The following is a 72,089-nucleotide window of genomic DNA, read 5'->3' on the forward strand; positions in this document are numbered from 1 at the left end:
TCAACGGGCTCAACTTACTAAATATAATAATGCATGGAGATGCTTCCACAAAATTGACGCAAATGAAAAATATAGATATGCAGGAATCATTACCGGATGTGTGAAAAATTCCAGAACAATTTCATTTACCGGACACCTCAACGATTGGAAACCACTGTGAACCCACCGAGGGCACCTGACGCAGTAAAAAGACCGTCGTTATGGTTGACTGTGTTAAATGTGGTCTGAATGATTAGTGATCCTTAATGTATTCGTGATGCTGTCACTTTTTTGGGACGATTCCTGCGTTCCTCCAGTCAATATTGTGGCCATTCATGAGGGAGTGTTTGGCTAAAGCATTGTTGCGAACGCTCTTATTTTTTAGGTCTCCAGACTGCTATTTCGGACGATTCTTGTAATTTTGTAATTCCCTGGTGTCAACACCGCTTTAATCTAGGCTGAATGGCAGCCTACCATTGTCCCTGAAGAAGAAAGTGTATGACAGCTGCATCTTACCGGTACTCACCTACGGGGCAGAAGCATACAGGCTCCGTAAGAGGGCTCAACTTAAATTGAGAACGACTCAGCGGGCAGTGGGGCGGAAGATTATATAGGTGTAACATGAAGTGACAAGAAGAGAGCTGCGTGGGTCAGGGAAGGAAGGCGTGTTAAGGTCATCTTAGTAGAAATTAAGAAGGAATGGACGTGGGCAGGCCATGTAATGCGATGGCAAGAAAACCGTTGGTCATTAAGGGCAACAGAATGGATCCTTAGAGAAGGCAAGCGTTGCAAGTGGCGGCAGAAAGTTAGACGGGCAGATGAGGTCCACAAGTTTGCGGGGATAAATTGGTCGCAGTTAGCACAGCACCGGGGAAATTGGAGATTAATGAGAAAGGTCTTCGCCCTGCAGTGGGCGTAGATAGGCTGGTAATGATGACGATGAATCTGCTGTAGGTATGTTGTAAACAACCCCGGGGAAACGCTCCTTGCGCAACAGGTCCTTCAATCTCACGATCTCGTGGTGATGGGGCCACAAGATATGATTATACCCCCTCAGGGTGGTTGGCCAGGAAAGGAGCGATCACTAACAGAAACTATATGCTCGGGAATTAAAGAAATATATTTAATGACTGCATTTAAAGTGGGCTCTTAGGGAGGCCTTATAAACAGAAAAAAAAACTTCCCTAAAATATGATGTAGCACCACAAAGTGTTGATGGCAACGTAAAATCAAAACTAGTAAAGGTAAGGCCGAGAGACAAAAACCATAAAAAGTACGTGAAGAAATAAAGCAAGAAGATAAGCTGGTGGCCTACCTTTCTGAGCGGAGCTGTGCCGCCTGCACGTCGGAGAATTGGTCACCACTCACTCTTGAGTGATCAGGGAGGTGCACGAGTGCACTCGTTATTGAACCTGCCGAGTTATGTGTTAGGAGCCAGTTTCACCGTATAAGCATCATCGACAGTATGTGGTTGTTCATTAGCCCAAACTAACAGGTTTTCCTTGGAGGAGGAATAAACGTCCCTATGGAGCAGTTAGTCTTGGGGAACAGTCCCTATTCCAGGACCTCTTGAGACCATCCAACCTCTTGGGTTCTCTTCACCAGGCAAACCTGTTCTTCACAGTCGAAACTACACAGTGCTCTCTGCCAGTGCTCAGGGAGGGGAAGAGCAGGGGGGTAGGTTGGAGTTGTTATAACAGCCCCCATAATAAGATAAAGCGTGCCCGGTGCCTCGCAGAGGTGGCATTACGAAGAATAGACGGTGGGAGCCAGAATGTATGCTCTAGTTTGGTAGCGAAAGGTGTTTGTTTTTACGCCTCGTAGGTGGCATCTTGATCTTTCGCGAGGTTTTTTCTGTGGAGGAGGGTACTGTTGGGAATTGCGAAAAGGAAGAAGATGTGGCTCCTGGCTCGAGGGCACGAGTATCATTATCATTGTACATAAGTCAGTCATCGCCATTAAAGGGACGCTCGATCAAGTGTCCCACGGCTTCGTTTCCTGGCGCCGCACCCGCAACGAGCTGGCCGATCCACCGCAGGTACATTGTTCGCTCCGGGCGGTAGTGCTGCGTGATTTCTTTGGAGGACAAAAGGGAGCAGACATGCCACTGCTCGTCCAACTTCTGACTAGCCCCGTGGGTCAGATCTCAGGCGTGCTAGTGGGCAGCTTTGTTGCCGGGCATGTTGGCATGGACTGGAGCCCAAATAATCTTTACGACGTGTTGCGGAGGATGCTGCAGTAGGATTTTCGTGGTGGGGGTGAGATGAAGCCACTCGAGAAAGTTCTGCAGGCTTGTGGGCGGTCCGTAATAAAGATCTCTGCAGGGGTTTGAGCAATTGCCAGGGCAATGGCCACTTCTTCTGTAGTGCATGGGTGGTAGGAATTAATGCACTTGGGAGGAGGGCTTGAGCTGTAGTCACAACAGCGGTCATAGCTCTCCTTCCGGGCTAGCAAGCTGCGTCTGTGTATACTGTGGTTTAGGTGTGGCCGTGCCGTTTGAAGATAGCTTTCGCTCTGGCATCTCTGCGATCCTGGCGGTGTATAGGATGCATGTTCCGGGCAGTGGGGCCGCATCAATGAACTGGCGGCTCTCATGCTGAAGCCATTTCGCATCGGCCTGGGGACATTTAATCGGTGAGCGCAGGTCCTCTTTGACCTTAGTCGGGCTGGCGCCATAAAAATCTCATATTTATCGTCACCATCATCATCATATACTATTAACCAAAGCTAGCGCGTTCAATGATTTATTTATGCTGCTGTTCTGGGATCACCAATCATATTTAAGGACCGCCCAGGGCTCGACCCACAGCGAGTCTCCTGTTGTCTTCTAGCCTACCTGAATTACTGCAAGCAATGTTATGTACACAAAACTTTTCTTTTTTCAAAACAACAAGACAGAATTTCTCAAGGACCATTACTTGTCACTCGTCCACTTCTTATTTCTCATCAATGGTGGCTTCCTGGACTATGTTTTTATTTGTGAAATTTTATTGCGAAGACGCCTTGCGCTAGGCGCCCAGGTAAATTACTTGCGTCTATCTGTAAAGTCAGCAAAAAATGGCCCGCGCTAGCTAAAGAGATAATTTATACTCTCTTTACCGTCAGTCCAATGTGAGCACTTTGTTAAAAAAAGTGTTGAAATTGGCCGATGAGACATCTTTATAATTACGTCGAAGATTATTTTGCTTGTCCTATTAGTTGCAAACCTGTCCCTGAGGTTGTAAGCGTTCCAGAAGTCCCATCTGCTCCCACTCCATGGCCGTCTACATTTCAAAGGAAACTAAGAAAACATTTCAAAGGAAACTTAGCGTATGTATCTTTATTTATTCAATAGATTGTCACCATACATGTCAATAGGCCTACAGTTATCCACGAATGTAGTTTCGCTGGTCTTGCATCTTTAGAGTACCAGAAAGACTCCGCATTTTAATATGTTAATAAAGAACAATTACAGACATTTCGTTTTACATCTACAGCATATTCAGCATCAAAATCATCATCGTCGTCGTCGTTGTCATCGCCGTCATCGTCGTCAGCTTGTTTTTATGTGCAATGCAGCAATAAGAACTGCCTTACTAATGCTCGACTGCTGATAACCTCCGTTGAAGGCATCCATCATTTGCATCAATTTCCGTCTCCCTTCTTTGAGTGATCCGTTTTCGCATACTTACAATTCCAGTGTCACGCCGCCTGCCGAGCATACCAAGCAGGCAGGATTTCAAGACAAGCGCTTCGGGTTCTCCTCCAACGAGCCCCACAGAAGCAAGTCCAAATCATATGAACCTCGACACCTCGGCCCTTCCTGGCAACGAAACGGCACCCGTCCTGGCCCGTAAACTAACCCGCCGGGCAGCGAAAGGAGATTCTGCGCAGACGAGACCACAACTCCTCACGTGCACCAACATTGCTCTACGTTAGCGACAAACCAGACAACTATACCCTCCAGCCACCGATAAGGCCACGAAAGAGCAGGAAGTCCTCCTGAGATAACTACACACTAACACACACCCACACCAAACACGACTACATGCCGTATATCCTAATCCCTATGATCCTGTCTGTATTCAACGCCAAGCCCCTGGCACACTGTACCATATTGTCAGGGAAGGCCAACCAAACCTCGATCATTCTCCATTCCCAACATTTGAGGAAGCAGTGGTTGAGTACGCTGGCCACCTTCTGTCCTCAACCCAAGCTATGAGCAGTGGAAAGACCAGACAAAGCCGGCCACACCAGCTAAATATACCGACCGGAAATATGCTGACTTCCAGTCTGATTTAAGTCTCCCTCTCTCGCGCGCGTATGCAATGGAGCGCACACGCGTGAACACCACACCACTGCCCTGTTTGCTGACTGGTTTCCGGACCTTCGCACTAAGTGCCCACCTCTTTCCATTCAATTGAGACATTATATCACCCATTGGAGTTTTCTTCCTAACTTGGGAAACTCGCATCCCATCTGTTAACATTACAGGTACTTGTCTTATTTAGATGGGTTGAAGTGTGGACCTAAGATACCTTTCCAGAATTTCAGTGAGGTTCTGTAATACTGGTCATACGTCATCATTGAGGGTACGCATCGGTGTAGGATTTTCTTTTCAGTGAGATAGCTAGCCTAGCGATCATTGTTTCAAAGTTGTTCCCGAATGCGCGAATTCCCGAATTTATGGTAATTCTATGCCTCTTTTCCCGCTTGTTCTCCTTATCCGCACTCAAAACTTGGTAATAGTAACACCTATCTACTAGTATTTTTATGCCTAGACCAAAAACGGCCCTTTTTGCATGTGTATTTTTTACTAATCTCGTCTTTGTGACATTTATCATTTCCCTAAGAGGAGCAGGGTGGCGAGTTGGGCGAGTTAGTGTACTTGCATCTTGGGGAACAGCGCGAACTTCGCGCTGTTCCCCAAGATGCGAGAACCCTAAGAGGAGGTTTTCTTGGAAACACTCCTGAAGCATTTGGGCACGCCTTCGCCCGTATTAATAAAATAGGCAACGGCGTCCGGAAATTCTTGGTGATCCCAATATGTATCAACAACGAGTATGTATTAGCCACTCATAATAACATCTTTTTCACGTTGTGGCGGAAACACTTCCTCGGTGGAAGCACAGCAGATGCCGCTCAAACAAATCGCGCTCAATGCACTCCCCCTTGTAAGCATCGAGGCGTTAACCTCGCCATTGAATTCTTCGACCTAGCTCCCCTAGGAATCGCGCGTTGAGGGCCTTGCCAGCAGAAGCGCCACAGGTAGGCGAGCTTTCAGCAGACAGCACCGGGCTGTCTCTTTTTACACTCCATTATTTCATCCCGTCTATGGGGAGGCGGGAACAGATTGAGAGGCAAAGCAAAATATATTTTCAAAGATGCGAAGGAAATTGTCTGAAAAAAAAGTGAAAACAAAAGTGACGGGAGGTAATTAGGAACTCAGCGGACTCGGAGCAAATCATCACATTTTTCCAATTATGGTGAAGATCGCATATAAATCAAGAAAACTTGCAGTGATTTCTCGGAACCATATAGACTTTCAGGTTCAAAACCTAAGGAGGCCATCTCTGGTTTACACATCTAATACATGTCCATTGAGTTTCACCATTGTGCTACCGTAAAAGGACACCACAATTGTTTCCCGGGTTTCTACGTTGATGGCGTAGCTTTAAACACGTTTAATTAGAATCCTATAATTGCATGTGGATTGTAATCAGAGAATTTTGGTATAATAAAAATACAACAAAACATTGGCGCAGTGGCCTCGGAGGATGCGTTATGGCAATAGCCAAGGCCCACATTGTATGACACTCCTTCTCTTTTAAAGGCTCGATCCAGGGTTGCCTACGTTACATAGAAAAGGTAAGGCCTATGTGGCACAACCTTGCGATTGGATTCAGCCAACTAGGCGTAGAAGACCACTGCGAAGGCCTTCCTCCCACCCCTTTCCTCCATTATTGAGTTACCATAATAGTCTTGGAGAAGCAGGTGAGGTTGACCGCTCTAGTCGCAGGAATACACACTCCAACATGACCCACACAAGCAGATAATACCTGTGTACTTTGGTACACGTTAAAACAAGCTGCTTGGGGTTTCGAGCAACATTCCGGTAGCGTGCGGCGAAAATCTGATTGTGCGAATATAAACATTTAGACACAAATATTTCTCGGGGCACTTAAAGGGAACCTGTGACACTTATTCAATTTTTGTTGTAAATCTGAAATGCTTTCAGAACGGGGTCAACTACGACATCTAGCACTTAGAAAGGGGGGTCACAAAGCACCTAAGCTAAAAATAAGGGCCATATACTTATCTGAGAACGCGGATGCTTGCTCAAAAGAGCTTCCTCTCGTTCTCGGAGTTGCTATTTTTCGGCCACGGAAATTACGTTATTGCAGCATTGTAGCAGCTATCGGCTGGCTTTGTTTTGGTTGCAGGAATGAATGAACGCATTCGATAACTACTTCTAAAAAGCCACAAAAGCAAAGTAGAAACGCCACTCGGATCTGCTGTGACGACCAAAAAGCACAGTGCCGCTCCGTGCTGGCTATAAGTACAGCTATTATACTGCTTCAAGACGCGAAAGAAAGTAAAAGCGTTCATTGGTATGGTTGCACAGTCTAAGGCCGTTCATGTAAGTTCACTTACGCTTACGTAAATTTGTTTTTTGGGCTTCGAAAAATGTGCTAGCTATGTTGTTTCTTTTCTGCATAGTATAAGACAATATTGTGTCTTTATTTTTCTTTTCATTTGATGTTGTGATATGTACTGCTCCCGACTTCGGTGCAAGCTACTTTGGGAGGAAGGGCCTCGTCAGGCTGTAGCCTTTTGCCCTGCACCTTATGTGTAAATGTACTTTCACCTCTTGAAATGTTTCAAATATAAAAAATAAAAAAACGTGAAATCTTGGTGATACATATTCCATCGCCTATAGGAGGCGATGCGTATTGATAACTTTCGTATTGCTACATCGTAAATTGTCTGTTTCTTCGATTTGGTTTGTTTTCCGTTGGGCCCGAATTTTTTCGGCGGCCTTTTTTTGCTGCGCTGTGTTTGCGTCTGTCTTTTCGCTCTAGGTTTCTTCCTCTTTTGGTGCGAAGGAAAAAAAGAACAGTAAAGGAAAGTCGGGGAGGTTAACCAGGGTACAGTCCGGTTGGCTACTCTACTTAGGGTGGTGGTGATACGGGAAATGAGAGGGAAAGAAAGGACCGCGGTACATAATCAATGAGCGAAGAAGAGAAAAAAAATCTGAAAAAACAAGGCGTGACAATGATAACTACAAAGGTAGTACAAAGCACGCCCACAAAACCAGAAAATGAAATAAAAAATGCAGTCTTTGGACTTTTTACAAACTCGCCGGACAGTATATCGCCTGCTCTTCCTGAACGAGATAACTAACCAAAAACAGGTATTAACCGCCACACTTATTTAAAACTGCCGGCTTACGTATCAAAAAAGAGAGACAACAGCAAAAAGATCAGAAAAATTTATTGCCGCACCCCCCTTTTTAAATCTTTTTTTTCCAAGCACAAATGGCGATTGGAATAGGCTTCCGGAAAACGTCGTTACCCCTCTGGCGTTAGATATGACACCGCTCTAAAGTGTTATTTGCGGGGCGACCGTGAAAATAAATTGCCGTGATCTTGTTCCTCTCAAATATTGGTTTTTTGTTTTTTTTATTCATTACTGCTGCTAGGTGTTGGTGCCCACTTGAAAGTTTGATGACCACTGTTACTCGTTTTATAGAATGTGCTTTTTTTCGTCTTCCGCCTTGTCTTCCTTTTTTCGCTTTTATTTTATTTTTTACTTCGGCTCTGTTGTCATTTGATGTTATACAATGCTCTTTGCTGCAAGCTTTTAAATATGCCTATGTTGATTTTTATTTTTGTATATTACGAGATTCATGGTTGTTTCTACACTGTACATTTTTATGTATCTCCTACAACAATGCCTTCTGGGCGAATGTAGTAAGCTGAATCATATATAAATACCTAAATAAATAAACTGCACGAAACTAAGCCGGTACATTGTTCAATTTGGTCAACTAAGGGCGTAATGTCACTACAATCTTTCAGATAGGCCCGTGTCCTTCAAAATGCGATGTAAGGCTTTTTTAGCCTTTTCTGCCTGTGAAAGACAACGCCTACCACAAAGTGTCTGTGCTGTAAAAGGGTGACTGTCGAGTCGGCGAAGTGTGGCGGAGAGCTGTTGCCTCGGCGTTGTGAATCGGTCATAATGGCACCGAAGGTGTTTAATCGTCTCTTCGGAGGCGCGCTCATCACAAGCAGGGCTGTTGGCCATGGCAATGGCGTAGGACTAAGCACCGGTGGAGGCAACACTTAGCCACCAGTGACAAAATGAGGTGACGCATTACAGCGCGGGCACGATCGGTTCGTGCAACGGCCCCGTTTTTTCTTGCGATGGATTGCCCTGTCATGAATCATTCTAATGGTATGCGCAGCCGCGTACGCTTGTAGCCTTGCGGACAGCACAGCGCTGTATTGCTCCCTCGTGCTCAACGTGTAGTGGTAGAGCTCCAGCTTAGAATTTCCCGCATTCCATTGTCAGAAACTCACTTGTTGGTGTGTTGGTACGGAATACGAAGGCGGAATTTCTCGGCGCCAAACATATGTTTAAAATATAGAAATAGCCACGCCTGTTACCTCCTTTAAAAATGAACTATTTATTTTGAGCGGAGAAGCCCATTGTGCGCACTTTTGTTATTCAATGGAGTATTATGAAAGGTCTGTTGGACGTCCCATACAAAAATGCAGTATGGGCGTCTATGAAAAAACGTAGGGTCAGATATGGCTGCCTATGGGTCCCTATGGTCACCCATAAAAGGGCATAAATTAGGCTACAGCCGGCTATTGAAGTTTTATGCATCCTGCACTAAAGAATGTAAACCATACAATTCTCTTTAAACGATTATAAAACATCCCAGTGTGTTTAGTCTAAAGTGCCACAGCTATTCAGGTTACTGAAACCAGCTAAAGAAATATGTGTGGCGTTAGTTCTATAGACCAGCCGCGACAAAGATATTTTGGGTGGCTATAGACCATTGTTTAGCTTTAAATCAACATAATACCATTGTTTAGCTTTAAATCAACAGCGATGGGAAGGAATTGGTCCTAAAGCTAAAGAGAGACAACCTTAATAGCTATTTTGCCTGGCTATGGGCCGCTGGTCAGCTCTAACTCTACAGACTCAAAACCATTCTGTCCTTTTCCAGCTATTGAACCGAATTCGTCCTAAAGCTAAGGAGAGAAAGCCATAAAAGCTCATTTTGCTGGATATAGGCCGTTTGTCTAGCTCTAATTCTACATACTTGGAACTATCAGCTGTCTTTTGCCAGCTATTGAAGAGAATTTGCCATAGAGAGGGGCAGCCATAAAAGCTTCTGCGGCTGGCTACAGTGCAATGTATCACTGTATACCTTTAGACGTGTGACAAGTGGGTAACATTTACCCAGCATTAGGAAAGCGTCGGGCGCATAATTTACAAACTTGCATCCATAAAAGCTTCCTTAGATAACTACGTAGTGACATAAGGCTCCAAATCTTCAGCCGCTAATAGAAAAAAGTTATCTTACAAAGGTATATTTCGAGCAACCATTAAAACCTATTCTGCTGGTTTCAACGTGACTTATGACGCGAAATTCACATACTCTTCATTTACCTAGCTACATCTACAACACAGATTGAATAACTATGATGAGGTTGATCGGCCGGTTACATGGAAGTATTTGTTTATTAACGTTAGGTATTTATACCAACAATACGGGAAAACTACAAAATAAAGGCAGCTACTGATTAACGCTCAAATGTAGGTTGCAACTTGGGATACGGCGCGTCGGCAAAGCTTGCAAACGAACGTTGACCGGAAGACGTATATTTTAATGGAATTCTTTCTCTGGTCCCTTCGCTCTTGTGGTCAAGTGAAAAAGCGGGCTTCTCTAAAAACGGCCCTCTCATCGTCGAAGCAGATTGGAAGGGACTTTCACGGCCCACGGTACGTGAGGACACGGTCAGAAATATGGTGCAAGCTGCGAACAACCCCTATCTTTCTCCCGCGGAGCTCACTTTGAGATTAGTCATTGAGAAAGGGGGAGAACGACCCACGCCGGACCGAAGGAGGCGCGAAGAGGAAATTCTGGGAAGCGATGAAAAGGTGGTGGTTACACCCCTGCTTCCTGTTTCATTTTCGGTTATTTGTTTGGCATACTGGCTTTGGTGATGGGTGCCGAAGGACACGGCAGTGCGGCCCGCGCTTGTTAGTATTCGGGCGCGCAGCAATAATACTGACAAACAATTCTCCCTGAGTACTGAGAACAGATATAATTTTTCCGGATAAAGAAAATAAAACGTGAAGCTATGTTGTATTTACCAAATTAAAAAAATTACCAGCGAACATGTTAAAAGAACGGTCGAAAAACGGGCACGTATCTCCGTACTATTTGCTAGCGCGATGTACTCAGTACTCACTGACTGGGTACTCAGTACTGACTGGGTACTCACTGACTGGGTACTCAGTACTCACTGACTCAGTGCTGACTGAGTACTAGATGTACTCAGTCAGCCACATTGCGAGACTCAATGTGGCTGACTGGCTTGCTCAATGTGGCTTGCTCATGTGCGGGGGCATTGCAGGTGTTGCGTAGGTCTCGGAATTTATGATTAGACTGCAATGTGCTCGTGTAGATGGTGTGACGCCAAGGAAATGTGTCGCTTTTTGCTGTCGTAAATTTCGGTGTTTACGGTGGCAGTGTTACAATTATTTAAACATGTACTTCAAGCAATGCGAAAATAGTTACCTGCGATACCACGAAAGGAATTTCATGGTACGCAAAATTCCAGGGTGAGTGATCTTACAAACTTTAGAGACTGTATAGTGCGAGAAATGCAGGACTTTTTTTGGTTTTCAAGAATACGTTTCCAAACTACCGTGCACCACATGGGCATTGCGACACACACAGAAGTGAAGATTTGGCCGTGGTGATGGGACAGAGATAATTATTTTTCGCAAACTGAGAAAACGCACAAGGAACTAATTGAGCGGACTTGGAAAACGTTTTTTAATATTTCATTGTGTGGGACCATCTTCATTGTTTTAATAAGATTGCAATTTTATTTTAGCCACTGTGCTTGCAGCTTTGTGCGTTGAGTACTGAGTGTAATGAACGACTTCTAAGCGCTCTCTTTTCTGTGGACTACCCAGGACCTCTATGTATTTGTGTCTCGGCGGGCGTTTGCGGTGAATGTGCCGCGTAGTGTGGCTGTCGAGCGAGTAACCTAAGCGTAAGCCCGACTGTTGAAATGCGTGTGCTGCGTGTTTCGATTGGCGTATGTGAACAACTGTTTACTGGCGATGAAGTAGCGCTTCAGTAGAACTTATGTAATGAACGCGATGAAAAAAACCCCTTGGTTTTACTTTCCTTGAACGCCTGTGTTTAAACGTTTTGTGAATGAAAACTGACGAAGTGTTTGGAATCGCAACCCTGTACTCCCCCTATATGGCTGAAGTGTTCACGGAGCATATATTACAGAATGCAGCTAGGCACACAAACTAAGTTCCACAGGAGAAGTTCTAGAGATTCCCAAGGCTATATACCGGCATGGCAGCGTGCTAATAATTTCTCCGTGGTTGCTTCTGTCACTGTGTTTTACATAGTGGTGATTCTCTTCTGGCTGCAGCCCATGCAAAAATATCGTATGGTCGGCTATTGAAAACCCCTCTTATGGTTATCTTTAGCTATTTGCCCAATAATCTTTAGACGTTTCTTTGGCTGTCTTTACCCATTCCTATCGGCATTCCTATGGGTGTCTTTAGCTTCTTCTATAGCCATTGCAATATCGAAAGAAGAGCTAAAGACAGCCATAGAACCGGCTGTAGAAGAAGATAACACCCATAGGAATGGCGATACGAATCGCTAAAGACAACCATAGAAACGTCTAAAGATTATTGGGCCAAATAGCTAAATACGATCATAAAAGGGATTTTCAATAGCCGACGATACAATATTTTTGTATACCAGTCTTCTGTACGGATGCTAAGCAACCCACCATTTCTTTGGCTAAATGGGTAAAATAGACGCTTCGCCCCGTAATTATGATTACTGTTAGATCGCGTAAACATTTTCTGTAATAATATCGATGTTGAAATCTATTTATTAACACCCAGATTATTCCTGCTGGGAAAATTTCAATCCCTCACTTTTTGAATTTTAGGAAGAAAATTTCTTAAAACACATTTTGCCTGCTCATCTATTGAAACGCATGTAACGCAGCATCCGTATCGGTGTACCACATGCTTACACGATATGCATACCACCTGTGTAATGCCCAAGAAAAAAGATTCAGCTGAAATAAAGCCCCGATCATGATCAGCCAACGCATTCTGGGTGCCTTTATTTTCTAGACGCTTCCTCTAGGACAGTGAGAAGCTAAAAAAACCTAAATAAAGTATTTTCGCAACGGAGTCGGCACGATGGGTGGGCGCCAGACGAAAGAAACTCCTCAAGACGTCGTTATGCCGTTGATATGACTGGGAGGCCAAAGAAAGAGAGACTCTATGGCAGGTTCTCGCTTACTGCACCGAATCTGCCGACCTGCGGACATATGAGTGGACGTGACCACCAAGCCCAATCTGACGTTGCTGGGCCGCATCTTGGCAGCGCCGATTATCACAGTGCCAGGCTTTTCCTCGTCGGAATTGCGTTCTCCTTACTCCATTTCCTTCAAAATTGCTCCCTGCCGAGAGCCCGCCGGATTGCGCCTGCTTTCCGCAATCATTCTGGCTGGCCGTGCGGGCCTTCACTTGAAGGTGCAGAGTTGAAGCAAGATGATATGTAGGCTCTCCTGCTTATTTTAGGGAACTGGTAATCATCGTAACGAATTATTACTCCAAGAAAGCGTAGCCTGTATTTTATTCATTTATCTACGTAGGGATAATCGAAAGATAACTTTTCGCCGAAACGAATTTTAGCCGTACGAACAGGACGCCATATTTTTTTTGCCGAGTTCTCATGTATAATGCCGTTTCAAATTTCTGATCACCTTTGGCACAACGGCTGTCTTACTGTATACGTGGTAGCGTTATAACAAATGCTTCAGCAACAAATTTGAGCTGCGTGAGTATTTTAAATACCAATATTCCTGCAAACTTTGAAAGTAAAATTTGAAATATGTAGGTCGTTCGGTTTTCCAATTTATCATTTTACAGTATTCTGTTCATGGGGCAAGGTGCGTAAAATAAAGCAATGAAACCCGAAGGGGTAATATTGACGCTCTTTAGGTGAAAGAGGCCAGTTGATTTCAAATGAGGTATCTTACGTATCTGCTTGTCATAGTCGCTTTTACAACTAGTATTTATTTTCTCACCAATGCTAACAATGCCCTTGCACTTCGATGTCCAAGAAGCACAAATTGGGTTGACCTCGTTATTGTGACCTCGCTAGACATTATGTAATGTATGGAAAAATTATGCGTAGCATAGAAAATACCGCAGTTGTTCTTCTGATTCGGCACACAAATTTATTTATTTATTTATTTATTTATTTATTTATGCTAAAGGCAACGAAACACAGAAAAGAGCGCTGAACTTCTTCAAATAAAACGTAAAAACACAGTCACTAGGCGAAGAAACTGACAGGATGACGCTGTCTTTTTTTTCCCTAGTGTTGTTTTTACGCTGTTGTTCCAAGATGTTCAACCAATACCACATCGCCCAAATGTCGATCGTTCAAAAGTGATAAAAACATTTTACACTCAATAGCATAACTGGAGATACATCACGAAGGGTACGCGTGTATGGTTCTCTTGAGGTTAGTCGTGTCGATGAATATTGCGATGGAAGCGGAAGGTGGTTCCAGTATGAGCTTGTGGTGGGCACGAATGAGTTAAAAAGAAGATTTGTCCAGCTGCTTTGAATTACAACTTGTAAGTGAGTATCGCTGCGGGATAAAATGTAGAATGGCGGCGAGGAAAACGAGACAAAAGGCAATGAATGAGAAATCTTGTAGAAGAGAGACAGCCGTGAAATATGGCGGCGAAGTCATAAACTGGGAAGATTTAAAGTGGATTTCATGATAATTCCCTTACGGGAAGAATTTTAGAAAATTCTTTGCTGATGGTATGAATGTTATGCTGTGGGTCTCATACAGATGACGAATATTTAGGCTTAGTCCTTACTAGCGTTTTATAAAGAAGTTTCAACTGCTTCGGGGCTTCAACTGCAGACATTTCCACTGCAAACGTTAAGTCGGATATAGGCAAAAGTACGGTTTGCTTTATATTTAATGGTGTCAGTGTGATTTCGCGAGGAAAATTCATCAGAAATTGCAACACCAAGATATTTGTAAGATGCAACTTTGCTGAGGAAATAATTATTCAGTTTGTGGCCCCAAGAAATTTCGCAGTTTGGACGTTAAACTCTCATAATCTTCCATCAAAAGTGTTAAGGTTCCTTACCCAAGAACTGCATCAAGAAGAAACGTTATCCAGATAAAACTAAGGGTAAATTGGTGAGCGGGGGTTTTAATTTCCTGGTAAATCCCACAGTCATCTGCAAACAGGTTTATGTTAGCGGAATCGTTATTAGACAAGTCATTAGTGTACAGCAGGAACAGTAAAGGACAAACAACGGATTCTTGCGGGACGCCAGAATTGGTCGGTGAGGAAGCAGAGTTGCATTAATTAGCAATTACAGATTGGGAGCGATCTGTTAGAAAGTATTTGATTCATTGTATAAAGTTATTATCAAGATTGAGTTTATTTGATTTCAACAGATGGAGCTTCTGCAATGCGGCAGCAAATGCGTTGGGAAAGTCCAGAAAAATACAGTCGTAACTAGAAGACGCCTCAAGAGGAAGGAATAGGTCGCTAGTAAAGTAGAGAAGGTGTGTTTCACATGAATACTTTTTGCCGAATCTATGCTGATGATTGCTCAAAAAGCAGTCATCTTCTAGAAAAAGTGACGATGTGTGAATAAACTACGTGTTCAATGAGCTTACATGGCGTACTGATCAATGATAGGGGCCCTTAAATGGTGGGGTCAGGAGCATTACCTGATTTCGGAAGAGCAACCACTTTTGCCATTTTCCAGTCGTCCGGAAGACAATCACATTCCACGGACTGCGTGAAAAGCTTACATGGGAGCACTAGCTTTACTAAAGAAGCTACGCTTAAGAGTACAGCCACTTCATGCACCCGGAAGCATCTGGGGGCCATTTTGTTTCTGGCTTGCAGTGTTGCAATCACTCGAAACGAAGCCGGCGCCGGTTGTGACGGGAACAGTGTGACCGGCCGCTCTACCATCCGCGCAGCATAGAGAGAGAGAGAGTGAGGAGAGGCGCCCAGACACAAAATGGCTGCGCCCATATGTAAACAAATATCACGTGCTGCCGAACGACAAATTAAAGTCCTGGCGGCACATAACAATGAGAGAAAAAAGTGCCCATACTCTAAAAGAATTTATTTAGTGACGCTACGAATCGATGAATATACTGAAATATTACGTAAAACCTTTGCGCAAATGCCATCCTCCTCCTGAGATGTGGTCAATTTTATGTATTCGAATCATTTTGGTATGCCGGCACAATGAAATATGAGAGGTTCCACGGAAAAAGAAGTCATGGTTGGGGAGTCGGGAAGCGAAACGGCTGCCGTTTTAAAAAAACTCCCAAGCATTTCCCCGAGGGTGAACATGGTTAAGTGCGAATGCACGGGATGATGCTATGAGGGGGAGTAAAGTTAAAATCCGTTGGCATTCGCCCGTGCGCGCGCGCGAGCCGACCCACGGAGGTCTGGCAGTTTATCGCTGCATATATAGGGGGGTACGCCGCGCCGAGCGCGCCGAGCCAGGTGGCTGAGAGAGGAGGCGAGCGCAAGGGGAGAGGGACAGCGGCGCACGGCAGCTGCAGCCGAGCGAGGGGGAGAGGAGAGAGTGTGAAGTCACGGTGGAGAGAGAGGCGCGCGGCAGCTGCTGGGGAGAGGAGGCGCGCTGTGACGTCATACCATGACGTCACGGCGCGAGGAGCGGTGCGGGGAGCGGCGCGCACCCGCGCAGCCACGGCGAGGAGGCGGAGCGAGCTCGGTCACGTGGTGAAGTGACGTCACCGCGCCGTTGCTACCGACGCTCCTCTCCGCTCCACGCCGTTGCTAGGGAGAGGAGGACTGCGGACGCCGCCGCCACCGGCGGTGGAAGGTTTGGGGTCGCTTATAAAGCGCATTCGCACTTAAAAGCAAGGTAAAAACACGGAACTTAAAATGGCACAACACTTTTGTTTGGGTACACAGGTGTTATCTTGGTTTAACGCTAGCGCCATTTGTTTTCATTTCCGCTGATGGTCTGCCAAAATTTCCGCGGGATACTTGTCAGGGGTGAAGGAAGGGTTTCTTGGTGATAATTCTCATTCGTGGAAGATAGTGCGCGTGCGTATTCATCCGGTACACAAAGGTAAGTGCCTTGAGAAACATGTTACGGGCTTGTTCTCGTCAAAATGCTACCAGTATATAGGCTTCTGGCTTTCGGTGTATAATGAAGATGCGGCTGTGCAACCATTATAGTGGCCCTACTCACGGTACTATAATAAACCATGTTTACCTGTTAGTTTCTGACAACAAAGAGGCCTGTGAATAAATAAATCTGGCGTGAAACGGTACCTGCGTGCATTGTATATTAGTTGGATGCACGCAGCAGAAGGGACCAATCCCTTAACAAAAGTCTGACACAAATCCTGCTCGTGTGTCGCTGTTCTGAAATAGGAAACGAACAGCTAACTTGTTGAACTCTACTCATCGAGGCAAAGTATTCACGGCCGAGGAAGCGCGGTAGCTGCCGTGAGAAATCTGATAACCTTCGTAAAAAGGCGCGCGTATTTTCAGCTAGCACTTTTAGTTGTGTAATTACACCGCATGTACACCATAAAAGAAATTGATGACAGGTGGTAACTTCCGATTTACAAAGATGAAAATATGAAACAAGGAATTGGAGAATGCGATCAACAGAGCAGCCTAAAGTTACGTGCATTTCAATATGCGTCTGCACATGGCGATAAAACCCTATGCAAAATAAGAAAATCCCGTTTGGTATTATGGCACTTTCTTACGAGCAGTAGGCGTAATATATGTAATAAAACAGTTCGGGCCTTCTTAGTAGACTATGGAGTAAACACGCGCATTAGACAGCAAGAAAATGACGGCGCATAACAATCACCTCGCAGGTCCCGTGAAATCAGGCAGAATGTAAGATACAAGAAGTGCCGACTGGGCTAGTTGGCATTGGATTTTTAACATATTGATGGTAGCGCACTTATACACGGACACTAATAAGAGAGAGCCGTTACCACAGCGCTGACTCAGAACTGAAAAATGCCGGGTTTCGAGGTGACGTCATTCGTCTTACCGTGCAGAAGCTGATAAAACATGTAAAGATGGGCACACTCGCAATGCGGGATGACGTAGAACCGGCGAAGAAGAAATTTCCTGCGCTACCCCATATGTTCACAAATTTCACTGTTTGAAAGATGTTGCGGGTCACTTTCGTGTAAGGGTTGTATTTTCAGGACTTAATAAACGTAGCATTATTTGCGGATCTGTTGATAGAAAGCTCAAAGGCATGCCGCGCGGCCCCAGAAAGGGTTGTGGGGTGCAGCATGCGTCTCCTTGGTACCCTGGAAAACACGTGTTGTCTACTTATTCCATGTCCATGTGGTGATATGTATATACGATAAACGAATAGGTGTATTAATCTACGAGTTGTTAGAACATAAACGGTCTGTAGGGGACACCTAGTCGCAAGTGGCTCAGCATGATTCACAATGCGAATGCGAGCCTGCGTTCCAGTTAACGGTGATAGTATCTGTGCACAAAAAACAAATTGGCACGTGAAATTATCGAGGCATATAATATAAGAAAAAAGGGGGTGTAGCGCTGTAGTGTGCCTTTGAATCATGTATGTGAAAAGGGAACCCGTGCCCTTGGGCTGACACCACGAGGCATAGCCAGTGAGCCACTGCCACAGGTGTTATAATAACTGCAGTGAAAACTGAACATTTATTGGTATGAACGGGAACACTTAATAAATAGGGGGAGTCTCCCAAAACCCACCGAACTTACATACCAACAAAATGGCTAACACCAAGAGAAGGTGTTGTGGAGAAAGCGTGCCAGCTGTGTTTTGAATAAAAGTCTCAAAAGGTTACCCTTGTTGTGTAACTGCAGAGAAGTACATACAGTAGTTATCAGTGCCATCTCTGGGACTCTTTTGATACGAACCTCGAAACTCACACATTCTAACCAATATACTACCCAGGTACGATTAAGCAAGAGACCAGCGACTCCGACGATGCTTTTGTGTGCTATTTAAACAAGAGTGACAGAATGCTATTGCTCGAAGTTTGAACACCGGCGAAAAAATATAAAGCCAGTATCCAATGGCTTTTTGTTGCATTAACGCTTTGAATGACTGGAACGATGAGTTATTGTAGCGATAACTGCTCGCCGGCGTCACATTCCCTCATTTTTTTCTTCAGCAACTTTGGCCGCAATTCCTGCCCAGACCCGAGTGAACCAACCACGCGTGATACTTTGTGGTTGGCATTGATCTCGGCAGCAAATGTATTGTCGAAATATTACCCAGCAGCCATATAGGAATGAAAATTAGGATCAGCAGATGAGGTGGCTTGCAGCAGCTCACTGGGTATACCCTCTCTCACGGGGGATGCTGTATAGAATTTTGTGCAGTGTTTAGCGCTGGTATGAATTGTCATTGTACACCAAAGTAACATGCTGTGTCCACATCCTATAGGCTAAAAGCTTACGGCGCAAGGCTAATCAATGGTTCCTACCGTTAAGGTACACCTAACTGCGATCGCTCATTTTTAATTAAAAATGACGTTGGTATAGAATTCTTCTCTTTTGAGAGATATTTGCGCACGCTGTGCCACGTGCGCTCTTGACGCTGAAAGAAGCATAAAGAAACTGCAACATGCCATACACGTAACTTAGTGGTAAGAGTGGGGGTCTTTTGGGCTTGCAGCGGAACAAGCAAAACGCTGCGCAAGAGTTGCTTGCTGAGAGATGCCGCCATTCTCGCTTCAACTAGAAGGTCATCATCGTGCCTCAAACGCCTTCGTTAGCTAAGCTCCGCCCAGGCATGCATCACTCCGCGTTTTACACGGTACAAAAATAGCACCCCCAGTACATGATCAGACAGTACAACAACACCTATACAAGATGCGACAGTTAGTACCAAGCATGAACCTTCTTCTTTGTTGCTAGACTCTGAAACATCTTAATTGGCAAACTTTCACATGATAAAACCTGCAATAACCTTCTCACTTTTAACCACCTTGCGTTCTGATAAAACAATCGTTCCTACCCTTCGTTAAAACGATTTGCAGACAATAAAAGAGATCTTTAAAATTTTGGAAAACCATGACGTGGGCGCATAAATTCCAGAATGGCGCAAGGAAAGAATCGCACGCTATCAACCTTAGAGCCAGAGAATGCATGTCGAGAAAAATAGCCCCTCAGAGTTGAAAAACTGCATGTATATTTTTTTTCAGGGATCCGTTTTGCAGTGGCCGCGGTATAGTATCACCCGCATTGTGAGATCCTGCTTGGACAAAATGTCTGAAACATTGCTTTTGTACGCCCTGTGTCCTATCGTCATCGTCATTATTACCAGCCTATCTACGCCCACAGCCGGGCAAAGGCCTCTCCCATAGATCTGCAATTTATCCATTTATCCACCAAGTTATCCACCGCAAACTTCTTGATGTCATCGGCGCATCTAACGTCCTGCCACGGTTGCCTTCTCTTTTGATCCCCTCTGTTACGCTTACTGACGAACGGTTATCTTGCCTTTGCATTACATGCCCTGCCCACACCCGTTTTGCCTTCGTAGTTTCTACGAATATGTCCTTAACACGCGTTTGTTTTTTAGGCCCTCCGCTCTCTTGTTGTCTCTAATTGCGGCCTCTCGTACGAAATGCTAAGTGTTGGTGCTCCTTACGCCCAAACACTGATCTCTCTTTTATTTTACTGCTGAATAGATCCCTTGTAAAAACATGGCCAAGGGAACAAATACAGGAGAATGGGAGAACGAAACTGAGCGCACAGTATTAAAAACATGTTTATTTACAGCTACACAAAATTTCTAGCTGAGCCCCTGGATCATCGCACGCATGAGAAAAAGACATAGAATTGCCATCTACATTGATTGATTGATTGTGGAGTTTAACGCGCCGACGCAACGCAGGCGATGAGGCTCGCCGTAGTGGAGGGCTCCGGATTAATTTTGACCACCTGGGGATCTCTTTCGTGCGCCGAAATCTCGTACACACGGGCGTTTTTACTTTTCGCCTCCATCAGAAAAGCGGCCGCCGCGGCCGGGAATCGAACCCGCTACCTTGTGCTCAGCAGCGCATTGCCTTAGCCACTGAGCCACCGCGGCGGGTCAATTGCCATCTACAACTCTCTCTACCGGAGCCCTAAAAACGAACTAGCCGGCGCGGTGGCTCAGTGGCAAGGGCGTTGTTCTGCTGAGCACAAGAGCGTTGGTTCGATTCCCGGCCGTGGCGGCCAGTTTTGTGTTTGGGGCGAAAATGAATAACCACGTGTGTTCTATATTTCGGCGCAAGGGAAAGGTCCCCAAGTGGGCAAAATTAATCCGCAGGCCCCCACTACGGTGCGCCGGGTAATCTGTGTAGCGTCGATGCGTAAAGCCCCACAATTAATCAATCAGAAATAGTGAGTCAGCATCAGTCCTGCACGCCTGAAAATTTGACCACGAGATTGGAGGGATAAAGGTCAGCTTGTCTCACATCAGCTTGGCCTGCTTCAGTATCTCCACTCTGAGAATGCCTTTTTTAAGTTGGTATTTGTGTAGGTGCTTAATACCTAGAGAGAGAGAGAACGCAGTTTAATGGTACTGAAGAGGTCTGTCCAGCAGATAGCCTAACATGCTACGTCAGGTGAATAATGACACAAATGAAAAAAAAAAAAGAAAGAAAGAAAAAACGACAAGCGGTCTGTATACAGAGTTCAGTAGTACGAAGTAAAAGTAAAAGAAGTGCTAAAACACACTAGAGAATTGTTCTAGCGCACTGGGGAAATGTTCGCTTTCAAATTTAGCAGAGTTCAGGCAACCGCGGAGCGACAACGCGGGGTCATGAGATCACTAGGTCAGGTTAAAAATAAAAGACGGGGTAAACACGCAATGGCTGAAGGTTCACTTTGAATTTAAGCACAGTTCAGAAAACTGCGGAGCGACCACGAGCAATCATAACACTTTGACCGCCAACCTAGTAGTCACGGTGATCACAGCCCCGAAATGTTCACTGGGACACCACTAAAAGCTTGAGAGCGCACAGGTGACGGTCACGGTTCTGTAGCACATGTCGAGTCAATGCTCGGCACTGTTAAAGTCTGTGAACTAGGCCTGAACTGCGAAGGAAGCTTAGGAAGGCCCTCGTCGCACGTGAAGCCATCTTTGCGCATGACCAGGGGCCAAGCACATTATTCAACGTAAGACCCGATGTGGGTAGCCTGCCCAAAGTCACTGTCAAGGAGCGTCTTGGTTCGTCATATCGTTTACACACACATACGACATGGTAAATATCTTCGGTACAGTTACAGTCCGGACAGAAGGGTGAGCTGGTCTGCTGAAGCTTGAAACGAAAAAGGCGAGTATAGGCGACGTTCAGGCGTATGCGATGTAATACGGCTGCGTCGTGTTTCGTGAGATTAGAGGGTAACTTGAAAGTACATTCTGGGTCGACAGAATAAAGCGGGGTATAGCGACGTGAAGGATCCACCCATATTGAAAGCTGTACCTGCCGCGCAACACGACACGCAAGTGCGGCCGCATCCTTCCTAGAGAACGGTATTGCCGCAGTAGGCACTTGGCAGTTGTGAGCTTGGGAAGCTGCAGCGTCTGCTGTTGAATTACCCGATACCCCGCAATGTGCCGGTATCCACTGTAGTTCGACGAAATGGCAAGCATTCACGGCTTGGTGATGTAAAAACCGAATGTCCCCGACTAGCTGGTCCGAAGGGAAAGATTGGAGGCATTGAAGGGCCGCGCGGGAATCCGTAAAGATAGCCCATTGGCTGGGTGACTGCGTGGTGATATATTCAATAGCAGCACGGATGGCGGCGAGCTCAGTTACTTTTGATGACGTCCTGTGACTGAGTTTTTTGGTTATCGTAGTGCCCGACGCAGGTATCCAAACACCAATCGTGGAAGATCCTTCTGTCACTGAGCCATCAGTGTATATATGTTTATGGCCGATGTATTTGCTGTCTAGAAGTTGTAGAGTGTAAAACTTAAGAGCTGGAGCGGGAACATTTGCTCTTCGCGTCACTCCTGGCACGGCTGTGTGAATGCTTATGGGTGGGAGCAACCATAGCGGGTACGAAGGCAGAGATGGGATCTCGTAATGTTGCGGTAAAAGGTCTTGCAGATCTGAAGCAGAAGTCTCAGCCAATGGATGGTGACATTGCCTCGTGACAAAACGCAAACATGCCCGAAGCAGTTCCTGTTTGCGCAGCGCTACCGGCGTCAATCGTCTACATTCAGTGAACGTTCCCAGGGTTGATGTTGTTTTTGGGATGCCGATACACACTCGGAGTATGCGCGCCTGCATGCTTTCCAAAGCCTTGAGATTTCCAGCTGAGAGGGGAAACAACGCAGGAAGGCTGTAGCGTAAAAGCCCTTCGCAGAGAGCGTCGTAGAGACGAAGAAGCGAGTAAACTGTGCAGCCACCACTGTTGCTGGAAAGCATTCTGAAGATGTTGAAAAATGACGAGAACTTTTCTTTCAAACTACGAATGTGGGGTGTCCACGTCAACAATCTATCGAATGTGACGCCGAGAAATTTATGATTTGTGACATAAGGTATTGGTGTCCCCATTGCCGTGAGCTCGTACCGTGTGACATCACGTTTCGTAAAAGCGATGGCTGCTGATTTTGTTGCCGAGATTTGGAGTCCACGCACTGCGAGGAATTCTGAGATAGCATCTATTTCCCGCTGAAGCCTCGCACGAAGCACACGCCTATTTCGGCCGGAGCACCATATGCAAATATCGTCGGCATATAAGGAAATCGCGATATGAGGTGGCAAACATTTTTCAATGCCGATGAGGGAAATATTCAAAAGCGCTGGGCTGAGTACTCCTCCTTGTGGAACACCACGAGTTACGGTGTGCTTCGATGTGTCGCCATCAGAGGTGGTCATGAAGATGCTTCTGTCGGTAAGGTAATTGGACAGCCAATCGTACATTCGACCACCAATACCCAATGAGTGCATTTGAAAGCGGATAGCGTCATGCGTGACAGAGTCATACGCAGCCTTCATGTCCAAAAACACCGCTATAACGGTGTTACGGAGTGCTTTTTCGCGCTTGACGCAATTAGAGAGGGCAATTACATTGTCGATACTGCTCCTGCCTTTGCGGAAACCGGACATTTGTGGCGGGTAAATATTTCTAGTACTTAGATCCCAATCTAGCCGAAGCAGCACCATTTTCTCCATCAGCTTACCTACGCAGCTCAAAAGCGCAATGGGTCGATACGATTGAATGTCTGAGGGATCTTTTCCTGGCTTCAGTATAGGCACAATGCGAGCAGTCTTCCAGCTGGGCTGCAAACGACCGGTCCTCCAGGATTGGTTGAAAATGTCCAGGAGAAATCTCTTCCCCTCTTCTCCAAGATGGGTCAGAGCAGTATAAGTTATGCCGTCTGGACCAGGGGAGGCGGACTTGTTAACTGCAGATAAAGCCTTGACGAGTTCCGGTATTGTAAACGGGGCATCCGTAAGGGGCGTGTGATGTGATAGGCGTCCGTTATCCGAAAATGGAAGTGACGGAGGTGACGTTGATGTGGCCGCAATTTTTGCACAGAACATCTCAGCGACGTCTAAGAATGTGGAATTGGTACGTAATGAAACCGCGTTAAATGGGTGGAGACATGTCGGTGGTGTGCGAATACTTCTGACGAGGCTCCATATTCTAGTGAGTGGTTTCCTGGGGTCCAACTTTGAGCAGAAAGATGTCCATTCACGTTTAGCCAATTTGCCCATGTGCCGTTGAATGCGCTTCTGCACTCGTCTGGATTCTCGAATGTCTTCAGGTGCCAGTGTTTTACGTGCTCTTCTTTCTGCTCGCCGGCGTATGGCACGAAGCCTTTCAAACTCTGCGTCGGCGACAGAAAATAACTTGGGTAATATAAAAGCCGTCGTGCTCGTTTTGCGCGCAATAGCCATCGTGCTTACAAAGTCGTCGTAGGATAACACTGAACTCAGGCCCTCTTGTACTGCTGTGGTAAATACCTCCCAGTTTGTGAATCGGACCTCATGTTTTCTATAACTGCCCGGAGCACCGTCCAGTGTTATGTAAGTAGGGAGGTGGTCGCTGCCGTGGGATTCAATATCCACAGACCAGCTTAATCTGGAAAGCAGCGTAGAGGAAACGAGGGTGACGTCAAGAGCGCTTGAAACGCCTTTACGGAAAAATGTTGGTTCTCCGGTATTAAGTACAGTCATGTTGTGCTGATAAGCAATATCTAGCAAGTGCTGCGCTTTAATTGTTGTTCTGCGGCTTCCCCATGACGGATGATGCGCATTAAAATCGCCAGTGAGTATATGCGGAGGCGGCGTAGCACGAAGGATACTCTCCAAACGGTCTCTATCTAACGCCTTTCGAGGTGGAATGTAGGCGGCAATGACGGTGAAAGACAGACCTTCGATTTGCACCGTGGCTGCTACGTATTCGTTTTCTGCACTTGGCGTCAAATCATGGTGTACAATGGTGAGGTCATTTCTGAGAGCTAAAAGTGCTCTTGTTGAAGGCACACCAGTTTTGGAACGCAGTAATGTGTATCCTGATAGGCGTACGTCTTCAGATAGACGTGATTCCGAAATTGCGATCACAGGGAAACGGTGCTTGTTTACAAATCTCCGGAAATCTGGTAGTCGAGACTGCAGCCCACCCGCATTCCACTGAAAAATTGTGGCTGCGTTGCGAATTTGTTGCATTGTAGGAGTTCTGGCTGGGGACATAACACCTACAGCCACTGAGTGAGGAAGCGAGCTGCAAAGTCTATGAGGGTGATGAGGGCTTCAGTTTCTGGTGAGGAAAACGAGGCCAGGAATGTACGCATGGTCTGCGTCATAAAGAGAATTACGGAGCTGAGTTTGCCCAAACCTTGGTGATTGGAGTTTTCTGACTGACCTTCTCTAACGCATGCACGATGTGGAGATTGCTTAATACCTACATATCACGTATACCTTATAGGAGTAAAACAAAAGGTGCAGACTGATGCAGAACGAGAAGATTCTCACTTTTGTTTACCCACACGATGGATAAGTGTGGTGACAGAGGGACAGAGAAACGTTCGGGCTAATCCAATGGCAGCTAACCGGGTGCACACATTAAAAACTGTCATGGTAGGCTAACACACCATTACCTTCCGTCATTCGTCTTTCACCAAGCAGCGTGCAGCGGATGAAAGTTTGGCTCGCCTAAGCGAGCACCTTCGAAGTATTCCGACAGTATTGCTTGTGCCTGTAAGCTTCCCAAAAAGTACAGCCCGTTTTGTGTCCGTTCAACAAAATACTTTGATTTCTAGGAAAAACAGACATATGCCGTGAACCGTGCAATGTGTTTGTTTACTTCTGTGTTTTGTTTTTAGCGTAGGGCGGTTCCCAGATATGTTATCCGATGTTTCAAGCGATTTGCATGTATCCTTTCCTTCCTTTGTGCCGTAGGGGATATATTATAAGATAAAAAATTGCTTCGCCCTGACGTTCCTAGAATAGAAAAATGAGTTAGATCTGCAGTGCACTTGAGAGAATTTGCCGTTTGGAGACCACAATCCAGCCTAAAAATAAATGATCACGCAGTAGACGCTGCAGCATTCAGTCTGCTGACGCAAGTCTGCGCAACTTTCTTCGTTAGCTGCTTCCCGTCGCTTGCGTATTCTTTTTTTTACCGCAGCACAAGATAACTTTATGAAACTTTGTTCCTTAAAAATTTGCGTTTTCGTGGTCTACGTGACATCTGGTGCAGGTGCTGCGAAAATGCACGCTAAGCCACCTTCAAGCCGAAAAGAAAGCCCTAACCGTGCCAGCCACTGACTGGAACGTCTCCTGCTCAAATACGGCCTCATTCAAGACCGTCGAATGAAAGTAGAGGCTGCGACCACGACTATCTTAGCAAAAAGGCAACCTGCGATCCTGCAGCAACCCCGGGGGCCGCCATCATTTCATTGGTTGCCTTTTTAAGATACCGAAGAATGGATGGAGCCACTCGAGCGGATCCGTAATTTCAACCGACGGGACGAGGACAAAACACTACGGAAAGGGGTTTTTTTACATTGAAGGCTCGGCCCCTTCATGGTTTGAGAACCGTGAGGGGACTTTGACAAACTGGGTGCTAATAAAGAGGTAGATATAAAGAGTTTCGATACTCTTGTACCAAAAATAACGCGTCGAGGTGTTGCTACAGGCTCGCAGCGTCATAGTGTTCACCGAAAAAAATAAAGAGGCTTTTTAAGTGAACTCACCCGCAGATGACGGAAGAAAGTGATGTTAAACAACAGCTATTCGCTGGACTAATCCGCAATCCCAAGAATGCCGTAGTCGATTTTGTGCCTGAGTCTACGAAGAATGAACAGACCCTCGACATTTGCTTGAGTAAATACGACCGGAAAGTCAACGCGTTTCAGGCGAATCGTTTCTACGCCGCTGGAGTGAAAGCAGGCGCCTTGCGGGAAACAATTCGTGCCGACGTCCGCGATAAACTGCACACGCTGTTCTCAGAGACACCGCACCCTTAAGTCGCTTCCTTTACCAACGTTATCCGATAACATGTGCAACCAGCACTAGCAACATCAACGCCATCCGGGGAAGATCAAGAACCCCAAGCCATGACCTGCGCCCCAGCCATTCGTTATCCTGAGTTGTCTCCCATTTGTCGCGAAGAAGCCCCGCCCTACTACCACGCAATATTGCCCGCCCGACTCCTTGCGGTTCAAGATTCCACCTGAAGGAAGACCGAGCGAGCCCAAGACCGTCGACCGCTGTGCTACCACTGCGGCAAAGCCGGCCACACCTACCGACACTACCCGTACAAGTGACTCGGGTTTCCTTATCGACACAGCTCATCCGTTGAATCTGACAGCGGCCCAACGAGATCGACGATTAACGGAACCGCAGTAGCCTATTTCTAGCATGTTACAACCGTACGCCGTCCCCTACCCGTTTTTCATCGCTGAGCCGCCGCAGCAACGGCGACTTTGCAAGTGGTGGGTCCCGCCAAGGAAAACGAAACTAAAAGGAGCAACTCCTGGAAGTGACGTTGCATTACGGCAAAAAAAAACAAAAACCCTCCAACGACGCAACGATCCGCCGAAGACCGAGATTCACAACGCGCCCAAAGCCTGATGCTCCAACCTATCTTTGACGTGACCTCTACGCATAACCACAGTGTTCGGACGTGACATACCGGACGTGACTAAACCCGCCGTTAAAAAAACCACGACTACGAGTACACGTAGCCACTGACCATAAACACGAACCAGCCGCTACACGACGTTCCGACTAATTCTAAAGCTAAAAAAATGATAGCTTTTAACGTGCAACTATTTATGGGCGGCCTTCACGTTGTTACAGTAATACACATGGTAGCCGACTATTCACTGATAAACGCGAGGTTCACGTCAGAACTTTTCCTTGAGACGAGCCGCACATACGCACAGGAGGAGGCTTTCGTGTCACGCATTGTGGTATCTGTATGTTGCACATAAGTGGTACCACGTACCCCGCGGCGTTCGTCATACTGTCTAACTGCACTCGCGGAGTAATCATGGAGATGGCCTTTTTGGCCGACAACGCTGCTCTTGTGCATTCACAGGCCAAATAAATCTGCTTCTCAGCTGATCCCGCCGTAACGGCGAAACACCGTGACGAAGAACCTACTTTGAGGATTGCCGATGAATGACCATGTCACCTCGCCTTCGTGCGCAAGCATGGTGATCGCCGTCTGTTCTGAATAATGTGCTGCTGATACTGAAGCTTTTGTAGAGAGCGACCAGACCTTTCTTAGATGGGAGCGTGGTGTGTGTGTCACCACAGGTATTGTACGCTCGAAGGAAAATCCGAAGTTCAGATGAAACCTTTCACTTAAGAATATCAGCACATAAACAAGGGCGCTTTTATGGCATCCCTCAAAAAAATTCAGGAAGATAATGGCCTGATCGCCGTTTGTCACTTTCAGCGCAGATCTGGTGCTGTCGTCAATTGTGATCACCTCTTCGACGAAAAACAGGAAAAACTCAGGTCTTTTTATTACACCACAACAGCGACTGCTTTTCGCCATCTTGGAAGCTACGTCAGACGCCTCCTGCGAAGCACCGCATAATCACAGAATAGGGCGCTCTACCAATACGACTGTCACCTCAACATGTGTCTTCTCACGTGCTATCCGAACGCAATCGACGACATGCAGGGCGACGACACCATACAACCCTCCAAAAATCCCGGGGCTGCTCTCGTTGCGCTCGTGAAGAAAACGACCGTGCGCTATGGTTCTGTGTTGACTACCGACGCCTCAACAAAATCGAGAAAAAGGATGTTTACCCGCTACAATTCAACCGCAGACGTTCTCAACCACCTTTTCCGCGCAAAGCACCTTTCGTAGATAGACTTGAAAGTGGGGTACTAGGATATAGAAGTGGATGAGAGCGGCAGTGAGAAAATTGCCTTTAGAACGCCGGACGACCCGTACGAGTTTAAGATGATGCCGTTTGTACTATGCATATCACAAGCAACATACCAACAAGTTCTGGGCACTGTGCTAGCCAACCTGAAGTAGCACAACTGCCTCGTCTACCCGGACGATGTTGTCGTAATCGACCGGAGCTTCGACAAGCAGCTCGCAACGTTCAAGTTGGTACTCGAGGCAATCATAGCATCAGGAGTAACGGCAAAAACTGAAAATTGCGGATTCGGGTACGAGGAAGTTACGATTTTCGGCCGCCTCATTCGCGCGGCAGGAGTCCTGCCTGGCTCGGAGTAAACGTCAGCCATAGCCAACTTCCCATAGCCGAAATACTAGAAGGGCTTGCGAATATTGCTCAAAATTTTGCGAGTACTACCGGTACTTCCTCGAAAACTGCAAAAATCGCTGACACTCTCACGCGCTAACTAAAGACCGCGTTGAGTTTTGCTAGAAGTAGCATAGCAGTATTCTTTTTGCGAGCTTCAAAATTGCCTACAGCGCCGGCCTGTTTTGCATATTTCCACGAGTACGCCGAGGCAGAAATGCATACCGACGCGAGTTATGTAGGCTTGCGTGCTTCTCGTACAAAAGCAGAATGTCTGCGGAAAAGTAATCGCTTACGTCAGCCCCGGCCTATCAAAACAAGAAACTCAACGGCCTCTGAAATGAGTGACTCGTCATAATATGGATCATTTCGACATTTCGTCCGTATGTCTACGGAAGGCCATTTAAAGTGGTAAAAGATCACGATGCGCGGTTCTGGCTCTCAAAATTAAAAGGCACCTCTGGCCATCTTCGGCAATGCAGCCTGTGTCTGCAATGAATTCAAAGTGGCCATCGTTTACAAATCGAGCAGAAATCATTTGGACGCCGACTGCCGGCCACGCGCCCTTATCGAAACGCCGCCACATGACTGCGGCTAAGCCGCCTCGTTGCTCGGCATTGTGACGGATAGCGACCTAGACGCCAGCAGGGAGCCGGCTCCGAGCTCCGCTACATGATCGACCCCCTTGAAGGACGCAACGTCACCGTGCCACAGACATTCAATAGTAACTCCAGTGCAGTCTGTCTGAAACGTTTGGTGCTCTTAAAAAACTTCGATGATACAGAGGGAACGCAATACCTTTTTGACATCCCCACATGCCTCAGGGACGACATTTTAGTAGCTTGAAACAGCAAAACAACCTCAGGACGCCTTGCCGCTGCATGAACGCTAGGAAAGACCAAGACGACGTACTACTGGCACCACCTTATATCCGCCTTGCCCACTGTGTTACAGGCTGCCGCGACTGCCAGCGGCCAAACCCTCACGATGATGAGTCCCGCCCAACTACAGCCGCCAATCGCAGTACATCATGGCCCTGTCAATAGATCAGAATGGACCTTCAAGGCCCTTTCCTAACTTGACGAGCTGCAAACAAGTGGAGTACTGTCGCGACGGATTACATGACGTGCTAGGCAAAGATCTCCGCTCTTCCTAGGGGGACTGCTGAAGAAGTCGCAGAATTTTCCATTCATCAAGCGGTGTTGCGACATGCCGCGTCTGAACTCTTTGTCCCTAAACGCGCAACGGTGTTCACTGCAGAACGTTGGCAAGGTTCTATGCTACAGAAACACGGATCACCGAAAGACCATGGCATGCCACCCATAGACGACTGGACTAGCCGAACACCGGAATAAGACGATCGCGGTTATGGTGTCTCTCATCGTCCATGTTGAACATTTGAAGGTGGTCTAAATACTCCCTTATGTCACGTTCGCCTGCAATACAGCAATCTAGGAAACCACCAAGGTCCCTCCTTTGAGCTGGTGTACGGTCGACAGTCGACGACGATGGTCCACGCCAGGCTACCACACATTGAAGACGACATCACCGCCTACGTCGAAAGATACCTACTGCCGAAGGAGAGGAGGCCAGTCAGCTTGACCACGTACAATACGCGGCATATGAAACGCGAACACAAAAATATGACTCAGAACACGCTAATAGCGGGATTTCTTTCCATGCAAGTCAAAATGACGCGTGGCTTGGTTGCAAGAAGAAAGTCCGGGAATGTGGCTTTCCGAATATGCCTATAGCGCCATTATTAGCCCACAACGAACAGTATTTTTGAATTTTGCGCGTTCTGATTCAATGTTTGTGTTCGTGTTTCATTTTCCGCGTATTGTACAAACTACAGACCGCCAGCTGGTGGATCCCACTTCGTTGCTCGCATGGCACACGTCGGGGCAGTGTATTTGCAAACCCCGGTCCGCTCACGTCACGTCGTTCACGTTCCATGTCACTTCTTCCACGTTGCTTCCACGCCGCTTGTATTTTTTTTACTTTTAGAGTAGCACAGGCTCGCTCGCATAAACTGTGCTCCTAGAAGAAAACTTCTTCGTGTTTGGCTACGTTGCAATATGTTGAATCGTCTTTTCAAGCAAGCCGAAATTAGGTTTTTTGGTTCATTTTGTTTTCTGTTTCATCTGTATTCCCACGGCGAATGATTCAAAGTTGGCGTGCATGGCTCTTCCCCGAACATCAATTTACACACCGGCCGGGAATATCGACGTCCCACGTTCCCGTGTAGCTGCAAAGTTCGCAACACTGAACCGCAATCTCGCCATCACACGCCACAGCGAGCGGATCTTCCGAAATGGCGTGTGAGAAGACTGAATGGCCGCATGTGTGCTCTTTGACGACCCATAACTTGTCACGTTTGCCAAAAACAGTCTGCAAGTTTCGTGGAGTGGGAAGTTTTGGCACGGCATTATATTTCCCTTACTCTTACAAATCGCTAGCACTTCAACTCTGTATTTGATATGCCAATAAAACGCTAATAGGTAAAGGAACCATGTCAGACACGAGTATTTTTATGGCGTGCCAATGTTGCAGCAGTAACGAGCGAATTGGAACCATGTGCAGCTTGTATTCATTTATGTACAGAAAATGCTACACATTTCTTATACAAGAATAGGAATGTTTAATGTGTTCAAACAGGGAATATGTAGAAAGCGGATCTTTACAGTAAGGTCTTCGTACTCAAAATCCGCACACTTCTTATGAGCGTTACTCAACGTTTGCGAAGCGTACAAGATCAGCAGCAAACCTCCTTCTGACTCATGAAAGCTTAGTGTTTCTATTCACCCAGGAGGGTGAAAAAAGACGCTCGGAATTTTAGACCTAATTTGCTAACTTAACTTGCATTCAGGGTAATAGAACACACTCTCGATAGCATAGTAATATAACAGCATTTTTAAAAGCACAGCCTAAAAAGCCTTATATGGATTTGGAAAGGAATTGTTATGCAGCTCAAATGTAAAATTTGGTTTTGATTACGTTGTTTAACGCGGCGACGCTACACAGGCGATGAGGCACTCCCTAGTGAAAGGCTCCGGATTAATTTGGACCGCGGAATCTCATGCGCCGAAAATCAAACCCACGGGGGATTTCGCTTTTTGCCTCAATTTTTAAGAGTTAACATGGTGGGCTATTTTATATTGATTGAGTGCAACAAACAGAGTGTAGTATTTTAGATTATCTTAAGGCAATCGATGCAGCAGCACAGCTATTTTTTTGCATTAATCTTCTACTATAAAAAAACATTACTGTGCTTAAGATGGCATGCGCTTAGATGGATATCAAACAATATGTGCGGGTGGAGACAATCTGTTGTCCTAAACGGCATAAGTATGGGTACATCGATGTGGCGTTCAAAGTTCCTGAGAACTCTATGTACGAGTAACTTGTATTGAAAATTTATGATATTTTGCTACATTTAACCGGATATTCCGTCATCAATTCGAATTGTTGCAGACAATGGTCTTTTCGTGAGTTAAACTAAGATATCAACGTTAACAAAATACAAGATACATTAGAAGATGTTCATGTCAACTTTATATCTCCAAAATAAATATAAATATTAAAAGTTTGGCACCCCCAATAAATAAATAAATAAATAAATAAATAAATAAATAAATAAATAAATAAATAAATAAATAAATAAATAAATAAATAACATAAAATAAATATGCTAATTAGAAAGAGCTTACGACAGCTCGACGTTACATAAAAAAGTTTCAGGGTGTAAATCGTTAAGTGTAAATCATTCGCGTAACCATGGAAAAACCACTAGAGCACACAAGAGCCTTATACCGACTGGTTTTCTGTGAAGTAAAAAATAAAAAGTGTACTGACGTGACTATCACTTACTCCCTACTGCGAAATTTGTGTACAGCACGAACTCCAGTGTTTTCGATCCCGGCGCATATCTGCTGTGCTTCAGGAAGTGGTCTCGTGATCACTGAATGCGCGGTGGTGCGCTCTACGGTGCTGTTATGCCGCAGCGCGTCGCCGCCTCCTGCAACCATGTTGTTGCTCATCTTGTTGGAACCTCCCCCGCAAATGCCACGTGGTTGGGACGTGCCATGCACGGAGTAGTAGCGTCTGCCAAAAGCGGGGGATAGGCAGTGAAAGAGACGGCGCCATAGTAACGCCTGCCGCACTCCCCCCTGCTCTCCCCCCCCCCCTTTTCCCGTGAAAATTTCTCCAGACGCTCGGACGCGTGTATCCTGTGGGTTAAGCACACTGCCTTCTCCCGTACAATTTCACCACAGCCTTCAACCGCCGTTTTCTTCCTGCTTTCGCCCACTAGGTTACGACCTTATCGCCGTGGCCGACGCCGTCGCCATCTCCACCGCCAAAGCCCAGTAGCGGACGCCAAAATGCTCACGCACTAAAATTCAGTGTCCTTCCAATCTGCGAAGAGGGAGGACCAGCGAAGCAGGAAAGCTGTTGATTGAGCCAGTGAGATGAACGAAACGTGGACGGATTCCAGCTTTATTCTAACGAAATACCATTGGGCTGTTCGTTTACTCCCGCGTCGTAAGCGTATTACTGAATGTGCAAGTACTTCATCCTTTAACTGATAGTATGTAAGTGATGGTGTTTTATCCGGAGTACCTCTTGTGCAAACACACAGGCCGGCGCTCACATTAGTTACCTTACCTTGAAAGAGTGGCCAACGTTGACGCTGTTTTCACTCCAGCCAATTGAATGCCTAGCATACAAACGAAAATAAACTTTGTCCTGACGACATTTTGAATCCAGTATGTAGTGTTTAATTATAACAACTAAGCACGACAACACAACAAAATGCCCCCAGATCATCAGAGATTCAACGGTAGATGACAGGTATTTTTTCATTTGCAGTAGCCATATCACATTAAGATTAAAAAAATACGTGATGAATCTTAAACACAGAGCGGTCACGTTCCTCTCGTAGAAGGCCGCCAGAATATCTCAGCCATTCTTCCATGAACGGCCTTCTTCATCACCTCGCTTATTTCTAGTGGAAAGGAAGCTTTCTTCTGGGCGTTTGTAAATGTTCTTTTTATATATACACCCAAAATGCTTTACCGCAGAACTTTGTGATCTTATCTGTATACCGAGTTTGAACTATTTCCTTAGGCTCATCGTGTCCTTCCGCAGCTAATCTGTTCTGCGTACGCGCTGTCTGGGCCTTCCCCCTGCCACGCCCAACTCAACTGCACTTACACTTTCCCCATCAATGCCGTATGGTATGTTCGTTTCTTTTCAACTCGGGAACAGAAGGTTTTGTCCTCAACCGCATCGTTAGTACATCTCTCGTCCTTGTAGTTTAACATGAAAAAAGCTGCATTCAGCCATGGTAGCCAAAGATTGATTTTCTAGCATATTCATTCACACATATTGATATAATAAATGTCTTAATCCAGTGCGAATGCTTGTAGCCTAAGGGACAGTTGGGTGGCCCGCCTTCCGTCATGGATGTCATCTTGTCAGGGGATCTCAATAACAAATATCAGCAAGGTATATGAAGGAGGCCGGAGGACAGAACCGACTCTGTTGCCTAAAAAAGCAAAAATATTCTCACGTGCACACATGTAGGTAAAAAACCTTTGCGTTAGGGCCAGTCATTAAGCCGGCGAAGAACTTTCCAATTCCCAGGAATCTATTCTTCGCTTAAGATTGCGATGCTCTTCGCATTATGTAACAAATAAATGTGAGCAGTCCTTGAAAACTAATTGGAGGCGATGATGGTATGACATTTACAGGGCCTAGCGCCTTCGCGGCATTTGCCGAAGAACCATTCCAGAAGAAGTGATGGCTAAACGACTACTAGGAGGTCACCCTTTTTTCTTCGTTACTGAGCGCGCTTGGTAATGCGTTAGACCGAGGAACGAAAGTGAACGCTCAAGACAGGGCAGTTCAGCCAAAGCGCTGTCTCATGCCCCCACTCTACCAAAAAAAACGACGTGCTGTCATAGTCCCTCTGACGTTAGGCGCTGTCCTTCAGCGCCATTCTGCTGAAGGGCACGCTTCCTGGCGATGTCCGGTGGACTAATTTTATTTGCGCCGGCTACTCAGCGCCCAGGAATCACACGGCATGGGGCCTCACCTTTTCGCAAGCTATAAACGGAAACTAACACACAACACCAGCGCTGGTGGGTCGGCCACTTTGTTTTTGTTCTCTATTTTGTCCAGGGAAATAAAGGCCTGCCACTAAGTGCAAGTAGTTATAGCGTTTGCTGTTTTTTGCGCGGGTGTTTTCTTTGATTTCGGAGTTCCGGGGCGCAAATAGCTTTATGTCGCGCGAATACGTCAGGGTGGAATGCTGGGATAGCCAGTGAGGAGCAAATAATTGGTTCTCTTCAGTGTCGTAAATGTTACCGATGGCGGCAGAAACCGTGACGCACAAAAATGCAAATTTTTTTTAAGAGAAACAAATAGAAATGTCGAACTTTCTTTCCTGTTCTAATTAGAACTGGCTATGTTAACTTTAGATGACGTTAATGCTCTTTTGTGCTAGCACGAGAAACAGCCCCAAGCTTTCCGATGAAGGGACGCCGATGTTAACATGCTGCCGCCCAATGCCAATTTTCAAGTTGTCCTTGGGAGCTTTTTTTTTCTTCTGGTCCTTAGTAGAACTTCGCCCCGAAACAAGGGCTCTCCATTGCAAAAAGTATATTTCCATGTTCCGCTCAATGACTCACTCTAACTTTCCCGCTACCTAGCATAAATTGCTGAAACCCCTTGAAAGCACAAGTGATAATTCCGCTCTGAAGCACACAGCGCTTTCAAAGAAAATATGATACAAAGCTCTAAATCATTTGCTTTATAGGCAAAGCACCGTTGTGGGGCCACAAAGGTACCATTACTCCTTGTCGATAGGTGATGTCTTCGGACAGCGTCAGAAAAAAAGAATTTCTGCTTGTTTGTGATAACCGCATTTTCATATTCAGAACTTGTATGATATTTTACATTCCTCCTTCGCAAGCTTCGGTGGCTTGTTCACAGCAAACTTTGTAAGATACGGAAACAAATCAAGGCTACAGCACATCATCTGCTGCTACATTCAAGGAGTATAACTTTGCTGCTGCGTAGATTTTGTATTCGCCACGCATTTGGTTTTTTTTTGGCTCATGTGATATACGGTTCGACAGAACTATACGGCAAACTGTTGTTATTATCCTTTTTTCAATGCTAGAAACTATCGAAGAATATATTGTAGTAGCGTTAGCAATCAGGTTCGGAATTTTTTTAAAAAAGATAAAAATAAGACTACCTTCCCTCAGCCCGCCAGATAAGTCTACTATGAACATAACAGTCTACTCTTTTTTTTATTTTTTATTTGTGAATACCCTCAGTGTGAATACATTGAAGAGGGGAGTGGGGTACGAAATACAACAATAACAAAAAGTAGCAGCGTAAGTACAAAATATGTAACAATAGACATTGTACAGTGGCTCAAATTGCACGTACATGCGATAACAACAGCAAAAGGTGTTTATACAACGCACGCCGCTTTGTTAAAAATAAGGTTACACAACGGTATTATGAAGAGCAGCATTAAACAACTCGGAATGAACGATTGCAGCAATGTCACGGGGAAGGTGGTCTTTAATACGATTGATGTTTCTCAAGCTTGTAGATTTTTAAAAACTAGAAGCCATTATTTATGTTTTGTGAACAGTAAAATCGAAGAATGCCTGAGGCTGTTCTTTCAACCCGAGGCACAGAAACAACATAGCTACATTACTGCAAAATATTTCATTTTCTCCAGCCCTTCTTTGTTTTCTTAGCTCTTGTACGGAACTACATCTCTTCACATAGGCGAAGAATCGCATAAAACCGGATGACACAAATAACGCCGTTTTACAAACAAAAGTGATACAATGTCGGTATTTTTAATGTAGAGTCTACCTGAACCAAATGTGGTTGAGGCCAAACAAAAAAAATTCCAGGGACGATCTTCGCTGTTTGCCTGCGCATTTCTCAGCGGACAATGAGAACCCCTTACCTAGCCTAACGCATTATCATTTGCGGGCTTCGAAATACTTCAGCAATTTACTTGTATGATTGATGTCACGGTTACCTCATATACGTGAGAACGAGCACAAGGAGGTGAAGAAACCACGAAACCTCTTCTTCCAGTCGAATTTTGTCGAGACTACTTGTTAACGCAAAACTCTGGTAGCCAAAGGTGCCGTCCAGTGTTGTATAACGACCGTCCATCTAGGGCAAATATAGAGGCTCATGGGTTTCCGGACGAATTATACCTGGCGATATAACATCACATAAAGAATTATGCTTTGCACTACACAAGTATGAACTACACCTTATTCGTGATTTTGCCTTCCGCTAAGCAGCACCGTGCCGCTTACTCCTTTTAGTCCTGCATCAAACTAGATTAGCATGGAGCTTGTTAGAGTCAGTGCAAGAAGATATGCCAGAAGTGCTCTCGAAACAAGCAGGGTGCACGCTTGTGCACCTTGAACAGTTTGTGCACGTCTGCTCTATTTATTTACAATAACTTAGTTTGTGAGGACTGCGGGACTTGCAGTAGTGGCGACACTGTTGTCATGCAGTCATATTATTTATTATCTTGTACAGCTGTCCAGTAAGGGGCTGCGCGCCTCCAGAAATAAAAAAATACTGAAGATATACAACCTGGTTTAGAAGAAGGCAAACGGCCTGGAAATTTTCTACCATCCTGTCTACAAGCCAACAACCACAGCGACTGTTTGTGAAAACGCTAAACGGAACCTTTTCACAAATTCGGTTTAATCAAGACTCCAGGCAGCTTCTCGTTGTAAAGACGCAGTTAAACAACTTTCACTTGACCGTACTTACAGGCGAAAAAAGCTGTGATAGTTGTGTTTACCTAGGCTAGTGGTACCGAGCTACGTAGTGAATATGAGACCTTGTCCCCAGCTTAATTTGGTGCTGCTTATCCTAAATCTTATGCAATACGCGATATTCCTATTCTTAAAAGACGCAGCCATTACTTTTTCTTGGTTTATTGTGGCCTAGATATTTTGCCAATTTTACCCATCGCAGGTGCTTCGTAATTTAATACCGGTATTGTTTGTTGTCAATTGTAAGCGTACACTGAGACCACAGGTTTTATAACGTTTGTTATATTTGTGTAACGAGCGAAAGCGTTGTTTGGTTAATTCAAATTGACTCCAAGAAAGGCACAGTTTTTTAATGGTAAGGATAAACACATACGACGCCATATTTGCAAGGAAGGATTTCCACGACTTTTCCAATAACAGCGCGAGCAATCAATTGGTCGATGACAAGATCTTCACTTTGTACGCGATGTACAAAAGGGAGCTTATGAGTTTTGTTCTGGACCAGTTCCTTTGGAGACGTTATGCAAATTTACACGCTGCTCACTGATGCCTTTGTGAAATCGGGCCTACGTATCATTACCGACCAAATCGATCTTAATTAAAACATAATACCTGAATATAAATATACGCCTTAAAGTAGCTTACAGCAAAAAGACAAGGCATTTGTCGCAGAAAACCAGCGTCATAAGGCGAAAACACTGTTTACAGCAATCGATAGTAATCTAATTTCGAACCTCAACTCCATAGAATGATACTATGTTACACATTGTTATGTATTATTCGTAATTAGGAGGATTTCTGGGTTCACGTCGTTATGAAAAGCTGTTTCTGTGGTAGTTTAGCCACACACGGACAGTGCATCCGCAGACGTGGTTCCCTGACGAGAAGCGAGGAGTAGCTGTTATCAAAAGCTAGAAGTATAGTATATATGTTCTCTTCATTTAGCCATGGTTTTTCACCTTAATCAAACGTTCGGTTTTTTGGCGCGCTGTAGCCTTCCGCAAAGATCGGCAATGTTACTACAGCGTTTCCAAATGTGGTCCCTTGATTTCCGGTAAAATCAGCACTTCGCTGCTGCGACGCGGGATAACGAAGACTTGACTTACACGAGCGCCTAGAGAACTGCTGAATGGGAAGTGCAGACAGGTGTATGACCTCAGTTAATTGTTTTCCGTAGTGCAACAGATTCCACATTGCAGCTTACCGTTACACATTCCCGGCTAAGCCTGTTTGTCATTTCAGATTCGATTATTTGACGTACACTGCGGTCAGTGCATCTTTTGATAACGGCCTTTTTCAGTCATGCATCAACCGGGAAGTAGTTTTGGGTCAGAAAGTTATCGGGCACAGGTTCAAAGAGCCTGTCAAATGTGTTGGCATGCCCTTTTAACCTATCCTTGAATTATCATCTGGTTTTCCTGGCGCACTCTCGGTCACAGCTGGAAAATGTATATAAATAACACCTTCTGCAGATTAAACAAAGGGCCTTCATGCTTTTTACTGTAATTGTTTCCTATACAGGAAAAAAAGCCCGCAGCTCAGTGAGCATACTTGAATAGTAAATACTGAAATGATTTTTTTGCGTGATGAAAGCTTTGGAAGGTAACCCAGCGGGACAGATTTTTACTGCTGTCTAGCCGAATAAATGGTTTGCGACATCACGTGTTACTGATTATATAAGACGAAAACCAACCGGGAAAATCCCAGCGCTACACCGTTACTTATGAAATTCTCCACGTAGCAAGAATGAATGCCTCACGGTTTTGAAATTGATCTTTGAAAGTAAATAATGGTGACATTTTTGGGGTTTTGCTCATTTCAGCAAAATTTGTTTAGCGCTCCTAATCTTGCCAAAAGATGGGTTGACCTAGTATTTGGTCAAAATAAATAGCTGGATAAACTTCTGGAGGCCTAGTAGTGTTTTTGGTAACATACTAGAAGCATTTTATGGCGCCTATTTAAAGCAATTGTAGTTTCTAAAGAGCTGAATTCGGATACAGACTCTTGCATTTCTTCTGCCCTACTGCCCTCTCGACAACGACAGCTCAGTAAACGAAAGTAATTGCCTCCGTTTTAAAAAATATTCCTAAATTCCAGTAACAATACTCGAGCGTCGTTCAAGTCACCTCCACACACACCCAGTGTAACGCTTGCCGCCCCAATGTAACAACTTCCTATACTACACAATTGGATATACTCAAGTCGCCAATTGAAATAAAAAAACAAATACAGTTTCTCCGTTGCAGCCTGTATTTTTGCACCCCGAAATTTCAGACATGGTCGACAGCGTTTCACAAAGAAAGCCGCCGAAGCTAAAACTTCCTGCTCTGTAAGGCGTGGACATTACGCGCTGCTTTCATGGCGCAAACAACGAATCCACACCTGAGCCACGGTGACGAGCTTGGAAAGCAATAAAGTACAGACCATCACAACGACAGCATTTCCAGCAGGTAAGGAACGCGCTTACGATACAACACATTTATTACAGCGCCAGCCAATTTCACGCTACTGTACCTCTTTCGGAACCTTCTGGTGGAGACAGCTTCAATAAAACAAGTTATGCGTAAAGAACGAGAACACGTTTTTTTCTTTGTTGTAGTAACGGTGAATGTTTCTGAAGTTAGCAAACACGGGCTTTTACGAGCATTTCCTGAAAAAAAGTTGCCCTGATAATGTTTTATGAACAAGCCTATGCGTATTTACTAAACATTTTCGCATTTTTGTGGGGGTATTAAAAATACAAAGGAGAACACGATGACACTAACTTGAAGCCCTAGTCGCGTAAGCATATGCGAAAGATATGCGTTTCATGCGGCCAATAGTAGCTCAAATGCAGGTGAGTGTACCTTCTGCAGAGCAGAAAAAAACGGCCCTATTAAGACCACTATCATTAAATGTTTGGCAAAAATTTGAAGTGCGGTTAGCACACTTTTCACGTGACATGTACTCCCCACTAAAATAGTGCAGTGTGTGTAAAGACAAGCCCTCCATTCACACATCTGGGTGCGCATACGCAAAGAACTGCAGAAGTCGAGGCTGAACAGAACTTGGAATTTGCACTCCGAAAAAACATCAATCCCTGGGCCGACAACCACTGTGTGCGCTCACAAACATGCTCACTATGCACACGAAAATAGCCAATATCTTGTAATAATAATGATGAAAGCATTGTTCAGGGGCACAGCAAGTACTACATTTTGCCGTCACTCCATGTTGTTAAACTTGCATTCTTAGGTTTTTAGCGCCCATCTGGATGCAGAAGTACCAGGTTTAGAACAGGTCGCTTCTCTTACCTGCCATGCGAATTGGTTACAAAACAGTTGAACTTTTCCAAAAACTTGCGTATCTTCATCAGAGCACCACATCCAAGTAATAAAACGTAATATCACAGTACATATGTAAGTTTAAAGAACAGCTCTCTATTGCGATCGCATGACTAGAGAAGTGCATAGGCGGCGGTTTGAGGAACTTGTGTCGGCTTCTCTAAAACCGGTTATTTCGTGGCTGAATATATTTGCTCATTACCTTGCCTGTCAGGTTCGCAAGGATGGTTTTACGAACGTAGGACCGGAGGGGGAGAATGATTAGAAGGCATAGTTTGGAATATTTTACATGCATTTTAATTTAGTTAAAGCTGAGCAATAACCAATTTGGGTCGTGCAAACTACTAACAAACTTCACCACTGGTCATTCGCAAAATCTTCAATGGGGCGGACACCTGTACACCACCCTTCTCAGGAAGCCCTGATAGCCCTGTCGAGTTAAAGAATGTTCGCCCCTGCGCCGATTTACAAAAAATGTGACCGAGGGTGTTCGGACATGAATGCCCTGAACTAGTTGCGATTTTTTTGCTATTCCTAACTGGCTCTCTCACATTAAGCGTTGCTGTGTGCTGAACCACCCAACTTCTGCGCATGAAGGACTACACCTTTTAGCTCTTCACTGATAATAATGTCAATTGCTGTAGGATTCCTGTAACTCAATTTACTCAACTGCCTTCTATAACAATCTTGGTTGCCGGTATTTCCAAGTTAATAAACAACATTAACATTTTTGGTGCACCAGGCCCTTACAACATCTCCTCGAAGGTGTTGAAAAATACAGTCCCTGCGTCGAGTCCAATATTCTTTGTTATCTTTACCAGTTCATTGCTACTGGTATCCTTCCGACTGATCGCAAAACAGGCACAGTAACTGTGATATTTAGGGCAGGCAATCGCTCCGATCCCTCTAATTACTGTCCCACCACAATACCTTGCATAGCTTGTAAATTACTGGAACATATTGTATACTCTCACATCTCACGCTACTTTGAAATTAACCGCTTCTTCTACCATAAACATCGTGGCTTCCGCCACTGGCTGTAATGCAAAATACAGCTCTTCAAATTTACTACTGAGCATCTCAACTTAGACTCTAGTTTCCAAACTGACGTTACCTGTTTAGATTTTTCAAAGCGTTCGACCGCTTTCTCACCGAGGACTACTATCCAAACTTTCATGCCTTTGTCTCGATCCGCTAGCGGTTTTCTGGATTGAACCTTTTCAAACCAACCGCAGCCAATTCACTGTCTTTTCTGGTTATCCTTCATACCCTGCTTCATACCCTGCTTCCTTCATACCCTGTTATATCCTTCACATCTGGAGTCCCACAGGGATCAGTTCTCGGCCCAGTACTTTTTGAAATCTATATCAATGACATTCCATCCATCATTTCTTCAACTATCCGCCTCTTCGCCGACGATTGCGTTATATATCTCCGAAAACGTAATAACCACAAACCTAACTTGGCCTTAAAACATACTAAAACTTGTTGGGGAGACATCTCAGGCGCTTGGTTACATTATAAGAAACCATTCATTTTCACCTCCAACCATCCGTAAAATGGCATACCAGGCCTTCAACCGAACTACTTTCGAATATGCACCTGCTATTTGGAACCATCATCAGTCTTACCTAACGAATGCCATAGAATAAGTTTAAAAGGGCGCAGCCTGATTCATCACTTTTAAATATGATTGGCATCTCAGCGTCATCCGACATAAGAGCGTGCCTCTCCCTCCACTCCCTGGCAACTAAACGTGAAATTGGAGAGATATGCGTCTTCCACAAACTTTATTATCACTTCCACCACCTCCGCGTTTCCCTTGTGGTAACACCATCCCGTTTCTCACGCCGTCTGTTCAATTTCATGAGCAATCAATGTTTGCATGGTTCATCTAACACATTCAATGTGCCCTTCCTACCCCGTGCTCTTGAGGAGTGGAACAAGCTGCCAGATTCTATCGTGAGTGAACGCAATCGGGCTACATTCGAAGAACTATTGTTAACTCACCTCAGCAATTTATTTTTAAATCATCCCCGTGACTTGCCACATGGTGCCTTTTCTGTTGTATTATTGATTTTGTTGCATACATTTTTTAAAGTTTATCTGACTATAGGTTTAATGTGCGACTTTGTACTACGATAATTCTTGCCCCCCCCCCCTCATGTAATGCCTCCATGGGGCCTTTAAGGGCTGAATAAATAATGATGGTGGTAATTGGGTCATATTGACAGGTAGTCATGGCGCAATGTGGCCACACTTGCAGAACAAGTTGTGAAAACACATGGGTGTCTTCGGGAGATCGTTGTTTCGGTTGTACAATTGTATATAACCATCGAAATTTGGTAGTATCCCAGAGACCTCGGGAAATCTGGCAGGTATGCATTTCGTACCATCAGCGTATGACTGAAATTCCTCTGTGTGAACAGGGAAGGAGAACATTTTGCACTGATTCCTGCTGAAATGCAGCATAGTGGCGGACCGTGTGCTTAAACAAACCTGGTAGCCCCCAATTTTCGGCTTGATTTCAGCATGCCTGTGAGAACTGCCAATGAATTTTGGTAGCGCGTGTGAGAGCTGCCAATGAACATAAGAAGGTGAATTATCCACGTCGCCTTAGTTTAATGGTTAGCACGCAGTAGAAATGTTTCGGTCACATCTACTGTGCCCAAGTGCCGGTAACTATATTGGGAGGACGAGAGCGAACGAGATAAAGACCCGCCCTAAAAAGACGAGATTACGTTGAGCACTACCTTGAAGATGAATCAATACGACGCCGTTCAAAAATTTTTTTAAAAAATTCTGTCAGCCCCCGAACGTTCCCAACTATCCACTGGAATTATAAACATTGGTACACTAAGAAATCGCCGCTAGTGGGATGACCTCAACACTCGAGAACAACCAATCTGCTTGACGACACGTGTGAGGCCGAAAAATGAAGAGGCTCAGTATGCGGTTAAGTAAAAAACTATAATATACCCTGTGACAACTCCGCAAGGCATGCATGCGCACTGTTGTCCCACCACAGATTATATTTCTAAATATACTATTTAATCTTCAGATGCTTAAACCAGAAAATGCCTGCTGCCTGCCTGCCCGCCTGCCTGCCTGTCTGCCTGCCTGCCTGCCTGCCTGCCTGCTTGCCTGTCTGTCTTTCTGTCTGTCTGTCTGTCTGTCTGTCTGTCTGTCTGTCTGTCTGTCTGTCTGTCTGTCTGTTTGTCTGTCTGTCTGTCTGTCTGTCTGTCTGTCTGTCTGTCTGTCTGTCTGTCTGTCTGTCTGTCTGTCTGTCTGTCTGTCTGTCCATCGATTCAGCCACCCAGGCCAAAACGTACGAGCATTCTGAAATGAGAAGTTTGTTTGGGAAAAAACCTTTCCATAAAAGCATATCTTGTACAATGCTTCGCACGTGCCAATATTTTCAAACAAAAAGAAAACGTTTTCCATATATTATCACAAGGTTCTTGCAATTTTCTAGGATTTAAAAAAGCTGTGTGCCTAATAATTGCAAAAGGACATACGTTCACGCACCGGAAACAATATATTGACTCCCAAAAAAAGACTTGGTGCGAGCCTCGGCCTCGTGGAGGCATAGGCTAACGGAGCACGCCTCGTAGAGCACGCGGACTTAGGCGAACCCGAAAATATTTCTTGTATATTGCGCAGGAATACATGCGAACAGAATTCAGCCCTTCATCCACCGTAGTTTGGAAATTTGCCAGCTCTTTTTCGTGACATTATCTTTCCTCTATGCTCCCACCTGTTTTATGAACTGGATAAGAAGCGGTCTTGGATGCTCGTGGCTTGGGGCAGCATGGTTGCGAATATTTGAACATAAATCCGACGAAGTGTTACGGGAACCCTTTAAAAGAAACCAATTTAATGAACAATGCGAGTTCCGGTTTACCGACTGTAATTTTTCATAATATTCCACAAGTTCTAAACTTCTCTGCATTTACTAAAGATCCCATTTTTCCCTTTTGGCCAAAATAACCGAAAATTCCCCAAGAAAGGGGGGAGGAGGAATAAATGCCTATTTATGAGCGGCGGTGCTGCTTCTAGGGCACCCGCCCTGTGGGGGTTGTGCCTAGTCTGGGATTCCGTGGCCCTCACTGGAAGTCCTGGCCCTCCTAACCAGGATGCGCTGGGTCCCAGTGTCCGGACGTTTCAGACAGGCCATCCACTACTCGTAAAAGAGGAAGTGTTGGGAGCACACCAGGAGTTTGTCCGCACTCCCATACTTGGTGGTATAGGGTGCCGGGCAAGCGGCAGAAAAACAGGTGAGCGGGTATACGCTTTGGTAGGAGACGTGTAGAAGGGTGCGATGAGGATAAGAGTGTAAAGGATAAAAATGAGGATAAAAATTCCACGGGAACTACCAAAAAGAAACACCAGATGCATTCAGTTTTTTTATGTGTTTGGCATGACTCATGGCATAGATATCTCCGACTGAACACGGCGTCACGGTTGTGTTTTCTGCAGGAACAAATAAACCGCCATACTTTGGAAACCTGCTTATCACACAGAGATGACCGTCTTTAACAAGTACCACCTTGACTGAATGCAGAAAAGTGTGCTGTAGTCAATTTTTTTGGAATAGCGCCTTTTCTTCTATTACACCACCCGACTTTTAATGTACATTGCATGTAGGCACTTAGCTCCCTGAAAGCGGCCGTTCCGGACAGCTCTTGCTAAACGATTGACAACCGATAAGAGCAAAAAGTGTATGATACTTACAAGCGATCACCGTAGCCGCAGCTGATGTATCTTGCGGCAACGTACATCTTTGGCTTTATCAAATAGTAAAGAATATCTGGTGCTAAGCTCACAATAGCCCTTTTGTCAATGGCCTCCCGGCCCGTGAGGAGAGACTAAATGCATATACTTGTGCTTTTTGAGGGGTACATTTGTTGTTTGTCAGAGGCCTGTCCTGTATTTCTTTCATTCTGTATTACTTAAAATTTAAACTGCTTCTTAGTCATACTACACTAAATTAAACAGGTGTCGATGAAGAAGCATTTTGTGCACTCTCTCTGAATGAAAGCTTTACGAGACTTGGTTACAGCGACTATCATTTACTTGATTTTACTCAGCCGTCAATGTACCTTCCTTCACTCTTCCTCAATACAACATGAAAAATACAGAACAAGGACAAATAATGGATGCACTAGGACAGAAGGACAAGCGAGTCAACACAACCAAGGCGCTACATCCAACTGTTTTATTATACAGACGGATACACATATATATATATATACATGAACACCGACCAACGTCAGAGTATAATTTCATCCAGTCCCACTCGACTTAAAAAATCACGCTCGTTCTTTAAAAAGGCGACAGAAGCAGTACTACTACACTGGTGGTGCACCTTCGTTATTACATGAGCTTCCGATATCTATCGCGTTACCTGATTCTTGTGCTTGACAACAATTCCGCCCTTCTCGAACAGGCGCTTGCAACTACTCAGCTTGCAGTGTGACGCAAGCCATCACCTTGTGTTGTTGTTTACATAATTGCTGTGCTCACGGAGACGATCATTGAGACATCGCCCTGTTCGGCCTCTATACCATTACCCATATTCAAACTGAAGGCTATAAACAACGCCTTCGGCGCAAGCTAAGAAGTGGTTTTTGTGCTATCTGTTGCACATCGGTTGAGTACGAAGTCTACGGTCTTTCAATCTGCATAGCCTTCCCAATTTCTTGCTAGCCGAAAAAACAACCCTTACCTTCGACCGCCCGCCTATATTTTAAATTATGGGAAACATTGTGTACGTAGGGTATAACTGCTGTTTCTTGCTTTTCTATGAACGTTGCCTCAATATCGCCATTGCCATGTTTTTGAGTTCCTTGAGCAATGTTTCGGCTACCGAAACTAGCAAATGTTCGGGGTCCCCGGCCAGAGACAAGCGCTCATCTTGATTGCCAAAGCTCTGGTTCAATAATTGGGGACAAGGTTTATTTAGGGCATTCCTGAACAATCATTTTATAAACCCCGTTTTCACAAGCTTTGAAAGTGCAGAGTTGTAGGAGGGGACCTTGCAACGACACTGCAAGCAGCATGCTTGCGAGCCCCTGTTCGAGAAGTGCGCAGTTCTTGCCAAGCACAAGAATCAGCTAACGTGAGAGATATTGGAAGATCGATTGATAGCGAAAGCGAACAGCGAGTGCGTTAGTAAAGCGTCTGTCGCCTTCTCAAAGAAAGAGCGTGATTTTCTGAGTAAAGTGTGACGTGATGAAATTATACTATGATGTGGTCTATGGTCTATGGTTATCTAGTCTATGAAAAAACAAAGGACAAAACGCGCAAACGTTTGATCTAGCCACGGGCTCGTACGGAGGAAACATTGATATTTTATGAGGCGAAAATCACTGCCCGAGTTTTTTTTGAGTATAGGTAATATTTCAAAAGCTCAATAATGTTGAGTCTATGTTTCAACTAGTGGGCAGTTCCTAGCACAAAAGTGCTACGGCAGCTTGCATTAGTTCTGAACGTTCAGAAAAGCCGGTTTTCTTCAAGGTGTTATTTCAAGAAATATTTTCTTAGGCCACGAAGTACGAAAGCGATAAAAATTTTCTTTTTCTGAGCGTCAATGAGGCCTAGAATTTTCAATTCAAAGGCAATTAAAATTTGCAATTTATTGCCAACGTCGGCTGTGCCGAAATCATCGCGATTCGTTGCAATAATATGCGCTGTCGCCAAGTATTTCGTTTATGCCTGCTTCGTTTCAATTGAGCTGACGTATGGTAGATCAGCTCTTTTTAGGTATTCTCTCCTGTTTATAGGTCTATCACCGACATATTACCTGAAATAGAATATTGAGCACTAGTACTTAGGCACCATAATTAAACTTTATTACAAGCACAATTCTATTTCTGCGTGATTACTTTTGCGCCCCAGGTCCAGCAACGGTTCGATGGGGCTTACGAAATAAATTACCATTTATCGGAGTGGGCGCAGTTTCACATGTTGGCCCAGGATACAGGTGGCTTCAGCTGAAATTGCTTGGGGGGGAATTGAAGCCAGTTGCCTATCCCACACTTCTACGTGCGTTAGAACGGACGTCTGTTAGAAGCCTTGCCTTCAGGGCCCAACACAGCTACGTCCCAACAAAGTTTGAGCAAGTAAGTCTAGGTTAGTTTAGGTATATTTACATTTGAAGAAAAACAATATCGCCTGAGGGATACATATACTGATCACTAAGCACTCGACACATGCCGCGCGCAATGCGGTGGCGCATTATGGGCTCTTACCCGCAGGGTTCGACAACAGTGTCTTTTTATTACTTTTGTGCCAGTTGCGCTTCTAGCCCAGAGGTAGGAATTTTTTTGTTTTCTATTCCGTGACGTAAACCACTGGAAACTCCCAAACCTCATAAAACTTATTCGTCTTTCCCAACCAGCTTTCCTGGGTTTCTGTTGGCACGTTGCCTGCGGCTGTGGAAAGAGAGGGAGTTTTATCGTATAAAAAGTCGAAAGCTGGGCAGCGCGCAAACAACATGTGCCCTGATCTCTGCATCACACGCGGCTTCCTCCACCCAACTAGCGAGACGAATCTCTGGAGTTGTTTCATCAGAATATGTTCACTCTTCTGCCCACATAGCTCGCATAGTATAACGTTTGTCCAGGAAACTTAGTGTGAAGCATACTGCTTTGTTCTGACCAGAGGTTGCAATCGAAGAGTTTTTACGGTGACGAGGCGAGCGTGAGTGATTTCAGTGATGTTTAAAGAGTAAGTAGTGGAAGTCTGATATTCACATTGACGTGCCCCCTACAAAACCATTTTAGGTAAAGGCGCACTAAAGATAGAGGTACGCGTAACCATTGTTTTTATTATTGCCATTTTGCCGAATACAGAGCAAAAACACTTCATTTGTACGCAAGCAGTGCTTTACATCCTTCATGAGTAATAACGTTATCGTATTTGTTACCTTAGAAGAAATATGCTTCGTTCTCGGCGCATAAGTGGCCATCGATGATCCCTTTAATGACAAATAGAAATCTCACAAAATGCTCTCGTCGCAGCCTGTGCTCTGCTGCAACGTGAAATGCTAACACAATGAATACTGGTTCCACAAAAACCTGGGGGCAGAAAATCTTCATGACGACTAGAGCCACTAGAGAGTGCAAATACCTTTTTAAGCACAAACAGCGTATCCATTCCAAGGTAATGCGGTCTTACTTCGAAAGCAACCAATTTCGGCTAGATTCTACGACTGCATTCCCTTCAAAGTAAACAACTTGGCTCAAAATCAACACATTACTTCGGCGCCAGCCAATTTGACTCCACTCCCAGTCTAAATTAACAACAGGAATACCGCAAACACCTAACAATATTTCCTGACGTACTGCAAAAAACGTTCTTGTGACAACGGAATTCCGGTTTTTACGACAAACCCATGTGTTGTTACGACACTCATTTCTGTCGTAACGACAGTCAATTTTCTCAACGACAATCATTTCTGCAGTCACAGCATTACTGCCATTTACGCTACTCTTCACAATGACCAATAACAATAAAACCATGCCCAACTACTGACGAAACGTCAGGATAATGACAAAACAGGAATTCGGCACGATGGTACACAAAATTCAGGACAGGAATACGACGCACGACAGTACACCAGAATCCCGACCCGACAAGAATACGACAAGACGACAGTACGACACGCAAAAATATGACAAAACTACATAAACAGCCGTTTAAGGGCGACTTTTTACAGTTTCACTTAGGCCACCTTCAATTGAACACAAAGGCATTTCATCTGAAGGTTTGTCCATTTTTGAGGACGTAGTTACGAGAGTGTGAATCTATAAATTCGACCAATTCGCGCTCCCACATTTGCATTCCAAAACGAGATTAATCTAATACTCTGTAAAGGCATCGATTGGTAGCCAAATTAATGCACGAACTGTTTGAAGCTACCTTCCGCGGTAGTCTGGGATAACTATTTTGTTTGCTTCAGCATGGCTCTCAAAAAATCGCGCACCATCTCCACTAATGCAAAACTTGTGGGGGGGCTCCGAAGCATGCAGTGTACAAGTGTATTCTTGGAGCCTTGGCATTTTTGCCAACGGAGAGGAACCCGTTGGGGAATAGAGGTATACAGTATTGCTGTAAAAATTTCCTGTCTTTGAATCACGAAGCGTTATAGCGCCGGGGTAAACGAGTGTCCCGGTGTTTTCATAACGTGACTACATGAGCCGAAGGTTACGACAACGAAATCAGACGCCGAAAGCCGCAGCCGCTAACGGGTTACGCCCCTAACAGGTTAAGCCCATAAAAAAGTCTTCAGCAGCCGGAACCCCAACTCCTGTTAGTTTTGTCGACCCACATTCGAGAAAAATGTTTGACGTCAACACACTCCGTTTAATTAAACACTGCCAATGCGTCATCATTTATTTTTTACCCGTACCACAACACTGCATATGGTCCACTCCAGCCAAAAGTTCTTCTGTTGGCGTTTATTTAACTTTAACACTATGTCGCAACAAGCAGCCCCTTCATCAAAAGCCTGATAAATATATATTGTCACCCCTGTAGCACGTATGTCCCCATTATCGGGTTGTTTATATGCATAAACATATGAAGTTTAGTGTCCAGCAGTCAACCCTTATTTGGGCCCTAACACGGAAGCAAACGCAACGGCTAATAAATTTTGCTCATCCAGGTAGTGTCATCACTCATTCAATCATAACAAAGGTTGTTTCTTGCGGGAAAGCTTTGTAAGCATGTTTTGTTGCACGTAACTTTTCGATGAAAGCGCAAGAATCGGGTTGACTGTCAACGCTTTCTAAATACTGTCATAGAAAAAGTTACCCATCTAATTTCAAATCAAAAGATTTCTATCTCATTGATTTTTAAACGTACAAACACATCAAAGTTGTTCGCCTTACAGGAGACGCTAAAATATCTATATACTGATCACAAGAAAAGATTGTTTGAAAGAAGTGGAGCGGGAGTCCGCTTCTTCCAAAAGAACAAATCCCACCATGTACTTATAACGAAGGGGCACAAGAAGTATTTCACAGGCGCCGTGAGCGCTGTATTATTTGTTTTTTTACAGAAAGTTACTGAACATAAGATATCAATGCCGTTATTGTCGGCAATTACCCAACCGCCCACAAACATTAGAAGTCATTAGCTGAATGCAACGTAAACTGAGATAATTGTTCCCCACTGATATCCGGCGTCTGGAAGGCTTATATTGTTGTTCTAAAAAACAGACTAGCTTGCGCCATCTAGCGGCCATGTCCTATTATAGTTATTTGGGCGCCTCGCATTAGGTTTGAAAAGGCAAATTACTTATATCAACCGTATAAAACGACGGGAACCTAAGATGTGTTTTCTATACAGAGCTGCAGATTATTATGTGCGATCTAGTGTAATATAGTAAGTAGTTCAGTATTTACACCTGAATTGAGCCTGAAAAGCCAGTTCTGATACAACATCAATGTTTTACTTCAGGGTATCCCCAGCATAGCCGTATGCATCAGGGCATGGTTTGCATTTGTGAAAAATAAAGAGTGAACGTCAACTACCAGCATACACGCCAAAAACGGGTGTTAACAGGTTTTCTCTATCATAGAGTGGTCTCTTCATCCAACTATAAGGCCTCAAATTCCTGGTATATGTCAATCCACAACTGACTGATAACTTGTATACGAAATAGGTGGAAAGAGACAGGGAAGAGAAAGACAAGCTTCCTTGTGCGCTCGTGAAATCTCAGATCTGCCACCACATTGACGGCCACGTAGGCAAGCGAACGGGAATGAAAATAAAATGATGACTAAAAAAATTCACGCATCTCCACGACGGGAATCATGATGACTGGGCGAAGCACTGGGGATCGTTCTTACAGTGGATCACCCGTGAGAGTGCTTACTGCTGCTTAAACGATTTCCTATCCAATCCAATTAAATACAGTTCAGTTTTATCCAATCGAACCCATTTCATTCCAATCCAATCCAATTTATTTCAAATCCAAATCCGATTCCTTCCAAACCAATTCAATGCTCCCCGCGCATGCGCAGCACGCCTTTCCAGGAGCCCTCTCCCTCCCTCCTCCCTCCCTCCCTCTCTCCCTCCCTCCCTCCCTCCCTCCCTCCCTCCCTCCCTCCCTCCCTCCCTCCCTCCCTCCATCTCTCTCTCTCTCTCTCTCTCTCTCTCTCTCTGTAACCTTTCGTGATCCTTTTATTTTGTTCTTGTTAACCTTTTGTGAACCTTTTGTTCACAGATGCTTCGATTTACACGGTGCTGTGCCTCTCTCTCTCCCCTTCTTTCTTTCTCTCTCTCCTTCTTTCTTCTCTCTCCCTCTCGCTATCTAACGTTTGGTGAACTGTTCATTTTGTTCTTGTGAACCTTTTGTGCATCATTTTTTCACGGATGTTTCGATAAACACGGTGCTGTGCGTCTCTCTCTCTCTCTTCCTCTCCCTCTCTCTTTCTGTAATCTTTTGTGAAACTTTTATTTTGTTCTTGTTACCCTTTTGTGAACCGTTTGCTCACATATGTTTCGATTTACACGGTGCTGTGCCGTGAGCACGGAGGCCGGACAGACGCCGGACACAGCCTCGGTCTTAAGGTACTTCGCCCCTAAAAGCCATCCGGGACAGAAGAGGATCGGCTGAACAGAGAAAGGGATTCCGAAGGGAAGTTCGGTGGAAAATGGGGCATCGGAGGAAGCAACGTAGTGACCCCTCAGTTCAAATACCGATTTTAAGTGTTTTTGTGACCGCTGAAGTCGCGGTAAATCAATAAGTACGTCTGGGTCTCTCCTAGTTTAGTACTCAGTTATGGTGTTGGCCCCGATACAGAGGGGGCAACTGTAACAGCAAAGGACTGATCACGCGGAACAGAACCAAATAGCTAGACCTCGCTGCGAGTGACGTGGTGAAACGAATGCACTGCTGCTAAATACACCCCATTTAGCAGGCACGCGGGATATTTATTTCTTTATTCAAAGTACCACAGGCCCGGAAGGGCATTGATAAAGGGGAGGCAAGAAGGGCAGGTAATCAAAAGTCAAGCCGTCAAGCCGTATGTACTCATAATACGGCATGCAGTCATAATCATGACCGCGGATCCTTTCTCAACCGCCAACGCCACTTTGATATTTTCCACGAAAGCTGCTAACCACCATGGCTATCACCGCAACGTAGTGAGCTTCAGATCATAAGTTTTCAAAGTTACTCGTTTTAAAAGCTCTGTGCTTGGCCCTTGGAGAGTTAACAAAAGCCGGTGCCAGGACTAACAAGGAAAGTAGGCTGTTTTGTGCAGAAATAAGGTTCCACAGTGGCTATCACCGCAACGTAGTGAGCTTCAGATCATAAGTTTTCAAAGTTACTCGTATTTAAAAGCTCTGTGCTTGGCCCTTGGAGAGTTAACAAAAGCCGGTGCGAGGACTAACAAGGAAAGTAGGCTGTTTTGTGTACAAATAAGGTTCTGAGTAAAACTCCCCACCTGAGATGGGGTGTTTTAGGGCGGTTGGTTTGTTGAGAACGAATGAAATGTTCGAAGGTGTATGGACAGAAAACGGCTTTTACACATTCAATCTGTATAGTTGTTACCTCTTTCTTTGCTAAAATAAACAAAGGTGTTTCATTTGATTTATTTCTGGGTTTACAGCTTTTCTTCAACTGAGAGAGATGTAACTGCAAGAAGCACAGGTACACCTTTTGGTGGGATGCCCAATGGAATACCAGTGCTGTGCAAGCCTGAAAATTTCTATGAACACAGCGTTAGTTCTCTTGTTAAAAGGCTGTCGTAGCGTTATCCCCACACCCTTGACAAAACTGCGTGGGGTGCACTTTCTCGCCGCACCACTAGGCACACTGTGAGACCACATACCGGTAAGTTTTCCGTGAGCTAGTGTCTTTTATTATTATATCTTCTAGTATATTAAATCGCCAAGCACCTCCCATCTACACTGATGTGAAATAATCTTTGACTGATGAAAGAACGGAGGTATTTCCCAAGGGCAGGCTTCACACCTGAGTTGAGGCTAACAGGTGTACGGAGTGTTGTAAACGTATTCGCTGACAAGGACGCCGGCACTGCAGTCCACGAGGATTGCGTAACATCATCGAAACGAAGCGGGCACCTATCGCAGCATGCAGGAGATACTCGCGCTTCGTGGAAAGAACTGGCACGCGGAAGAAACAAGCAACGCGCTTTGAAGGAAATTTATATATACATCTATTTAAATTAGCAGTACATCAGCGCAAATGATTTGGAAATGCGTAGTGTAAGTGCAAGCTTTTTAATGCTCAAGGATGTCTTCTGTATCACTGTGTGCCTTTCAGATCTCGGTTAGGGTGTGGCCAACCGCACTGTACGAATGAATCCCGGGGATAAGATACAAAACATGAGCGAAGACTTTTGCTCATCTTTCAATTTTTATCTTTAAAGAATTTTAACAGCACAGCTGTGGCTACTCGTGGTAAGTTCACAGTTGCAGGAAAAAATACCAAGAAAAAATGACCAGCGGTCGTGAGCGCTTGCCTCGATGCGACCGCCGAGCATCATTGGCACGCGCGGAGGGTTTATAAAAATTCGCAAAAACCCCTAGGAGCGGGAAAACGCAGGATGCACGTGAGCGCTTGTCTTGCGGTGACCGCCGAGTCCCCAGTTCACACAGTTGCTTGAGAAAACAAACAACAAAACTATACCACTGTTGTCAAGAGCTAGTGCGCTTGTAAAAAAACTCTAGCGCTAATCACAAAGAAGAAAGGCGCCCTTCTTGGACAGGTGACCGCGGCCACCGCATTCTCTAGAAGCGATTATGAACATTTAAAGATAGGGCTAAGGGTGTGCCAATCATCCCCGAGACGACCTGCAGATCCCGTCAACGCTGCCTCGTACCAATGACGAGGACCTGGTGGAAGTCACAATGCTGAGGATGACTTTGCATTTACCCTTCGCACAAAGACGACGACTACCTCTTTGAAATATATGACGCTGATTACAAGCAACGCAACAATGCAAACAAACAATGATACTGAAACTTTTAAATGTGTCCGGCAACGCTCACCTACAACAGCTTCGCCCTTGAAGCCGTGCTTGTAAGTGCAAGCTTCCCTGAATTCTTGCATCTTTTCCTACAGAAGCGAGAGGGAGGGGTAGAAAGTATGTAGAAATAAAACATTTTGGTTGTTGCTTCATTCCTGCCAGTATTCATCTGTTTATGGGCTCTGGGAATAGTTTTACCGGCATGAAAGTGTTCTTTTGTTTACCAGACTGCTCAATCGCAGTCATAGTGCCGCCACAAGCAACAGACTTCCTAAGTAATGGTGGCGGTGTACAGTATGGCGACGCCCGGCCACCAATATAATTCAACCTGTACATTGTACTGGCTGCATTGACTAGGGGTAGTTTCATTCATGTGAAGCACATCATTTATATGAACTGCATAACATTATGGTTAACGGCTCAAGACATAATTTCACAAGAGCAAGCTCTCCACAGGCTTTGACCGCCCGTTACAAGTTTTGCAAACGTGTAGATCTCACTCTGTCCGGAGAAAAGGCTCTGCCGCCCGTGGCCTGCAATCGCAACGCCTGTCAAAGAGTACAAATTGCCTCATACCATTTTTCCTCAATTGGGATCCTTCGAGTGAAGTTACTTGCCACAATATTCTTGCCATTCGGCCTATGAGTCCCGGATAAGCAACCACATGGCTGCCTGAAGCACGCCGTTGTTCCTTTCAGCTAGCTCGGATGGTTTCTCTTATCTTCAACGAAACTGAAACAACTAGCAGGTTGATGGCCAGTCCCCAAGCAATATCGAACGTACCTGGCTCATATATGACATATTACAAGGGCACAGTGGGCTTGTATAGTTATCTTCAATAGAGAAACATTGAAGATCACTATATTCCTCTGGTAACAGCAAACGCCGCAATAGCGGAAGAATATAGCGTTATAACGCTATACGAGTTGTTCTCCGCCCGCGACAGGGGCACTGTCTCAGCGCGATGGCTAAGTGGTTATATGGGGCTTCATACTGACATATGGCCTATTCGTTGTCCGGGAAGCTTTATAGGCCCTGACTTCCACTAACCTAAATTCTATTAGCGTAGTTCCTTTGGGCCTGTCTGCCTGCGTTGTGCCGCAAAGTTAAACATGCAAATCAGAATTATCTTTACGTTGACGTTAGTGTCTTAGGCGAGCTCATCACCACACCAGTCTTGAGGTCGGCACGCACCTATCTTACACATGCCGCCACGGACGGCACCGTTAAAAGACAATAGCGGCTGATTGAACTTCTCGGAGACATCCGTCTGTCGGTGTCCATGTTCCAACATGAAGATGCTGAAGCGTACAAGCCAGGCACATACCCGAAGTCGGCAGGGACGCCCCGCGCCAACACTTGGTGCAACTTCCTTTTTCTCTAACATTCTAACACATGGTACTTACACACCGCTAAAGGTTTCATACCAACCCTCGGCAAACTAATACCAATTTTGCTCTATGACTATCATGCAACAGCTTTGGCTAGAAAAAAGCGCAGTGTGCCAAGATTTTAATTTATTCCACGCAGACCCCCTCTGAGGTTCTGATAAAAATGCTATTTCAAGTATCGTTACATTAAGGTTGTTCGAAGGTTCACTTGAATGCCCCAGACGATGCTTCGAGGTGAGGATACACTGGGCTCCTGGCACGGCATCTCCCGTACAGCAACCGGGGGAGTGGACGACAAGGAGAAGTGCTTTAAGCATTCACCACCCTTGTTTTCGTCAAACCCATGTTTCCTTTTTTTTCCCGTTGAAACCTTTCTGCGATGCACACGTTCACCTTTTTAACCTAAGCAATCAAACCTTCCTAGGAGTTTCCGATACACAAAAATGGATGGCACTGCAGAGGATTTGTGTCCAGCCCTTCCAAGCACGCCCGGGGTGCCCAATATCTTAAGCGTAACGCTGCGGCATGTTTGATGAACTGTTCGACTAGACTGACGACAAAAGACCTGGATTGGAGTGGTGGGAGGGAGCGATGTTGGGATAGAGACATGGGAGAATGTCTGATAAGAAGCGAGCTGTGCGGTTTTGGATTGCCGATAGTTTCTTGGTTAAAGGCTTGTGGATACTTAACTCCATAATCATTATAGGGCTATTATTGTCCACTGCATGACGAAGTCCTGGCTGATTTTAAAAGTTAAGAGGAACAGCCTTCAGGAAATTCATATATGTAGCTTCTTCCATGGAAAAAAAGAAAATGCGTAGGTTCTACCGGATCGCATAGAAACCTCAGTAGGCGTTCTCTTCCCAAATGCGAAGTAGTGCAAACGGTGTTGCAGCGCCACATACTGTCAAAGTACTTATTTTTAAAGAAAAGGGTAGCATTGTTCTACTAACTGAGTTGTTATACAAATATAAGGAGAAGTGTGCACCACTGTGTGAAGGTGCACCTTCGCACATTAGAAGGAAAAAGATGCCGGTTAGAGTTATAATCGCGGTATGATACCCTGGAATTACGTGCACGTCAGCGGTGATCTAAGAATAATATGTTACCCTTTTGGCGTCACATCTTCCGCTTGCTAAGGATAAAGGTATGAAACGAAAAACAAGAATAGTTACGTTCCATATCTACGCCCAATAAATGTTGTGTCCTGTGCAGTTGATCGTAGCGGCAACGCCGGGCCGATAGAATGTTTCGCGTCTTGGATGGTCTGAGATGAGGAAAAAGGTTGTAATCTTCACACATGAATATGTGGACCCAAAATTACAACCTGTCATTGCTTACGGCTTCCTTTCGACGACCGTAATACTGTATGTCTGAAGCTTTAGGCCCTAGTGCAATCGTCGCCGAAGGGGGTATTAGCATATGAAGATAACCCACCTAATAGTAATTTTTACGACCTCTGAATGTCTACGACGTTCATAATGTGAGACTCAAAATTAACTGGGGAATACTCAGGCGCACAGTCTGATGAATTGGTGCTATAGCATTCATGATTAATGGAGGACTACTATATGTTTTGATGCCAGTGGCGATTTCAGTTACTTATGACGTCGTTGTTTCGGCTGCGTGGAGCTATGGCCATCCTGACACCCGCGGCACTCGTAACCGTTTCGTTTTCGGCGAGCATGATGAGCAGAAATGATCTCCGAAACGGCATGTTGTGCGGCGGTGGTCGCACAGGAAGTCCACGTGGTGACTGCGGCTTTTGTCAGTAGTGCAGCGGCAAGAGCATCGCAAGTAAAACTGGTACTTTTGTTGCTTTTTTTCCCTGTGATTATCCTATAACGACTCAATAATTAAAATGACGTTGTTACGTGTGCCTTTATTTTAAACACACAGCTGTGTATTGTTATTTTGTTAAGGGTGTGTCTTTATACCAATCAATTTCTTTGCAAATCACTTTACTTGACCTTATCTGTTTGGTGAATTCGTTTCGATATGTGTTCGGTTTCTGTACACAAGTACCTGCGCGCGAACTGTGCTCGGAGGAAAGGTTTCTGTCAGGCTCGTCGCTGTTTGCCTGTCCCGGATTTTCTGTGGTAAAAAAAAACAAATTCAATTCCTTTTATTTTGCAGACAGGCACTTTGCAGCCATGATAACACCTGCGCTTTTCTTTGTGCTGTATTTCTGAGGTACACGCTTTGAACCGAAATGATACGCTGCTACCAGTATAAACATAGCGGTCGCGCTTTCGAAATGAAGAGATCGCGCTTCCGGGTCGACGACTTTTCCACCTAATCAGGTCTTCACTGCTAACTCATAAAAAGGGCCTTCTTGAAGGAAGCCGCTCTTTCAGAGGCTTCGCGGTTTTGTCCCTTCTTTACATGCCATGGCGGGCGCAGGCGATATACTTTTGCAGCCATTTTTCGTACGGATGAGGGCGGCACGAATCTCATTGTTTTATTGTACTACGTTCAATTGTATCGGTGAACATTTAGTGTCTGTGTCCCCTTCAATAATATTCAATAATATTCAATAATATTCAAGCAATAATATTCAATATTATTCAAGTACAACATGTAGCTGCTCGTGAAGCTAGCAACCACTGTGGTTTCTACCGACCGAAATGGTGAGTGTACTTCGTAAAGACGCGAGAAACCCGGCTCACCTTGTCCGGTTTCGCGTGACTGTGCGGGGAACAGAGCCGTTGTTTTAACACTGTTCGTAAGAACACCATATCATTTAAAAGGGGAAAGTCCGGACGGGCTCCGGATGTCAGCCCTGAAGCTTTCGGGCGTAAATGAAGTTTCTTCTTTGGCTTTGCCCCACTGTTTATGTTCTACGCGCAACGCGAAAATTCCAATTGACTAGTGCAACAATATGCTCGTAGGGGCTTGTCTGGCTCGTGTGCCTCTCTAAACTCGCGTGAAGCGTTTCAATCACTTCAGTTCAGCTTCCTGACAATGTGGTACTTGAATGCGGAGTGGGAAAGTGGTCATACTATGATCTCTTACTTCAATCTCAGAGTGGGCACTTGCGGAATGCAATAAAGTAGTTAGAACTCACAAAGGTATCCCAAATTACGTTGGTTAGTGAGGAGACTTGCGGTTTATGGGTTATCACAGGCCTACTCTTCGGCTTAACTCAATCTACGGTGCATGAGCGTTCACAAGATGCTGCAATAATAGCCGAGTAGGGGATTTCTCCTTCACGCGCGCCTTCCTGGAGTGATGCCATTGACGCGCGGAATGAAAGGCTTTCTGATATCCGTGTTCAAGCAACTAATAGGTATGGGGCATTCAGCGGAATTTCCACTAGTGTCTAGAATACTGCTTCTCGAAACCTCTCTTGAAGTATTGGGACTCCTTTCATACCAGACTATTTTTGTCAAAGCATCGAAAAAGCCATCTGATCTTGTTGACAGGTACTATGTTGCTCTCTTTGGACCGCTGTTTTCTTGGTCTTCCGCACACAACGCTGTGCGAATAGTTTAATTGCTGCCTTCAATTCTTTCTTTTTTTGTGAGTGACCGTATCTTGACCAAAGATAGTACGGAATGGTGAGGTAAAAATTCATTTCGCTAGATGCTTCTTTGTTCTTCAACCTTCTGAAACTTCTGCTGCTGTCAACTGTTGTGACTTCCCCTCATGCTCTAGCCTAGATGTTAATCAAATGTACAATGGTACAGCGTTAACAGTGCAGTAGATCGGTGGCCGCGCTGTTTTTGTGGCGGTTTACTACCTTAGGTTTGTGCCTCAGGGTTAGAAACGCTAAGTTAAGACATTGGTTTCCGTGGCTCGCGGGATTTGGTCCCCATCACGCTTTACAGAGAACCTTCCGGACCAACTTACTCCATCCAGCCCACTCACCAGATTTTAGAGATGGCACAAATTATTGCGCTTGGTACACAGTACTGAAAGTTACGTAAGTTTTAAAAACTAATTTTTTAAGGCCAACACTTTCCAGTTTCTTCTTCAACAGCTGAATTACTTTTATATCAATGTTGATAAGTACTCCACGGGGTCAGAATAGGTGGCTGAGGAATTTCCCCGCAATATGTTGGTCCGAACCAGGCCTTCTGCTTTGCTTATTTTTTGTTTTGTTGCGGCTGTCAGGCCGCGACCGTAGGCCAAATCGGTTTTCCAAGCGAGGCCCGTGTTTTTTCCTCGTCGTTCGGTATGCCGCACAGGCTGCCTTACTTGACTGGAAGAGTTTTTATATCTGTCGCCCCTCAACTACAATGTTCGTCTTTGAGCGTCACATTTCTGCGTTTAATTTAATGGTTCCAAAAATAATCACGCGCAAAAGAATGCCTGTCAGGGGGAACGCCGCGACATTCGATTCGCCGACACTCGTCTGTACACGTTATTTTTTTACTCCGCCTTCACTGTTTGTGTATCCTTTGAAGTCGTAGCGGATGACAAGTTCGCTTCAATAAACACTCCCTCCTTTAAGAAACCTGCTTCCCTTTGCTACGTGACAATATTCTGGACGCATATTAGAAAACAAATACAACTTATACAACTCATTGTTCATACAACTTGTGTACGTTTCACCGGGGTCATGCATGTATGGACATTTGCGCTCTTGAGTGCAGTGAGAACAGCAATTTCGGCGCTTTCTGTCTGCCAGCTCTGATTTTCGGAGTAAAAAGCAGTCAATAGCCCGAGAACAGACGTTCGTAATAAAACCCAAGCAAAGTCTAGTACACACATCTGGTATGGTTTGCGAAATTGTCTATGTGGCTCTGAGCTAGCAAACATTGTAATGTTCGCACTCCACCTGGAAACAACTAGACGAATAAAATTGCCTTTGGTGTTACGCTTCTAAACCTAGTTATCGCGAACCAAAACCAAGAATGTACACAATGCCCTTTCAAAGTTTTCCGTTGAGAATTCACAGCCTTGCCTAACAGCTATACCCAATGGCTTATTTCATTCATATTTCCGCTGCATTTAACGGAACATATAGACAGACAAGTGGGCGCGCGATGGATGGGTAAACTGAGGAACCGAGAACCAGCGAGGCGGCCGCTAAACGTAAGCCAAGTCCCGTCGTTCGCTCTGCTGGAGCGGGCGCGTACTGCCGTGCTGTCGCGAGTCATCAAGCGCAGGCGAAGCAGCGATTCCTCTCTCGCCTCGTCACGTGGCTTCGCAGCGACGAGGCACCGAGCAAGCGATAAGAAAGGCGCAGTTTGCGCGCGGGGACTGAATGCACCTTCGTCCCGATAAATCACGTTGAAAGATGTGGTGTAGTATATCTTTCGCTCTAACTAGGTTTGTGGGCACGGCTGTAGGGTATATAATGTGCAACAAAATTTTTAACCATTTCACCATGCAAAACGTCATGACCAGCGAATCTGTTTATGTAAATAGAGGTAACATAAAATTTAGGCGAAACGTTAGAGCAAACTTCATTTCTCTGTAGCGTTTACGGCGGTCATATCTGCAAATGAGTTTTGCGTCTGAGATCGGATATATAAAGTCGCAGCAGTAAATGTTCCCGTAGTTGAACACTAACAAGCCAAGTTTCTCAAGCAATAGCTTGGTTTATGCGGATTGAGCATGTAGTGAATGCGCGCAATAGCATCGCAAGAGACATCCGCCGCAGTGCCCAGTGGCTATGGCTTTGTGCTGCTGATTCCAAGGATGCTGGTCCGATCCAAGCCGTGATGGCCGCTTTCCACATGAAGAAGTAAAGAACAAAAGCCCTTATATCGAGATTCCGACGAACGTAAATATCCCGGGAGGTTGAAATTGATCCGGAGGCCTCTATTTCGGCGCGCTTTTTAGCCAAAGTGCAACTTCGGAGCATTGAAACCCGCAGTCAATCAAAAATTGCAAGACATGACACAGGCACTTCTCGGCGCACTCGGCGCTGTAGGCACGAACACGCCGTGATCTTATATACAGCCAAGTCATTCTTCTACCGTTTTCTAATGGCCCGCGTTTACCCTCTCCCTAATCCTCTAATTGCGTCCCACCCCTTAACGAACAACTGATAAGCCTTCTTGGGCTGGCTTGATCTTGGCTCAGCTTGAAGGTCAGATTTTCGACACAAGAATCTGGGCGTTTTTTGGGTTTTGCCTAGGCTTCGTAGGCCTCTCCTAAAACCGCCTACAGCGAACGTACCGTCAAGCAAATCGCTATATATGCGGACGCACTGGGAATCGAAGGCTGTAGCGTGGCTTCAAAATAGGCTTCGTGTAGTTCTCGGTCCTGCCTAAAGTAGTTTGGCCAAGACAAGGGTATTGTCGATCAAGCGTTATTATTTAGATGCCGTTACAACAAAATTTATATCTACAGCAGTAAATCCTACTCTATATTCTTTAGCTCTTAGCAAAATACTCCAACCTGCATTCCATCTATAATTACTGCCCAGGATTCAATCTCAGCCAGTGATACTGCCGTATTCCTTGGCACTCGTTTCCATCAAAACTTCACGTTTTACCAATGCGTTACAGATGTCAAGAAGAAAATGACTTGTTGTATAAAGGTTCTCTTCAAAGCTCGCTAATATTTCAGCTGATCTATTTTTGCTTCGCTTCTTTATGCTTTTTATTCACTCGCCAATTACTGCGTCATATTGGCATGGGTGGAAACGTATACTCCTCACATGTCCTTGCTCAACTGTCACAAAACCAAGCCATTACTACTCAGGTTCCGTTCATTCAATACAAATGCTAGACCAGTCATAAAAACCATTTATATTCTGTGAGTTTCAGCCTTCGCAAAGTACAGGCTTGGTTTCTTTCTCAACTGCGTACTTAGGAACCAGATTCCTTTCCTTTTTACCCACGCTTCGTAGGTTGTTAACCTGAACATCCCCAGCTTTGCTCAGAACAATAGATTCATTCAACTACAAAACTACAAAAACCAAACTGCTCAGTTTTTTACAATATCCTTCAAGAACACACTCCCAGTACTGGAAACCTAAAAATGTAGCCACAAGCTCATTACGATCTCATTTATATAATATAATCATAATACATTTTAAATGATTTTATACATTTTATATACATCATATACTTTTAAATGATCATAATACATTTTGTGAAATGTATTGTGTTCTATAGTTCAATTCACCTTTTCCTATCCTCGTTTTTTGATATGTGTTCCTTAGAGCAGTGAACATTTGTTTGCTTTTTCTCTATGTCTTCAACATTCAGTCAGAACAGGTATGTTTGTACAAGGTTGTGTTTACTCTATGAAGCGTTGTATATGAGTTTTGTAATTCATTCCTCTTCTTATGTTGTCGATATCACATCGAGTAAGATAAGAAAATGAACTTTATAGTATTAGTTTATACCCGTCTGCTTGGTAGAAAGTATATTACCGACTGCTGCGTTTTGTTGGTCTTATTATTGCTTTTATTGTTTTTTTGCCTATAGGCCCTATTGCGTTTTCACTATTCAATAATGTATTGTTTTCTACTGTTCTTTACATTTATCAGCACCGGAGATCGTAATGCAGTCACAGATTGTGATGCCTTCTTCACTATAACACATTTCTGTAACACACTACTGTAAAATATAGTTTTGACGCAATATAAGTGATTCTGATTTTGAAATAAGAGCGCAACACGCACACTATTTACTTTAATTATAAACAATGGCGCCGGGATTAGACACACAAAACAGAAATCCCCACCACTTTTGAGTGCACAAGTACATGAGAAAACAGCGTTAAAAGACGACGATGACAGAACGGTTTGTGTTTGTATGACTTGAGTTCACGACATTTTCTGGCTATGTTTCCGCACGCTCCAATAGTGCGCCAAACCGATTCCTTGCTGCCCATTCTGACTCCAGATATGTAGAAAATAGCGTCGCATGGTTGGGCCTCCCGCAACTGTTTATTTTGTTGCCAGCATTGCTGTATATGTTGTCAAGAAGCATTCCTAAACAAACAAACTTTTGTCTAATTTCACCCAGTGGGCTTTATTTTGACAACGACGTTTTACTTTGCGTTATTGTGTTTATTCTCACTTTTTTAGAAATATTTCCAATATTGTGAATAATACTGAAGTTTAACAAACGTTTTCAATTTTTTCCTTTTGGACCAGGGACTTAAACAAATTGACATTAAACAGTTCATACGGTCGTTGATGGGATTGGCCAACCCATACCCCAGTAAAAAGCCACTGACCAGCTAGTTCCATTGTCAAGCACTTCAAGAGAGAAACAAATTTCAATTTTTAATACCTCAAACAACATGCCTACAGTACACAAAGTCTGCTGTCTCGCGGTTTATTTCAGATGAAAAAATATATATACAAGTAGAATTCTTCAAAATTACCAAAATATTTCAGGTTTTAAACTCACTGGGGCGTGTTATGCCGGCTCTCAAAAGCCCTTCTTGTGTAATAAAACCTGCTATAAGCTGTAGTTACAAGCCCCGCTACCACGACATTACCTTCTAAGCATTTGACGCCACAAAATGTTTGTTGTAAGCTTAGACGCGCGTGTCTAAAATAATCTCAAATAATCCGCTTGTGTAATTGAGCACTTGCGGTAAGCTGTCATGATCCAGGAGTGCACAGTTGTCTTTAACTGTATAAGTTGCCTGCATCTGACTGTGGCCCCAAGCAAAATTCGGCTTTATCGTCAGGAGAGGCTTACGACTCACTTAAAGCGATAACGAGAATAAAATGTGGGCACGGCAGTATAATACCAGATTACTCCCGTAAGCAGCTTACGATTTTTAAGCAATAAAAGCAAATGCTAGAAATAAGGCTCAATAGAAAATGTACTGTTAAATAGGGAAAAATACCTTCCATTCCACTCCAGCAAGGCTGCATCTATATAGAAAGATGCAACAGGATGACATGCGTGCGGACTTGAAAACAGGATCATTACGAAACTTGTTGAGTAAGAAAAAAACGTCGTTCTGGTTCCTGAGTGAAATCGGCACATTTTTCGCTCCACTTGTTCTTACACTGACAGAAATCAAGCCTCTTTTTTTCTGCATTGCATCACTCACTATAAGTCATCATCATCATCGTATTGATCATCATCATCACGAGAAGCAGCAGCAGCAGCCTGTCTACGCCAACTGTAGGGTAAATGACTGTCCCATAAATCTGCAATTATCCCGCTCCTGTGCTAACTGCGACCAGTTTATACCGGCAAGCTTCTTGATCTCATCTGGCCACCTAACTTTGTGCTGCCCCCTGCCCCTCTTGCCTCCTCTAGGGATCCGCTCTGTTTTCCTTGATTACCAACGGTTAGCACGCCTACGCAATACATGCCCTGCACACGCAATTTCTTCTTCTTAATTTTACACATTCAGACTTAATTACACACACTATGTGTAGGATTGTATAACTGAAATGTTTAGCTGTATTTCACTGCCACCCCTTCCTGCCCCCTGAGGCGGAGCGTATTGTAGAGGGCGTTTTGACAGCGTCACGTGACCTCTTATAAGCTGACCGAATTGCAAGTTTGCATAGCAGCAAGTTCTATTAATCATACTAATGCATGATTTTCGGTGTGTTTATATAAACCTGTAACGTATTTGTGTGAATATTTACGAAACATAACTACAAAAAGAAGAAAAACACTGACGTGGCTTGAACTAGTGGTGCACGGCTGGAGAAAGAGCAGGGCTCGCGGCCCCTCTCGCCTAATTGTAGACGAAGGTAGAGGGGCCGCCTCTCTCGTTTGGTCGGCTGTCGCACCCAACTTGAATTTCCGAACTTGCGGCTGAAAGTTCTCCATTATTTGGAGGCTAAGATCGTTTTGTTCAGAGACTTTCACAGTTATGTCATTGTGAACCGCGTTAGCACGCCCTAGGACCCGTGGCAACCGGCTTTGCGAACTTGGCGTCTGTGCTCACTACATCAGGCGCAAACGCACATGAACTGGCGTGTACAAAAACACGCGAGAGATCATGTCACAAACACTGGGCAGAGGGTTCTAGAAGTTCCAGCTGGCCAGCGCCCGGATCTCCTCATGAGGCACGCGATTACGCCTGCTCGTTATTTTTTTTATATTTCTTGAGAGCTCCTCACGTCGGGCAAGCCCACGCACAAGCCTGGATGTTGCGAGGGGACACTCACGAGGCGCAGTCACGTACCCTCCGTCCTTTTTTTTGTATTTCTTTCTGGTAACGCTACAAGAGAGAACTAATGGCTTGAACAGTTCTGCTGTTAAGAACAATGTTTCAGACATCCTACTGCGACACTGTCCATTTTGCCTTCAGAAATTGCAATGCATGTCAGCAACACGGGGTGCGAGACAGCACTTCGACCAAAGGGGTTGTGCCTCCTCTCTGTCCGGTGCAGCGCGATCAGCTGGCTGCTTTGCATCTTTTCTTAGCAGCAATTGTCAAAGCGCACGGTTGCGCGGCGTTCTTTGTATGTACTATATAACAAAGTAAAATGCTTACCTAACAAATTTGGGAATGTTACTTTAAGAAAAAAACTGGCTCCAATCCACGCTGTGAAGTTGGTTGGAAAGCAATGCTTTAATCGACACCCACAATTGCCCGTGCGACGTAAATTAAATTCACACACGTGGCTCTACAAAGACTGAAACAGGAGATTCACCCACCGTGGTGGTTCAGTAGCTAAGGCGTTATGCTGCTGAGCACGAGGACGTGGTTTCGATTCAAGGCCGTGGCGGCCGCTTTTCGGATTGTGGGGAAATGCAAAAACACCAGCGTGTGCGAGATTTCTGCGCACATCTAAGATCCCCAGGTGGTCAAAATTATTCCGGAGCTGTACACTACCCCACGCCCCACCGCCTACGTTGCGTCGGCGTGATAAACCCTAGAACCAATCAATCGAAACCAGAGATTCGGCCAGACGTTATCTGGAATCCGCAGGGGTGGCGTCCCGTACGCACCAGCAGCATCATCCACGGCTGTATAGAGTGGGGGAAACCGCCGCTGTAGCCTGGCGGTGAGTCGTGAGAAAAAAAGTGGAGAGGAGCATTCTTCGAATGGTGGGACAGTGGAACCTAGCCGTCCTGACGTGCTAGCTTCAGGCTACACCACCGCGCTACACAAGTGTAGACATCGCAACAATTCCGCATGTCAGCTTAGTGATTCCCATTTGCACGGAATTAAACTACTTAATTTAGAAAGTTTGAGAATTACGAGAAAGCTGAGGAAACTTTTATAGTCGCTTTTTATCAGAACCAATTGCTATATTCTCCTTTGTAATACCTATAAAAACACAACCGAATCGGTAATCACCAATTTTGAAAACGGAGTCCCATTCCTGGTAAGCAGTGTGCGAAAGGTAGCATTTATCTAGCTGCCAGATGTCTGTATGTGGTATCTACATTCTGTTTTCCCGCTCTGCAAACCAATCCTTAAACTGTGTTTGCCCTACGACCACTTAACTCCGTCGGGTGCAGGTTACCCTGGAGGTTCTGTCGAACACGGTAATCAAGCCGTGCAAAGGCACCGCGAAATGTACGCGAAGCTTCACCAAAACAATGCCAAAAACTGCCGTCTATAAAGCCGACGACAAATCCGTACCGCAGACGCCGCCACCTCGGAGCAGGCACTTCGGCGTGGTGAAAGCTGGGTAAATTTGTCGCGCCATCTCTAGTGTGCTCCGTGAGTGAAACCCTCCACCTACCTTTCTTCATCCCCCCCCCCCCCCCACCCGCCGGCTCCAACGCGTTGCGAGTTTGTTGTCCCGCACCCCACGAAAGAACCATTGGCTGGTAGAGCTGGCAAGCTTTGCTTAAAAAACAGCCCCCAGCAGCTTGTTTTCATACTGTGTATTATGTTTTTCCAGTGCCAGTGTGCGTCAGTTACAGTGAGTACTAGAAAGCAATTCGACCAAAGAGATGCTGCCTCCACTCTTGCCGGTGCATCGTCTGTCGGTAGGGATGATTGTTGTTCATCTTAGAAGTGTTTTCGCAAAATGTGCTGTCGTTTAGCTGTGCTCCTGAATCTCCATGTAAAGAAAACCCTATTATATTCTATGTACCCGCCTGAAAAATCCTATCCGTCAAAATAAATAGCACGGTGCCGTGTAGCACCATACAGACTGCCGCCATCTTGTCTTCCTTATGTTGTCCCCTCAAAGCTATTGATAAACAGCGTGGTGACGCGTTCAATCTTCCCATTATTCACTAGCTGAACTCCAGTTCCCCTCTCACCCCATACGCCTGTTGGTCCTGTTGGGTCATCGATAACGAAGGGCCAGACTTTCTCTCGATTCCACAACATCTACAGTGAGTTGTGCTTCCGCAGCTTCATTATATGAAAATGCCGGGTACCTTGGCGTCACCCATATGTATGACCACGTGCACCGCAAACTCTTCTTGCCGGGCCTCTAGCCTCCCGTTTGCCGCTACGTCCTGGTGCAACAAGAGCCAGCGCCGAAGGGCGCAGACCACACTTTCACCTTTCAATTGCCAATCACTCGATATACCTGCAAAAGCTTCTTCCGAGTTGGCTTAAACCTCCTCAGCCCATTTCCTATTCCCGTGCTTGGAAATTAATGGATCGCTGTCTCAACAGGCTAAGGAACGCGCTATGCAATCAGGCCTGCAGTTTCGACGAACTCCGCTTTAGATGTAGCTGACTCTTCTTCGCGGCCTTAGTCTCTAATAAGCTGCGCCTGGAAGCTTAGACAATAACAGGATTGCTCAAGCTGTTATGGTCGAACTGTAAATAGGTAAAATGGCTCTGATCTCTGCGAGTAGGTAAATAATCATGTGGGGATCACCTTGCATTTGGAAGAACACAAGACAAAGGCAATGCCGACAACCGAAGAAAGGCAGTGGGGTGTCGTGTATTTCCTGTTTTTGTTGTGTTCGTCTAAATGCAAGGTGATTCCCATCAGATCCGTGTACATAGGTTTCATCGTTGTACATGACCGCTTCACCGTCATTTATGGTTGCTCTCATTTTTGTTTTGCATTCGCGAAACATACATACATGCATACATACATACATACATGCATATACATACATACATACATCCATACATACACACACATACATACATACATACATACATACATACATACATACATACATACATACATACATACATACATACATACCAGTGTGTCAAACCGAAAAATATACCGGTTCGGTTACGGTTCTTGTTCATGCGAAATCATTTCGTTCCGGTTCAATTCCGCTTCGACAAAATCACGTACCGAACCCGTTCGTGAACCGGTTCGGGAGCTTGAACCGGTACGAGAGCCGGTTCGATGAGTTGAATTATCACTGAAATTGGAAAAACACATATAGTAGTTTAAAATGACAGTCAAATCAAAATACAAAAAAATTTAAAATGCTGCTGTTCCCCAAGGGCAGTGGCGCAAATTCAAAGCAAACATTAAACAATTACGAGATATGAGAACAACAGATGAAGAGGCTGCGATTTACCACCTATTTTCTCGCCCAGATTTTACGTTGTTCTAGCGACTATTCATAAATCCACCTCCAACAGATATGACGGTTGGATACATTTTCTGTCCTTTCCTTTTTTGTTGAAATCGCAGTCGTCGCCATGGAATCGCCAATTACGCTAACCTTAAAGCCTTTAATTTAGGCCTGCGTACTGGCGCTTTCAAATACCAGCGCCTAATACCAATGGCGCACATTTTTTTATAGTTGTACCCAAACAAAAATTCTACAACAGGCACATAAGTACTACCAATGAATCTGATTATTTGGTCACCCTGAATGATTTGTTAGCTATCACCTTATTGAATGTGTTAGCCACACTTTTGTTAAAAGTGAATTTTAGTTTACGCTCAGTCACTGCATTATTGCTCTGGCCACTATAATTCTGTTTGCGATAGCTATACCGGGTGTGTTCATTAGAGTCAGTACGTCATGGTACCGCCTTATCACGGCCACAGTTCCGTGTGCAACATTGCGGAATCTTAAAACAGATTATGCCGTTTCGAAATAAAAGGGAAATTTGGCGCGCGGTGCATGAGATGGGACTTTTCTGGGTTGACGCTTTTTAATTCGTCCCCAGCAGTACTCCCTCCGGAACGAGTAGGTGTGGAAGTAATATAGCGAGTTGGGTTGTTAGTACAAGTGCACCTTCAAAAAAAAGTAGATCTCAAAGAAACAAAACTGCAGAGCAAGCAGAAAAGATGAACGGTGGGCGAATGGGACAATGTGAGGTACCGGCCTGCCTTGCTGCTTATGTCATCTGCTTTATTACTTTGTCTGCTTCTAAGACAAGATCGAGGGCTGCAGTTTCCTGCCAAGGGATTAAGTGAGCACCTAAACAGTTTTCCCTTACACATCTGTTGTTATTTGTATCAGTAAAAAACGGAACTTGTCCACTGTACTGTCCTCAAAAACTGACCACGGGACTCACTTCCTTCGCATTGATGAAACGTTTGGTTGTGAAAGGCAGGGCAAAGAAACGTATAGAGCAATATCCACGTTTTGTGTTTTTTTTACTTGTTCGGTTTTACTTTTTTTCCGTAATATTTTAAAACAATGGGATTCGCCTTTTCTTTTTGTTGTTTTTCGTGTAAACACATTTTTTTCAAAAAACCGTGCGCATTTAATGCCCGGTGCTATATTTCTCCGCAACGTGGACAGGTCTATTCCCGGTCTGGTGCCACAAAAAGGCAGGTATATTTCTGCTCTGAGGCGCAGCTTATGTTGCAGGCAGCCGGACTAACCTTAACCAGCTGGTATTATAAAACATGGATCAAAATCTGAATACACGGACGTTCTCAATTTCCATCTACTTCAGAAAAGCGGTCGTAGGTAAGGGAAATCGAGGCCACGTGTGGTCAGCAGAAAACGGCTCAGCCACTGAGCAGGTCCTGCAGTCACACTTGTCAAGTATAAACAATCTGGAGTTGTCGTACTTTTTCAACAAACGTTTGCTCACATCGGGTGTGGGCTTTCGCATCTCCAATAAAGCCGATGCACGGGAAGGGCAAACTCGTGTTATGTCCCCTGCAGGCTGCCGATAATAACATTTCGTTTGGTCAGCTTGCACTGCGCTCGCGCTCCCAGCAGCAACACATCATTGCTACATTGGTGCTCATTCACTTCCCCTGTTGTTCCATAGAGCGTGATAGTGTTCAATTGCCTCGAGGGGAAAGTGCGCGAGCGGGTACGAAGTTGACGGTACGTGAAAGAAAAAAAGGCCGGAATTGCATTGACTGTGCAATATCAACAACTGAGGATGGATCCGTTTCGGCATGAACCGGTAACCATTATTTATTTTTTTTGGTTCAGTTCCGGTTCGGATTCAGTTCCGGTTGGATTCAGCGTGCTCAAAAAATAACGGTTCGGGTTCGGGTTCAGTTCCGGACAAAATACCGGTTCAGTTCCGGTTTTCGGTACGGTTCGGCTCCGGTTCGAAACCCTGATACACGCATACATACATACATACATACATACATACATACATACATACATACATACATACATACAAACTTACATACATACATACATACATACATACATACATACATACATTCTTGCATACATTATCATG

The sequence above is a fragment of the Haemaphysalis longicornis genome, unplaced genomic scaffold (genome assembly GCF_048455015.1).
Source record: "Haemaphysalis longicornis isolate Haplotype H1 unplaced genomic scaffold, Haemaphysalis longicornis Haplotype H1 scaffold_4, whole genome shotgun sequence".
Taxonomy (NCBI): domain Eukaryota; kingdom Metazoa; phylum Arthropoda; class Arachnida; order Ixodida; family Ixodidae; genus Haemaphysalis; species Haemaphysalis longicornis.